Source organism: Salmo salar, chromosome 09, assembly GCF_965601325.2.
Source record: "Salmo salar chromosome 09, fSalSal1, whole genome shotgun sequence".
NCBI classification, from domain to species: Eukaryota; Metazoa; Chordata; class Actinopteri; order Salmoniformes; family Salmonidae; genus Salmo; species Salmo salar.
In genome coordinates this window covers 9981135-10042082 of record NC_138299.1, presented here as the reverse complement: position 1 = coordinate 10042082, position 60948 = coordinate 9981135, and the positions used below count along the sequence as shown (strand labels likewise).

General features: G+C 40.8%; 4 protein-coding genes and 2 non-coding genes across 8 annotated transcripts; all 6 read left to right on the top strand.

The window, feature by feature from the left end:
• The first annotated feature begins 2149 nt into the window (after positions 1–2149).
• On the top strand, positions 2150–12773 carry face1 (CAAX prenyl protease 1 homolog). The gene is given in 10 exon segments (NM_001140076.1): positions 2150–2460; positions 3199–3345; positions 3486–3572; positions 3672–3788; positions 3930–4082; positions 4760–4901; positions 5419–5594; positions 5939–6043; positions 8285–8428; positions 11485–12773. Coding segments are annotated over 10 exon segments (1401 nt in total). The 5' UTR covers positions 2150–2355; the 3' UTR covers positions 11710–12773.
• A 1904-nt stretch (positions 12774–14677) lies between these two features.
• LOC106610705 (ATPase inhibitor B, mitochondrial) lies at positions 14678–17807 on the top strand. The gene is made up of 3 exons (XM_014210203.3): positions 14678–14995; positions 16004–16116; positions 17520–17807. The coding sequence occupies exons 1-3, from the start codon at positions 14927–14929 to the stop codon at positions 17659–17661; spliced, it is 324 nt and encodes a 107-aa protein (XP_014065678.1). The 5' UTR covers positions 14678–14926; the 3' UTR covers positions 17662–17807.
• A 9528-nt stretch (positions 17808–27335) lies between these two features.
• Positions 27336–30190, top strand: LOC106610677 (large ribosomal subunit protein uL13). The gene is made up of 7 exons (XM_014210135.3): positions 27336–27430; positions 28081–28153; positions 28278–28343; positions 28640–28741; positions 29211–29296; positions 29478–29537; positions 29937–30190. The coding sequence occupies exons 1-7, from the start codon at positions 27410–27412 to the stop codon at positions 30144–30146; spliced, it is 618 nt and encodes a 205-aa protein (XP_014065610.1). The 5' UTR covers positions 27336–27409; the 3' UTR covers positions 30147–30190.
• On the top strand, positions 28905–28974 carry LOC123724174 (small nucleolar RNA SNORD50). The gene has a single exon (XR_006756854.1). It is a non-coding gene; the product is annotated as a small nucleolar RNA SNORD50 (small nucleolar RNA).
• On the top strand, positions 29707–29788 carry LOC123724168 (small nucleolar RNA Z195/SNORD33/SNORD32 family). The gene has a single exon (XR_006756848.1). It is a non-coding gene; the product is annotated as a small nucleolar RNA Z195/SNORD33/SNORD32 family (small nucleolar RNA).
• A 280-nt stretch (positions 30191–30470) lies between the features above and the next one.
• On the top strand, positions 30471–53685 carry LOC106610675 (heterogeneous nuclear ribonucleoprotein R). Of its 3 annotated transcripts, XM_082955618.1 has the most exons (13): positions 30471–30633; positions 33407–33564; positions 34165–34283; positions 34389–34496; positions 34592–34705; positions 34976–35155; positions 35369–35504; positions 37496–37701; positions 37877–38026; positions 38137–38258; positions 40723–41267; positions 43163–43239; positions 45075–53685. In XM_082955618.1, the coding sequence occupies exons 2-12, from the start codon at positions 33411–33413 to the stop codon at positions 43192–43194; spliced, it is 1866 nt and encodes a 621-aa protein (XP_082811744.1). In that variant the 5' UTR covers positions 30471–30633; positions 33407–33410; the 3' UTR covers positions 43195–43239; positions 45075–53685. The 3 variants fall into 3 exon arrangements, with proteins under 3 accessions (XP_082811744.1, XP_014065605.1, XP_014065606.1); XM_014210130.3 differs by lacking the exons at positions 43163–43239; positions 45075–53685 and having other exon boundaries at positions 40723–42759; XM_014210131.3 differs by lacking the exons at positions 30471–30633; positions 43163–43239; positions 45075–53685 and adding an exon at positions 32239–32528 and having other exon boundaries at positions 40723–42759.
• The last annotated feature ends 7263 nt before the right edge of the window (positions 53686–60948 follow it).

The window sequence follows — 60948 nt, the reverse complement described above, 5'->3', positions numbered from 1 at the left end:
AACTGACATGAGGTTAATCCAGTCAATCGCGCACACACACTAGCTGAATATGCAGAGCTAGCGGGCAAATATTAACTATTAAGCTAGCTAGTAATTATTCCATTTATGTGGCCTCGTCAAAGATGGAATCTTTGCTATCGTCAATTTATTCCAAGATCAGCATGCAGATGATGTAAGTTAGTGCTTCAAAGTCCCTGTGATAAGGTTAGCGATAAAATGAAGTCCAAACTGAACAGAACTACACTCTCTTCTACCATTGTCTTAAATATATTTAATGGTCTCGTTGCAAAAGCTAAATTGTCGCAAGGGAACTTTAATTTATTTATTTTATTTCACCTTTATTTAACCCGGGTAGCAAAGATTATAGCAAACACCATTGAAACGGAATTGGTGCTCGCTAGCTTTGCAAATTCAGCTATTGTTGGAAGCCAGCCAATATGAAACAAACTATTAAAATTACAAAAGGTTGCAGCATATGTTGTGTAAATGGTGAACTCATACAGCTGTCAACTCTTGTCATTTTAATCCGTTTCACATTTGCTAGCTACATTTTAGATCGAAGCCCAAATAGAATGATAAAAGATAAGATGATAGAAGCCCATCTCCTACTTTAAATAACCTACACACTGTGTGTGTGTGTAGCCAGCCAGCCAGGTAAAAAAATGGCAGAAAAATAAAAGACAGACACAGTATTTTTCAGTACACCAAAACGCAAAGTAAGAACCCTAGTAGCCTATCTCTCAAAGACTAGTTGATAAAATGTTCATAAGAAATAAATGAAATTCTAATGGAAATGTTTCACAATGATGTCATTAGGCAGAGCAGGCAACAGATGGCACACAGACAGCAGGGTTGGGGACAGATATGCAGGGACAGACTTGCAGAGACAGGGAGTCTCAGGTAAGTTTGTTGAGTCTTTGTTTGGCAACATTATGAAAGGTTCTCAATGTTTTTGACTTGTAAAATAGGAACATAATTGGAAAATGCCATGGATACCCCCACTCTCAACTTAAACTGGTGACTGAACTAAGATTTGTTAAAGGCAATGGTATTGCTGTTGTGATTAGTTGTGTAGTTTTGGGTACCGGTAGTTAGGAGTACGGCAAACACCTTATTTCTTTGGTTCCTCAATATACATTTACCATATTACAATGTAGGCTATGTGTTACAGCACTACTTTTGGTGTCCCCCTCAGGAATTGCTCTTGAGAAAATTTCATGTAATTGTCCCCTCCAAAGTTGATATCAGATTTTCGCCCCTGGTTGGATGGACTATTTACAGATGGGTTATGTACAGGTGCAGTGATCTGTGAGCTGCTCTGATAGCTGATGCTTAAAGTTTGTGAGGGAGATATGAGTCTTCAGCTTCAGTGATTTTTGCAATTCGTTCCAGTCATTGGCAACAGAGAACTGGAAGGAAAGGCAGCCAAAGGAGAAATTGGCTTTGGGGGTGACCAGTGAGATATACCTGCTGGAGCGCGCGCTATGGGTGGGTGCTGCAATGGTGACCAGTGAGCTGAGATTTGAGATTTGTTCCCATTGGAAACGACAGGCTATGGTCAATCTTGGGTTAGTTATCCAAATATTTCCTTGTTGTGCCTGCAAAATGACGCTTTTACCACAGATAGAAAAATGAAACAGATATTTCACCGGATGTATAAATGTGAAGCATGCGCTTGGCGTTTCCACTCACTACAAAATATGGTAGTGAGAGGAAGCCCACTGGCCGCGGTGGGAGAAGATGGAACGAGATGAATTTTGGCCGATAGTTTGCTCGTTGATGAAACATGTGATCTCAATATAGTTTTCTATCCAAAACTAAAATCTGTTACGAACAGAGTGGACTACGTTTTGTAGACTTTGCCATTTGTTATTTAGAAGGAGCGCAAAGGCGAATTGAGTTACTACACACGCCAACTTCACAGACGCGCCAATAGGATCTCGCTTGCTCGTGCTTGGCTCTGCCCAACTCCTTGCTTTTTCTGCCCACTATGACTAATTTGTTCCCATTTGAAACGACGGGCTGTGGTCTATCTTGGTTTAGTTCTATACATCTTTGCTATAACTATTGCTCACTATAAGCATGGAACTAGTTAGTGCAACCATTTGTTTTACGGGGAACAAAATGAACTGCTGCACCGTACCATTGCATGAATTAATGGAAATTGGAAGCGAATGAGCTAGCCATCATTTTGAGTGGTTTGGTGAATGCTGGTCAATTTAAACTGCGTATATAAAAATAACAGTTACTAAGTTATTTAAATATACAAATTATTATCTTCTGAATAAAGACCGGAAGGTGTGTGAACGACGGGCGGCAGTCCAATTTGGTAACTTCAAATAGGCCAGAATAAAGATGGAAACGATACTTGACCTACCAATCGAAAATAAGATATTTTATGCTGTTCTGGTGTTCTCGTGGACGGTTTATCTATGGGAGGCCTACCTTGCGTACAGACAGGTAATTGTTTACTTTTTTTTTTCGTAACTGTCTCTCTGTCAATACCGCACAAGGCCCCCGCTGCTGCCCCATTCATAGACGCTACTAGCTAACTACTTTAGCGCCTATTGACAATAGAACCTTCTGACCGGTGATGTTAGTTAATAACCTTTACGGGATCGGTGCCCCCCCCCCCCCCCCCCCTGTGATTAGCCAGAGGGTTTAAGTAACAACAAAAATTCAGGCTGTGATTAGCCAGAGGGTTGAAGTAACCAAAAAAATTCCCAGGACCTAGACATAAATGATTTGGGCAGAAATATGACATTCTTGTTAATCTAACTGCACTCTCCATTTTACAAAGCAATACAAAAACATGGAACATTTCCTTACAAGGCAGAATGATGAATACAATTACATTTTACTTTAGCTACTTTACTGGTTGTCTGTGCAGTTGGTCCTTCAGCTGGTTGAAATTTGAGACAACATATCCACAGGAAAGTATTATTTAGTCAACTTTTTAGACCACCAGTACTGCAAAATGTCTATCACCGGTAACATGCGCAAACCATGTAGCTAAATGCCTGCAAGACTTTGGTTAGTTTGCGTGCATGTACTTACTTCTGTCTTGTGCATGTGCCTTTAGTTGATGAACAAAAAATCGGGATAGCCACACAGAAACCTGTGTTTTGATAATACTTTCCTGTGGATATTTTGTCAAATTTAAAAGTAATATGAATAACTTGTCTTCTAACTACATAGCGAAGGATATACAGGTCGACCATGCACGTGCCACAAGAGTTGGGGAAGATCATGGACACAGATACCTTTGAGAAGTCACGTCTTTATCAACTGGACAAGAGCAACTTCAGTTTCTGGTCTGGACTATATTCAGAAACTGAGGGGACGGTAGGTACAACTAAACGATCCATTGGTTTGTTAGGACCTACTTTGTTATATTAGAACGTAGCTGCCTCTATCTGCTTACAGAGCATATCACCAAACAGAGGGAATTTTGTGTTTTTAACACTGTTGTTGTCGTCTCATAGCTGATCCTGCTCCTTGGTGGAATCCCTTTCCTTTGGAAAGTTGCTGGGACTGTGACTGCTCGTTTTGGATTGGGCCCAGAGTATGAAGTGTGTGAATGCTCCACGGTTAAAATGATCAGTCCAGTATTACAAAGGCTTATTTTCTTGAATCATTCCATATATTTCAAATGGTTCTTTTTCTTTCAGATCTTCCAGTCTCTTTCGTTTCTGATGCTTGCGACACTGTTCAGTGCCTTCACTGGTCTTCCCTGGAGTATCTACAACACCTTTGTCATTGAGGAGAAGCATGGCTTCAACCAGCAGGTACACTGTCCAAACTCTCTGGGGACATCCTTATTATACAGGCAAGCGTTTCGTAGTTTGAATCAATTACACTTTTTCACTGGCATGGTTTTAAACATACAGTCTCTGTTTTTTTGTTGTCGTCTATGGTTCTTCTTTCAGACGCTGGGGTTCTTCCTGAAGGATGCTGTGAAGAAGTTTATTGTGACCCAGTGTATCTTGTTGCCAGTGACCTCACTGCTCCTCTACATCATCAAGATTGGTGGAGACTTCTTCTTCATCTACGCCTGGCTCTTCACACTGGGGGTCTCTCTGGTTAGTCCTTTCACCTAGGGCTGTGGCGGTCATGAAATTTTGTCAGCCGGTGATTGTGAAGTAAATAACTGCCGGTCTCATGGTAATGCACCGTGAATTAATATAAACACGTTTAGCATCTCCTGGCTTCCATGCATAGCCTACAAGCTACTGATGCAGACCTTGGGAACATCTACATTTTAAAAAGTATAATAAATCCATTTAATATAGCCTACACCATCACAATAAATCCATCCATAGTTTTGATGTCTTCACTATTATTCTACTAAAGATCTACCCTGGAATGAATACCGTAAATTCCGGACTATAAGCTGCAACTTTTTTCCCAGCTTTGAACCTTGCGGCTTAAACAATGATTTTCAAAAACATTTGCATTGATGTCAGTTATTAGAGGGACAATAGAGTGCTGAGTACCAGTCATTTAGCAAGTTTGGTAGGCTACTAATGACCATCAGCAACCTCAGTTTGGAGAAACCTAGTTACCGTGACTAAACGGTCAAGTGGAATTTGACTGCTGGCATGACTCGTGTGGTGGTAATACGGTCACCGTAACAGCCCTACTTTCACCTCCTAGCTACCTTGAAACAGGCTCAAGCGATTAAATTATGCTTAATGAGTTAAGCTATTGTCAAATTAGTCTAAAGTATTTCATTCTGATCATTCTTCCTCACTCTTAGGTGCTGGTGACCATCTATGCTGACTACATTGCTCCCCTATTTGACAAGTTTACCCCTTTGCCAGAGGGCGAGCTGAAGGAAGAGATTGAGAGCATGTCCAAGTCTATCAATTTCCCCCTCACTAAGGTCTATGTAGTAGAAGGTAAGGCACAATACATTAACTCAACAACTAGTTTTGTCCAAAAGATGTGACTGCTTCCACTGTATCTATAATTGTATAATAGTAAGTATAATGGGCCCTGAGGAGACCAAGGCATAAGTTGGAGGTGGTCACATTTTCGCTGTAACATATGGTCAGTAAAGTTTTGTAATTAGGGCTGTCAAGTGCTAAAAACATTGAATCGAATTTGCTAAAATTAAGCTGTAATTTACGATTTTTCATACAAAAAACATTACAAGAATATTGACATCTTGATTTTTGTCTTAAGGTAACGGTTAGGTAAATTGAGAAACCACACTTTCTTTAACCTCTATCAACTTGTTTTTACATTGCATTGTTTTTAGCTTTATAGATTATGTATTGGATGTTTTCAGTGTATTTTGAATGTTTCGGATAATGCAATTTAATCAAAAATGTAGTGCACTAAAATTGCAAAAAGTGAACTGATTTAACTCTGACAGCCCTAGTTGTAATGATCTGTTTTGACCTATTCTTCCAGGTTCCAAGCGCTCCTCCCACAGTAACGCTTACTTCTATGGGTTCTTCAAGAACAAGCGCATAGTGTTGTTCGACACCCTGATGGAGGACTACTCTCCCCTCAACAAGGACGGAGAGCCAGAGAATGTGCCTGCAGAGGAGACTGACACACCAACTGAGGCCAAAGCCAAGCCCAAGGTCAGACGTACTCCTTTACACAGAGAACTGTGTGTCAACATGTTATTTATCTAAAATACTGAAAGAAGGTTCAGGACTGCAACTTGATTTCCTTCAATTATATTTATTGCTGAAACAAGCTTCTTCAAAGCACTCCATTATTACTGAGCACGGCTTCAGCAATACAGAACAGTTTTGTAATCTTGGTTAGAGCTCCGCAAGCACACTACAATTTTGATGTTATGAATCTAATTTGTTGAGTGGTCCTATCATAGAAACCAATAAGATGGTATACTAGTATTTGTAGTCAGTGTTTCATACATAATTCATTATAATCAAGCTATTTATGTTCTAACTCTTTTCAGAACAAGAAGCAAGGCTGCAACAACCCAGAGGTCTTGGCCGTATTGGGCCACGAGCTTGGCCACTGGAAGTTGGGCCACACTGTGAAGAACATTGTCATCAGTCAGGTTTGTTTGGAAATTCCCTTGATATGCGTTTGCATGTCACATCTATACCAATATTCCACTCTTGCAGATCCTGGAAATTCACATGTTGATGTAGAAATGTCAATAACCATGTTACCATCCACAGTTTTTATGCGAGTAAAGTCAGTGTAAAAAAAGTATAATAATCACGACAGCTGTGATGGAAACGGAGTTTCGGTACAATTTTCTAAATGCCGACAGATCATTTGTTCATTTGATATGGTGTGATATTTTTGTGTCGGTAAAATGTATTATCTAATTACGTAGACTAGTCTACCCGCATTGTATCTGCGAGCTGTTGGCTAGAGTGCACGTGCCAAGACCAGAGTAGGCACATTTGCTATTTAACTCAACAGTTTTTGTGACAAAACTATCGGTAGAGTTGAAAATGCGATGGAAACGCATTGAACTTAAAAATGTTTAGGTACATAACATCAGGTAAAAAAAAGTACATTTCGTGTGCACTATGTCATCACGCACTGATTTTTATCCACAAGTCCGTTTGGTGGAAACACCACTGTTTAAAAAATATATATACAGTGAGGGAAAAAAAGTATTTGATCCCCTGCTGATTTTGTACGTTTGCCCACTGACAAAGAAATGATCAGTCTATAATTTTAATGGTAGGTTTATTTGAACAGTGAGAGACAGAATAACAACAACAACAAAATCCAGAAAAACGCATGTCAAAAATGTTATAAATTGATTTGCATTTTAATGAGGGAAATAAGTATTTGACCCCCTCTCAATCAGAAAGATTTCTGGCTCCCTGGTGTCTTTTATACAGGTAACGAGCTGAGATTAGGAGCGCACTCTTAAAGGGAGTGCTCCTAATCTCAGCTTGTTACCTGTATACAAGACACCTGTCACAGAAGCAATCAATCAATCAGATTCCAAACTCTCCACCATGGCCAAGACCAAAGAGCTCTCCAAGGATGTCAGGGACAAGATTGTAGACCTACACAAGGCTGGAATGGGCTACAAGACCATCGCCAAGCAGCTTGGTGAGAAGGTGACAACAGTTGGTGCGATTATTCGCAAATGGAAGAAACACAAAAGAACTGTCAATCTCCCTCAGCCTGGGGCTACATGCAAGATCTCACCTCGTGGAGTTGCAATGATGATGAGAACGGTGAGGAATCAGCCCAGAACTACACGGGAGGATCTTGTCAATGATCTCAAGGCAGCTGGGACCATAGTCACCAAGAAAACAATTGGTAACACACTACGCCGTGAAGGACTGAAATCCTGCAGCGCCCGCAAGGTCCCCCTGCTCAAGAAAGCACATATACATGCCCGTCTGAAGTTTGCCAATGAACATCTGAATGACTCAGAGGACAACTGGGTGAAAGTGTTGTGGTCAGATGAGACCAAAATGGAGCTCTTTGGCATCAACTCAACTCGCTGTGTTTGGAGGAGGAGGAATGCTGCCTATGACCCCAAGAACACCATCCCCACCGTCAAACATGGAGGTGGAAACATTATGCTTTGGGGGTGTTTTTCTGCTAAGGGGACAGGACAACTTCACCGCATCAAAGGGACGATGGACGGGGCCATGTACTGTCAAATCTTGGGTGAGAACCTCCTTCCCTCAGCCAGGGCATTGAAAATGGGTCGTGGATGGGTATTCCAGCATGACAATGACCCAAAACACACGGCCAAGGCAACAAAGGAGTGGCTCAAGAAGAAGCACATTAAGGTCCTGGAGTGGCCTAGCCAGTCTCCAGACCTTAATCCCATAGAAAATCTGTGGAGGGAGCTGAAGGTTCGAGTTGCCAAACGTCAGCCTCGAAACCTTAATGACTTGGAGAAGATCTGCAAAGAGGAGTGGGACAAAATCCCTCCTGAGATGTGTGCAAACCTGGTGGCCAACTACAAGAAATGTCTGACCTCTGTGATTGCCAACAAGGGTTTTGCCATCAAGTACTAAGTCATGTTTTGCAGAGGGGTCAAATACTTATTTCCCTCATTAAAATACAAATCAATTTATAACATTTTTGACATGCGTTTTTCTGGAGTTTTTTGTTGTTCAGTCTCTCACTGTTCAAATAAACCTACCATTAAAATTATAGACTGATCATTTCTTCGTCAGTGGAAAACATACAAAATCAGCAGGGGATCAAATACTTTTTTCCCTCACTGTATTCGCATTAAAATCTGTCGCCAATTGAATGGAAACCTTGGTAATGGTTACATTTTTCTCCCCTGCCTCTGTTCTTGCAGATGAACTCCTTCCTGTGCTTTTTCCTCTTTGCTGTGTTGATTGGACGAAAGGAGCTATTCATAGCCTTTGGTTTCTATGACAGCCAGCCCACATTGATTGGTTTGATGATCATATTCCAGTTCATCTTCTCCCCATATAATGAGGTGAGTGACTCCCATCTCCTAAACAATGCATTTATATCTAACATCTTAATACGCTTCAGTGGAGGCCTTAGATGTTAGCGCTGCAAGTGCTGTGCAGTGTTTGTTTTGCGAAAATACCTTGGGCATAGTAGCAAATATTATCCAACGAAATATACAGCTAAACCTACAATATAGAGTATCTATTAAACGATATAAAATGTATAACCAAATCTATTTTTTTGATGGAAATGGCATGTTATACTTTTTTTTTTAACATTCTCCAAATACGTCCTTTTAGTAGTGTTGTGTCCTTTTTGAGTTTGGTTCGATTATTTAAAAATAAATCGGTTTTTGGTTTAGATTTATTTTTGTAAACATTAAATGCATTATGTGGGTTTAATGCTGTAACAATACAGAATAAAACGATTAATAAAAGTCCCATGATGGTAGTGACTGCCCATTACTGCTTATCACTTATTAACCATAATTTATTCATATTACTTTACTTTAATAAAATGTGTTGTGATTTTACATTTTTTTATGTCTTTATTATTTCATTCGTAGTCATCTTATCTATAAAGAGCGAGCTGCTTTCTATGAAGAAATACTAAAATTGTGATTGTCAGACAGCAAAGTAAATAAGACATACTTTTATGACTGCTGATTACCAACTATCAATCACTTAGATCATGTCCTTTCAGGTAGAGACCTCGCAAACCAACTGCTCTCTATCCCTCTATCGCATATTCTTCTGTCTCTTTTACGTAGCAGGCGTAAAAGAAACAGACTGGACAAGTAGGCGCACAATGGATTATGGTCATTGTAGTTAATTACCACATTTTCAGCGCTACACTATCGATTATTGGTCTGTTGGAAACTACAACACCCTACCACATCGCACAGTTCGGGAATTCAAATAACTGAAGCATTGAAAATAACGCATTTCAGTTAATCGTTCATCACAATTTTTTAGAAATGGAAAAGCTCTCAGAATAGTGATGCAGGTCTTTAGATGTTGTACACATGAAATTGTCATTCCAAACTTGATCCGCACCGTTATATTCCATTTTGTTGCTATACGAGTTATACCTCTCCATTCTAGCAGCAGGCTGTACAGAGAATGGAACAGCTGGATAGGGGAAACAGCTGGTATCGCACAAAATGAAGTATTACGTTACCGGTAAAGTTCACAATGACAATTCCATATGTACAACATCTAAAGACCTGCATCACTGTACTGAGAGCCTTTCAGATTTCTAAAAGGACATATTTGGATGTTTTTGGAGCATTTTTTCCTGAGTCTCCACAATGAGGACGTGAACCGCTGGTTGGGGAAGTTTATAAAAAAAACATGACATTTACATAAAGAAATTGAGATTTGGTTGTAAAAAAAGCAGAGTTGAAGTTGTTTTATTAGTTGTACTGTATGTACGGGATACGCATGGTATACATCGTCCAGCAAAATGCTTACTTGCTGGTTCCTTCGACAATGCAACAACAATAATAAATAGTAAAAAATAGAATACGAATATAAAGTAAATGGCAGTAGAATAGAATAAATGTTTGAGTATAAGTAAACTCAGCAAAAAAAGAAACGTCAGCAAAAAAAGAAACTGCGCTTATTTTCAGCAAACTTAACATGTGTAAATATTTGTGTGAACATAAGATTCAACAACTGAGACATAAACTGAACAAGTTCCACAGACAGGTGACTAACAGAAATGGAATAATGTGTCCCTGAACAAAATCAAAAGGAACAGTCGGTATCTGGTGTGGCCACCAGGTGCATTAAGTACTGCAGTGCATCTCCTCCTCATGGACTGCACCAGATTTGCCAGTTCTTGCTGTGAGATGTTACCCCACTCTTCCACCAAGGCACCTGCACGTTCCTGGACATTTCTGGGGGGAATGGCCCTCACCCTCCAATGCAACAGGTCCCAGACGTGCTCAATGGGATTGAGATCCGGGCTCTTCGCTGGCCACAGCAGAACACTGACATTCCTGTCTTGCAGGAAATCACGCACAGAACGAGCAGTATGGCTGGGGGCATTGTCATGCTGGAGGGTCATGCCAGGATGAACCTGCAGGAAGGGTACCACCTGATGGAGGAGGATGTCTTCCCTGTAAGGCACAGCGTTGAGATTGCCTGCAATAACAAGCTCAGTCCGATGATGCTGTGACACACCGCCCCAGACCATGACGGACCCTCCACCTCCAAATCGATCCCGCTCCAGAGTACAGGCCTCGGTGTAACGCTCATTCCTTTGACGATAAACGCGAATCTGACCATCAAACCTGGTGAGACAAATCCGCCACTCGTCAGTGAAGAGCACTTTTTTCCAGTCCTGTCTGGTCCAGCGACGGTGGGTTTGTGCCCATAGGCGACGTTGTTGCCGGTGAGGACCTGCCTTACAACAGGCCTACAAGCCCTCAGTCCAGCCTATTGCGGACAGTCTGAGCACTGATGGAGGGATTGTGCGTTCCTGGTGTAACCTCCTTGCAGCATGCCTAAGGCACATTCACACAGATAAGCAGGGACACTGGGCATCTTTATTTTGGTGTTTTTCAGAGTCAGTAGAAAGGCCTCTTAGTGTCCTAAGTTTTCAGAACTGTGACCTTAATTGCCTACTGTCTGTAAACTGTTAGTGTCTTAACAACCGTTCCACAGGTGCATGTTCATTAATTGTTTATGGTTCATTGAACAAGCATGGGGAAACAGTGTTTAAACCCTTTACAATGAAGATTTGTGAAGTTATTTGGATTTTTACGCATTATCTTTGAAAGACAGGGTCCTGAAAAAGGGACGTTTCTTTTTTTGATGAGTTTATAATACAGGAAGGCACAATTTATAGTACAATATTTACATCTGTTTTGGGGAAGGAGTGTATAAATTGAGCAGTATAATAAGAATCTGGTAGCAGCAGTACTGATGTGTGCGGAGAATCAGAGCAGGTGGTCTCCTTTAAGTCAGCTTTAAACAGAAAATGCTGTTAAAATCGAGATGAGGATGGGATGCTAAGAGTACCTCTGACACTTCACTGAGGAAAACTGAAATGGTTTCCCATTCCTACCTCCAGGTCCTGTCCTTCTGTCTGACTGTCTTGAGCCGCAGGTTTGAGTTCCAGGCAGACGCCTTTGCGCGGGGCATGGGCCGAGCCTCAGAGCTCTACTCCGCCCTCATCAAGCTCAACAAAGACAACCTGGGCTTCCCTGTGGCCGACTGGCTCTTCTCCATGTGGCACTACTCCCACCCTCCCCTCCTGGAGCGCCTACGGGCCCTGGGCGGCACCAAGCAGGACTGACGGGCCCTGAAGGGAGAGCCACGTCTGCTGCCTCTCCCCAAGGGCCTCCGCAAGCCACTTCTGGCCCTCTGATGTCCTCCCCACCCCATCTTTCTTGCTGTTGCCCTGTTTTTGTTATCCTTTATCCTCACCAGTAGGTTCCTTTTTTCAATTTCGAACTTGCACAATACCAAAATGTTTTGATGAGACGAAGATATCTCGTCTATGCTTATTCTAGGCCACCATGAAGATACAGATGTCATAAACACAAAACCATTGTGGGCATAAATAATTGCCTTAATGTTATTTTAAGCACTTGCCACTAGTACAGGTCACATTTATCAAGGATTGCTCATATTTTGGCAAGGTTTTTATTTCTTACTCAATTTTATTTACTTCCCTAAGAATTTGTCATTCCAAATGTTTTCTCATAAAACCTCAAATTGTATTGTAACGGTCCCGGTCCAATCCATTTTTAGAAGTGTTTGGAAAAGAAACTGCTCCCCGATTATCAAGTGTCAATAGGATGTATTGCTTGTACAGAGAACGGGCCATCAATTAATTCATAGTATAAACTGCTGCCTAGGCTGGTCGACTGGCTCAATCTACAACTGTTATATATAGTTTCAGTGCCTGTGACTTCCCAGGGATCTGTGACTTGTGATCGTTTTTAAGTAAAGCTTTGGCCAGTGACAACATAGGAATTCACTATTTAGGTTACATTTCTCCGCATTTCTTTTTGACACAATTTCGTTTTTTTTTTATGCACTTGTTTGTAAACAATGGTCTGACCATATTGTACTTGTAAATAATTGATTAGCGATTAGCTTTGCAAAAGGAGAAAATGTACGCAAACTTTTGGCCTATTTGAATGTGGTTTGGAATCTTCTGTTAATGTGTTTTGTTCTCTACTTCTGGTGCCTATGTGCGAGGTTTGATCGTGAACCCAGTTTTGATTGACAAAGGCTGGGGGACTGGGGTGGCTATAAGTCACCTCACATCACAAAACTCAAGTGTTTGGTTTGATAAAGGACATACAGTACTTTTCTTGCAGTATTGTGAATAAAGTCCCTCACAGCAGCTGTCCTATTTGTCTCACCTTTGCTATGGTAGTGAGTCGTGATATACAGTGAGCTCAAAAAGGCTCTGTACTTCAGCACTTTGGATTTGAGGGCAGCTTCATCCATATCAGGTGAACCGTTTTTAGAAATTACATCACTTTGTACAAACTCCTCCCGTTTTAGGGGACCGAAAGTATTGGGACCAATTCACTTGTATTAAAGTAGTAAAAAGTTATTTGATCCCATATTCATAGCACACAATGACTACATCAAGCTTGTGACTACACATTTGTTGGATGTTTCAGATTATTTTGTGCCCAATAGAAATTAATGGTAAATAATGTATTGTGTCATTGTGGAGTCACTTTTATTTTTATTGTACCTACATGCTAGGCAGTGTCTAGCAATTTTTTGGGGGGCCTTTGGCAAAGACTCCAGCCACCCGAGACAGGGACTGGACTGTTCTCCATGCTCTCATCTGGCAGGCGACACAGGTGCATCAAGGCTTAGCAAACAGACTTCTAAACAGCTTCTATCCCCTGACCATAAGACTTATGGCTAACAGTTACTGCTCTCCCTCTCCTACATACTATCCACACTGACTCGAGGCCCATCCACAGGTCTCTAACCACTCAGACACAACCTATGCTGTTGCTAAAATGATTATTGATTACTCCATTACACTGCTGTCCATTGATTGTCATTACCATTGGTATCCACTATTACTCCTGTTTACAAGTATACACAGTGTACACAGCATTAAGAACACCTGCTCTTTCCATGACAGATTGACCAGGTGAATCCAGAAGAAAGCTATGATTCCGTATGGATGTCACTTGTTAAATCCACTTCAATCAGTGTAGATGAAGGGGAGGAAACAGGTTAAAGAAAGATTTTTAAGCTTTGAGACAATTGAGACATGGATTGTTCATGTGCCATTCAGAGGGTGAATGGGCAAGACAAAAACTAAGTGGTAGTAGGTAGGTGCCAGGCGCACCAGTTTGTGTAAAGAACTGGAACGCTGCAGGGTTTTTCACGCTCAACAGTTTCCCATGTGTATCAAGAATGGTCCATCACCCAAAGGACATCCAGCCAACTTGACAACTGTGGGAAGCATTGGAGTCAACATGGGCCAGCATCCGTGTGGAACGCTTTCGACACCTTGTAGATTCCATGCCCCGCCGAATTGAGGCTGTAAGTATATTTATATATTCCTGCTACCAATCACTCTTCAGCCCTGTTTACATGTACATTCTACTACCAGTCACTGTTTTAAAATATAGAAACCTACCTCAAATCATTTCAGTATCCCTTCACCACAGGAGGTTGGTGGCACCTTAATTGGGAGGACGGGCTTGTGGTAATGACTAGAACGGAATCAGTGGAATGGTATCAAATATGTTCAATGCGTTTAATACCATTCCATTTGCTCTGTTCCAGCCATTATTATGAGCCGTCCTCCCCTCAGCAGCCTCCACTGCCCTGCACATTGAATAAGGTAGTGTCACTGACCTGTATATACTTCCGTTCTAGTGTTAACTCGCATTGTAGTTCATTTTCATTACATTTGTTATTCTATTTTCTATTATTATTATTATTATCACTGCATTGTTGGGAAAGAGCTCTCAAGGTAAGAATTTCCCTGTACTGTTTTAGACTTGTTGTATCCTGTGCAACAACTTGGAAATGTTAAAATACAAAAGGTAATATCTTATTTTAAATGTCAAGTAGTTGTTGTGTAGGCCTACTGTGTATTTGACAACATGCATATGGCAAACAAATCTATAATTTAGCAGAAGTGCTCACAAGCTGGAGTAGACCAACGCAATAAACAAATGGCAACGCCACTACGTAGTGCGCAGCGCATGGATATCAAACTGGGTATCATGCTGTCCGCTATATGAGGCCGTACCATTACAAATAGGGGTGGACATATTTCCAAGTGACATTTTGGTTAAGACTGATAGCCATTTATTAAAACGTGTCTAATGATAAAATCCACACGTCTTTAAGGATGGTACTGTAGTCTATTGAGCTGGATCTAATTGATCCTTCATAGAAAAATAATAAAGACTCAGCTCATCCGTTTACACACCCATTTTAGACAATGGTGAGGACCTGTTGTGGTTTATTTTGCTAGACAAGGGCAAATGGTCAAATGATAGTTTTGGTGCGAAATGGCAAGATTTTTGAGACCTGACGTTAGGAGTCTACTCACCACACAGCTAAGGATGACATCTGACCAGGTAAAAAGGCACAACATATAAGACCACGTTTTGCTTCTGTAACCGATGTGAAATGGCTAGTTAGTTATTTTGTGGCGCGATGGGTAACGATGCTTCGGTGGGTGTCAGTTGTTGATGTGTGCAAGGGTCCCTGGTTCGAGCCCAGGTTGGGGCGAAGAGAGGGACGGAACCTACACTGTTACACTTCTGCTGCTAATACAATCTAAAGTTCAAGTGAAACAAGTGGTTTTCAATTGTCAAGTGATTTGACAATGGCCTTGGATAACTTTTTAATGTTATTTTTGTTACCTACTCAGTCAGTTAATGTTTCACTGATATTTGGAACTTGCATCTAGATTCTGGTGCAACATTGTAGCAAACGACTGTACTGACAGCATTCTATGACGCGAAATAGTTTTGTAAGCAGTTCAATGTGTCCAGTTGAAAGCCAAGTAAGAAAATACATATATACACACACACACACCTCCGGTCTGATGTCTTCATGGAATTTGTCCATCCAATGAATCGTTATTGAAACAAGTCTCTGGTGCTGTCAGTTGTTGCACACGATGGTCAGAGGTATTTTTAAATTAAGGCATTGTTGACGTTCTCTTGTCAACTCCGTACAATAGGTATTTTAAGTGAACATTAAAGGAGGGCGTTTTACATTGGGACATGAAAATCAATGTGTGAGGCCATATGGCCTAACATTTTGCAATGTATTGACATATTAGATTAGTGTTCCACATGCAAAAAGATTCCCATTTCAATCTTTGCTTTAGTTAATTCAGCTGCATGTCACATGACACCAATTAGTACTAATAACCATTTACTTTTATACAGCATATGCTGATAAGAGCCCAGCCTTTACCATTGTACAACGAAAGCTTTATGCAATTTGAAGGTCATAAAAATTTTTTCGGTAATAAAATATGTGAATTACACAACACACCAATGTCATACATGTTCCTTAGTAGGAGTAACTTGTTATTATGTTTACTTATTCATTTATCTTTCCTCATGTACCAGCTCGGTGAGTTGGGCAAAGGTGCAGGGAAAGGAGGGGGTGGCGGAGGATCTGTCAGAGAGGCAGGAGGAGCCCTTGGAAAGAAACAGGCCGCAGAAGAGGAAATGTACTTCAGGTGAGTTGGGGCTTATACAGTACATTACCAAAAGTATGTGGACACCTGCTTGTCGAACATCTCATTCCACAATCATGGGCATTAGTATGGAGTTGGTCCCCCCTTTGCTGCTATAACAGCCTCCACTCTTCTGGGAATGGCTTTCCACTAGATCAGGGCTGCCCAACTGTCTTCCTGGAGATCTGCAGTCCTGTGAATTTTCAGTCCAACCCTAATTTACTACTAATTAGCTGTACAACAAGACCTTAACTAGCTGAATCAGATATGCTAAATTAGGGTTGGATTGAAAACCTACAGGACAGTAGATCTCCTGGAAGAGGGTTGGGCAGCCCTGCACTAGATGTTGGAACATTGCTGCGGGGACTTGCTTCCATTCAGCCACAAGCATTAGTGTGGTCGGGCAGGGATGTTGGGCGATTGGGCCTGGCTCGCAGTTGGCGTTCCAATTCATCCCAAATGTGTTTGATGGGATTGAGGTGAGGGCTCTGTGCAGGTCAGTCAAGTTCTTCCACACCGATCTCGTCAAACCATTTCTGTATTGATCTCGCTTTGTGCGAAGGGGCATTGTCATGCTGAAACAGGAAAGGGCCTTCCCAAAACTTTTGCCACAAAGTTGGAATCACAGAATTGTCTGTCATTGTGTGCTGTAGCGGAAAGATTTCCCTTCACTTGAACTAAGGGTCTACCCCGAACCATGAAAAACAGTCCCAGACCATTATTCCTTCTCCTCCAAACTTTACAGTTGGCACTATGCAATTGGGCATGTAGCGTTCTTCTGGCATCCGCCAAACCCAGATTTGTCAGTCGAAGTACCAGATGGTGAAGTGTTATTCATCACTCCAGCCGACTCTTGGCATTGCACCTGGTGATCTTAGGCTTGTGTGGGCTCCTCGGCCATGGAGACCCATTTCATTGAGCTCCCGTGCAAATGTTGCTTCCGGAGGCAGTTTGGAAATCGGTCGTGAGTGTTGCAACCGAGGACAGATTGATTTTTACATGCTCGCCGGTCCCGTTTGAGCTTGTGGCCTACCACTTCGCGGCTGAGATGTTGTTACTCCTAGACATTTCCACTTCACAATAACAGCACTTGACTAGGGCAGCTCTAACAAGGCAGAAATTTGACGAACTGACTTGTTGGAAAGGTGGCAACCTATGACGGTGCCACGTTTAGGCCATTCTACTGCCAATGTTTGTCTATGGAGATTGCATGGCTGTGCGCTCGATGTTGTACACCTGTCAGCAACAGATGTGGCTGAAATATCTGAATCCATTCATTTGAAGGGGTGTCCACATGCTTTTGTGTTTATAGAGGTTTTGTGACAGTCTCCCCGACCTATAGAGGCTTTGTGACAGTCTGTCTCATGTCATCACTGTACCTCATACTTTCCTATCTCTGAATCCAGACGAAAAGAGCAGGAGCAGTTGGCTGCACTGAAGCAGCACCACCAAGAGGAGATTGATCACCACAAGAAGGAGATTTCGAGACTGCAGCGCGAGATTGACCGTCACAAGGGGAAAATTAGGAAGCTGAATCATGATGATTGAGACTCACTATTTGAATGAAGCCCAGGGATTCTTTATTGCCAACCCCTAGTCATTGCCTGCATTGCCTCTCTGGGCCTGCTCTGTATGTGTGATTAATTGTCCTGTATATGCTCGAGGTTATTAAAACAATTATTTGAAATGGTTAATGTTCTACTTTTTCATGGTTATTGCTTTCAATTATTGTTAATGCTAAGATGATCATTTGAAGGATGATGACAGTCCGTGGAGCTGGTAGAGGCGTCATGCCCATAGGGGGCAACAGGGTCCTGTTTTGACATTTTGTGATGTTAAATTAATTACTAAACTTAAATTTTAAGCCCACGTTTTATAATAATTATAAAATAAATTGTCAGCTGTATTTTGCGGAGCGGCACACTGACTGGACCAGGCAAAGAGTACACAATATTTTATTTTTATTTGAAGGATGAAATCTCTTGATACGCCATCTCATTTTCAGGAGTGTCGGGGGAAATAACTATACTTAGTAACAAGAATAATATAGAAACTACTGTCTAATAATCAACTACTGTCTAAAAACTACTACTACTAATATAACTAAGTACCTATAATATATTCATACAGTGTCTTCAGAAAGTATTCAGACCCATTTGAATTTTTCCACATTTTATGTTACAGTCTTATTCTAAAACGGATTTAAAAAAAATCCTCAGCAATGTAACATTTTCAAATGAATTAAAAGTCAAAAACAGACCTTATTTACATAAGTATTCAGACCCTATGCTATGAGACTTGAAATTGAGCTCCGGTGCATCCTGTTTCCATTGATCATCCTTGAGATGTTTCTACAACTTGATTGGAGTCCATCTGTGGTAAATTCAATGGATTGGACATGATTTGTAAAGGCACACACCGGTCTATAAGTTCCCACAGTTGACAGTGCATGTTGGAGCAAAAACCAACCAATGAGGTTGAATGAATTGTCTGTAGAGCTCCGAGACAGGATTGTGTCGAGGCACAGATCTGGGGAAGTGTACCAAAAACATTCTGCAGCATTGAAGGTCCCCAAGAACACAATGACCTCCATCATTATTAAATGGAAGAAGTTTGGAACCACCAAGATTACCTAGAGCTGACCGCCCGGCCAAACTGGGCAATCAGGGGAGAAGGGCCTTAGTCAGGGAGGTGACCAAGTACATGATGGTCACTCAGACAAAGCTCCAGAGTTCATCTGTGGAGATGGTAGAACCTTCCAGAAGGACAACCATCTCTGCAGGACTCTACCAATCACGCCTTTTTGGTAGTGGCCATACGAAAGCTATTCCTCAGTAAAAGGCACATGACCGCCCACTTGGTGTTTGCCAAAAGGCACCTAAAGGACCCAGACCATGAGAAACAAGATCAAATTATTTGGCCTGAATGCCAAGCGTCTCGTCTGGAGGAAACCTGGCACTATCCCTACGGTAAAGCATGGCGGTGGCAGCATTATGCTGTGGGGATATTTTTCAGCGGTAGAGACTGGGACACTTGTCAGGATCTAGGCAAAGATGAAAGGAGTAATGTACAGAGAAATCCTTGATGAAAACCTGTTCCAGAGCGCTCAGGACCTCAGACTGTAAATAGTCAAGGCAGGCCATTTGATTAGTTGTTCAGCAGTCTTATGGCTTGGGGATAGAAGCTGTTAATAAGGAGCCTTTTGGTCCTAGACTTGGTGCTCCGGTACCGCTTGCCATGCGGTAGCAGAGAGAACAGTCTATGACTTGGGTGACTGAAGTCTTTTGTACAACTTTTTGGGCCTTTCTCTGACGCTCCCTTGTATATACAGTTGAAGTCGGAAGTTTACATACACCTTAGCCAAATACATTGAAAGTCAGTTTTTCACAATTCCCACAATAAGTTGGGTGAATTTTGACCCATTCCTCCTGACAGAGCTGGTGTAACTGAGTCAGGTATGTAGGCCTCCTTGCTCGCACACACTTTTTCTATAGGATTGAGGTCAGGGCTTTGTGATGGCCACTCCAATACCTTGACTTTGTTGTCTTTAAGCCATTTTGCCACAACTTTGGAAGTATGCTTGGGGTCATTGTCCATTTGGAAGACCCATTTGCGACCAAGCTTTAACTTCCTGGCTGATGTCTTGAGATGTTGCTTCAATACATCCACATAATTTTCCTGTCTCATGATGCCATCTATTTTGTGAAGTGCACCAAGCCCTCCTGCAGCAAAGCACCCCCACAACATGATGCTGCCACCCCTATGCTTCACAGTTGGGATAGTGTTCTTCAGCTTGCAAGCCTCCCCCTTTCTCCTCCAAACATAAAGATGGTCATTATGGCCAAACAGTTTTATTTTTGTTTCATCAGACCAGAGGACATTTCTCCACAAAGTACGATCTTTGTCCCCATGTGCAGTTGCAAACCGTAGTCTGGCTTTTTTATGGCGGTTTTGGAGCAGTGGCTTCTTCCATGCTGAGTGGCCTTTCAGGTTATGTCGATATAGGACTCGTTTTACTGTGGATATAGATACTTATGTACCTGTTTCCTCCAGCATCTTCACAAAGTCCTCTGCTGCTGTTCTCTGATTGATTTGCACTTTCCGCACCAAAGTACGTTCATCTCTAGGAGACAGAACACATCTCCTTCCTGAGCGGTATGACGGCTGCGTGGTCCCATGGTGTTTATACTTGTGTACTATTGTTTGTACAGATGAATGTGGAACCTTCAGCCGTTTGGAAATTGCTCCCAAGGATGAACCAGACTTTTGGAGTTCTACAATTGTTTTCTGAGGTCTTGGCTGATTTCTTTTGATTTTCCCATGATGTCAACTAAAGAGGCACTGAGTTTGAAGCTTGGCCTTGAAATACATCCACAGATACACCTCCAATTGAATCAAATGATGTCAATTAGCCTATCAGAAGCTTCTAAAGCCATGACATCATTTTCGGGAATTTTCCAAGCTGTTTAAAGGCACAGTCAACTTAGTGTATGTAAACTTCTGACCCACTGGAATTGTGATACAGTGAATTATAAGTGAAATAATCGGTCTGTAAACAATTGTTGGTAAAATTACTTGTGTCATGTACAAAGTAGATGTCCTAACCGACTTGCCAAAACTATAGTTTGTTAACAAGAAATTTGTGGAGTGGTTTTAATGACTTCAACCTAAGTGTATGTAAACTTCTGACTTCAACTGTAGGTCCTGGATGTCAGGAAGCTTGGCCCCAGTGATGTACTAGGCCGTACGCATTACCCTCTGTAGTGCCTTATGTTCAGATGCCGAGCAGTTGCCATACCAGGTGGTGATGCAACCGGTCTGGATGCTCTCGATGGTGCCGCTGTTGAACCTTTTGGGGGTCTGGGGACCCATGCCAAATATTTTCAGTCTCCTGAGGGGGAAAAGGTGTTGTCATGCCCTCTTCACAACTGTCTTGGTGTGTTTGGACCATGGTAGTTTGTTGGTGATGTGGACACCAAGGAACTTGAAACTCTCGACCCACTCCACTACAGCTCCATTGATGTGAATGGGGGCGTGTTCGGCCCTCCTTTTCCTATAGTCCACGATCATCTCCTTTGTCTTGATCACATTGAGAGAGAGGTTGTTGTCCTGGGACCACACTGACAGGTCTTTGACCACCTCCCTAAAAGCTGTCTCATCGTTGTCGGTGATCGGGTCTACCACTCTTGTCGTCAGCAAACGTAATGTTGGTGTTGGAGTCGTGCTTGGCCACACAGTATTGGGTGAATAGGGATGTACAGGAGGACACTAAGCACGCTCCCCTGAGGGGCCCCAGTGTTGAGGATCAGTGTGGCAGACGTGTTGTTGCCTACCCTTACCACCTGGGGGCGGCCCATCAGGAAGTCCAGGATCCAGTTGCAGAGGGAGGTGTTTAGTCCCAGGGTCCTTCGCTTAGTGATGAGCTTTGAGGGCACTATGGTGTTGAACGCTGAGCTGTAGTTAATGAATAGCATTCTCACATACAGTGGGGGGAAAAAGTATTTGATCCCCTGCTGATTTTGTACATTTGCCCACTGACAAAGAAAGGATCAGTCTATAATTTTAATGGTAGGTTTATTTGAACAGTGAGAGACAGAATAACAACAAAAATATCCAGAAAAACGCATGTCAAAAATGTTATAAATTGATTTGCATTTTAATGAGGGAAATAAGTATTTGACCCCCTCTGCAAAACATGACTTAGTACAAGTGCAATTGAGATGGTGTCATATATGTCTTGGGCACAGGGACTATGGTGGCCAGGGAGAGGTTGAAAATGTCAGTAAAGACACTTGCCAGTTGGTCCACGCATGCTTTGAGTACACGTCCTGGTAATCCGTCTGGCCCGGTAGCTTTGTGAATGTTGACCTGTTTAAAGGTCTTTCTTACATCTGCTACGGACAGCGTGATCACACAGTCGTCAGCTGGTGCTCTCAAGCATGCTTCAGTGTTGCTTATCTCGAAGTAAATATTAAAGGCATTTAGCTCGTCTTGTAGGCTCGCGTCACTGGGCAGCTCGTGGCTGGGTTACTCTTTTTTGTCTGTAATAGTTAATAGGTCAAGCTAGGTGGCCTATTAATTGCTTCTTGATGAATAAATAAAAAAAGCTGTTTTGTTTCTCTAATACTAGCCACCAGTGTTGACTTGTCATTCAGGGTTTTGAGCCACAAATTTTTTGGGGGGGACTTGCCTGTTTTGCATGTTATTTTGGCATTAATACGTGTCACATATCAGTTTGTAAACAATGTAAAATATATATCAGAGTTAGTAAAGCCGCATACAAATATGGTCTGTTTTCTTGAGTAAGGCAGCTCCAAAATGCAGGTGTTTCAGCCTAGCTCAGTGCTTTCTGTGGTGGTGGGGCAAGCCAGCAGAAAATACGGAGCTTTACGCCATGATTGGCTCAGTGTTCTGTCACTCATGGGGACACTACGTCACTGCCAAGTCTAAGGTTAGACCTTAAATTCTAGCCCCTGGGTGCTGCCATAGTTACATTAGAAGTGCCCATCCAAGAAGGCTCAAGGTCATTGGCCACAGATAGAATTGTCAATTCACGTGATATGTACAGTAGCTTTGATTGGACTGCTTTCAAAATCTTAGCTACCAGTCATCATGAATCAAGTCGACAATCTACTGGCAAATCCTTTTTAATCCTTGTCATATGAAGAGAAATTATAGATAAAATGTATCGGTGCACATCGACCATTGGACATAAATCTTACACAACAAGTTGGAAATCGCAAATTCAACAATGAGTGATTTGGATGGAATCAGTGACAGTGGCTGTGTGGTCCCAAATCTGGGATTAAGGGGCTCTTTTCCAAGTTTAAAATTATAAACATTCATCACTGGCCATGCTGTCAATGAAGCATGATTTGTGCTGTGCTCAAAACAACTGTTAACTTGACTTCATTGAGTTCAAGACAACTCGGAATTCCGTTAAAAAAAAAGAACTCTGACTGGGAAATACGTTTTGATTTGCCCACAAAATTTGCCCACGAAGGACCGCTGTGCCACCTTCCTGTTCAAGGGAGCACAGCACAACAAGGTGAGTCCAAAAATGGCTTGTATGCTGCTGCATAAATTATTTAATATGTCAGGGAGATATGTATACTGTAGCTAAGAAAGTAATTCTAAGTATATGTTGTGTAGTAAGCTGTTAATAGCCCATGTTTATCACCCTAATAATTTGGTCTATTTACCCCCTCTTAATTTCACCTACTGTTCTGACTTGGTGGTGCACATATAGCCTGTTTTAGAGAAATTTAATCATCAAATTTTGTACGAGCTTTCATTGTCTGCTTACAAGCCCCCATTATTTATCCTACAGTTTTAACTTGGTGTACAGGGAGAAGACTGTAAGAATGGCCCATGTTCTGAATTCTGTCGCTGTACATTTCAAAAGTGCTAAACAAATAGTTCTATTGACTACGTCCGTCCTAGCTCGCTCATTGATGTCTTAATCGACATTACGGGTTGCCTCTTACGCGCTTGTCGTCCCCTTATGCCATAGTTTGTACATATCAATTGTCAGTAGAAACCACATTTGTTTAAGCAAGTCAGCCATATCAGCTAGGTTTTTTTTAAAGGCAGTAAATAAGGCAGAATGAACTTTCTCACTGCCAGACAAGGCTTCGCTAGCAGTGGTAAGGTGTTGGGACTGCTGTTGGGACAGATTTATGTAGGCCCTGACAGTTTGTGGGCACCATTTGTCACCGTTATAGTGCAATTAATTTATTGTTTAATGTTGTGTAGTGGCTTTGCTGGCATGCATCCCACTTTATTTTTTTGGCCCACCAAGATTTACATGCTTAAAATCGCCACTGCTAGCCACCTACCAATTTTTTTTAAGTTGGCTTAAGCTAGCCAGCTAGATAAGTTCCCAATCTTCCAACCTCGTAACTAGCTACCAAGCCATTTCAGGCTATCAATCAAGTAAGCAACTTGTCTAACTATTTTAGCTGGAATGCCTGCTGGCAAGGTTGCTAGACTTCATAAAATACTAAAATTGCTTTAGTTGGGTTACGGTACTATTTACCAGTGTGTCTTTTGTACTAAACTCAATAAAAGGCATAAAGGTTCTTAATCAATGTGCATTATTAATTAAATGACAAATTAATAGGTTATGAGGTGTGCTGAGATAACCTATATAGAAAAATATGCATGTTTTTTACAGAATTAGGCATAATGATTATGGCTCTAGATTGCAGGAAAGGCTGTTTCAGGTGTTTGAAAAAAATGCTAAATTCAAACCTCAAGTACTTCGTGCCACCTCTAAAATAATGGGTACATGATGCCCCTGGTAGATGGTAATCGATTGGGTGATACCATCACCAGCTATTACTGCCAGGCCGCCGATACAAATCCCATGTACACAAAACCGCCAGAATCCACAAATAATTTGTCCCCACCAGTATAAGACATTTTAACTCTGCCCAACAATGCCCCCCTCCTCCTATGAACTGTAGCTAATCTAATGAACCCTATCCATCTGTTGTTTTTGTTGTAATATTGTTTGTGATTTACATTGTTGTGGTGATGCTGTGCCGTTGAGACAATTTCATGAAAGGGACGCACAATAAAAATATATGAATTAGATATAAGGTATGGTAATTATTTTAGAGAGCTATGAGAGTATGAGAGCTATGAGAGTGTGAAAACATGAAGCTGACACGTATGAAAACAGATAAAACTCTTCCTTGAGAATCAGGCACTAATTTGTCCACTGAGGATAATGTAGTAGCCATAAGACATCATACATTGAGAATCCACAAGAGACACTTGTAGAATATTATACATTTGAGACATCAGTGTCTTTTTTTTATAGGAGTTAATATATAAAGATGATGATGGTCCATTTCATGTCTAGGGAGAGACATAGTTCCAAATACACAGGACATGATGTTAAAATGCCAATAGAAGATCATGAGCACTAACCTAAAATACGTAATGGCACCTTCCATCTTTAATGTTTCATTGATGAGCCTGCGACATCCCAAGAAAGCTCAACAGTGAGTTCTAGCGTCCCAGAACCTGTACCTGCCTAGTCTTCTCCCTCTCACTTTGAGGGCCAGCTGGGATCTTTCCTCTTCGGCCAGAGCCATTGGCTACTCCTTTCGGCAACACCTGATGTTGCCTTGATGGTTTGGCGAAGGGCTTGGCCGCAGATTCAAAGGTCCTTCAGATGGTTTAGACCATTTCTTCTTTAAGGTTGCTGCCCCTATCATCGCCAAGCCTATCTACGACCTTTTTAACCTGTCTCTCCTTTCTGGGGAGGTTCCCATTGCTTGGAAGGTAGCCACAGTTCGTCCTTTATTTAAAGGGGGAGATCAAGCTGATCCTAACTGTTATAGGCCTATTTCTATTTTGCCCTGTTTTTCAAAAGTGTTGAAAAAACTTGTCAATAATCAACTGACTGGCTTTCTTGATGTCTATAGCATTCTCTCTGGTATGCAATCTGGTTTTAGCTCAGGTTATGGATGTGACACTGCAACCTTAAAGTTCCTCAATGATGTCACCATTGCCCTTGATTCTAAGCAATGTTGTGCTGCTATTTTTATTCACTTGGCCAAAGCTTTTGATACGGTAGACCATTCCATTCTTGTGGGCCGGCTAAGGAGTATTGGTGGCTCTGAGGGGTCTTTGGCCTGGTTTGCAAACTACCTCTCTCAAAGAGTGCAGTGTATAAAGTCAGAAAATCTGCTGTCTCAGCAACTGCTTGTCAAGCAGTATCTTGTCGTGATACTGCTTGGAGTATCCCAAGGCTCGATCCTAGTCCCCATGCTCTTCTCAATTTACATCAACAACATAGCTCAGACAGTAGGAAGCTCTCTCATCCATTTATATGCAGATGATACAGTCTTATACTCAACTGGCCCCTCCCCGGATGTTGTGTCAAATGCTCTACAGCAAAGCTTTCTTAATGTCCAACAAGCTTTCTCTACCCTTAACATTGTTCTGAACACCTCCAAAACAAAGGTCATGTGGTTTGGTAAGAAGAATGCCCCTCTCCCCACAGGTGTTATTACTACTTTTGAGGGTTTAGAGCTTGAGGTAGTCACCTCATACAAGTACTTGGGAGTATGGCTAGACGGTACACTGTCCTTCTCTCAGCACATATCAAAGCTGCAGGCTAAAGTTAAATCTAGATTATTGTAATCGCTCCTCTTTCACCCCAGCTGCCAAACTAACCCTGATTCAGATGACCATCCTACGCATGCTAGATTACAGAGACATAATTTATAGATCGGCAGGTAAGGGTGCTCTCGAGCGGCTAGATGTTCTTTACCATTCGGCCATCAGATTTGCCACCAATGCTCCTTATAGGACACATCACTGCACTCTATACTCCTCTGTAAACTGGTCATCTCTGTATACCTGTCGCAAGACCCACTGGTTGATGCTTATTTATAAAACCATCTTAGGCCTCACTCCCCCCTATCTGAGATATCTACTGCAGCCCTCATCCTCCACATACAACACCCGTTCTGCCAATCACATTCTGTTAAAGATCCCCAAAGCACACACATCCATTGGTCGCTCGTCTTTTCAGTTCGCTGCAGCTAGCGACTGGAACAAGCTGCAACAAACACTCAAACTGGACAGTTTTATCTCAATCTTTTAATTCAAAGACTCAATCATGGACACTCTTACTGACAGTTGTAGCTGCTTTGCGTGATGTATTGTTGTCTCTGCCTTGCCATTTGTGCGATTGTCTGTGTCCAATGTTTGTACCATGTTGTTGTCATGTTGTATTGATGCCTTGCTATGTTCTTACGTTTCTCTTTATGTAGTGTTGTGTTCTCTCTTGTGTGATATGTGTTTTGTCCTATATATATATATATATTTTTTTTTATCCCCGCGGGAGGCCTTTGATAGTCCGTCATTGTAAATAAGAATTTGTTCTTAACTGACTTGCCTAGTTAAATAAAGATGAAATGTGGCGACAGCAACCTGGTGGTCGATGTCGCCACAAATCCACGACACCCAACCTCCACTGGGCAAACCCTTGCTTTCCAGCCACGCTGCTCTGCATCAGCTGCAAACTCAGCATACCGCACCATTGTCTCCGTATGCTAAATTTAATGGGACATTTTAAAATTTATGACAAAATGTAATGGGAAATGTTTTCTGTAATCCCCACTCTGCCCAGGTGGTGGCAATGTGCATATTATATGCTGCGTATAAAGCCCTGAAGAAGAACGAAGACTCGTAATTTCCTTTAACGCTGTAGCGCCGCCCAGAAACCCCTGTCTTTTACTGCGGGCAACCCCGTCTGTCTTTCTTTTCGCAAATCATGGCGGACCGGTTCAATAAGGTGTGTAACAGCGCAAGAACCAACATTGCTATATTTGTTTATAATACAGCCATATACATACACTTGTATCCAGAAGTGGAGCTAACTATTGCTCAGTGTTAAGTGAAGACTAGGGGGGAGGTCATTTGTTGCTTTATTTGACACATGAATGATGTTGCTGACGTCGCTAGCTAAGCTAGTCATGCCTTCATTTAACGTTAGCTAGCTAATTAAAGCAAGCTAGTCTAGCTACAAGGACCCTGCAAAACGAATTCCTGATACTTAGGCCTTTTTGATATAGTGTTTAGATGAAATGCCTTAATTTGCCATGTAATATTTCTCAATTAACATGACTGAATTCAACTCTCAATAGTTGGGTAACGCTATCTATTGCTCGAACTAACGTTTAGCTCCAGTTAAGCTCTGAACGTTCTTGCCAGCCGGACGTGGCCATGTGGACACAAAACCATAACTAAAATGTATTTATCCAAGTTCGTATTTATTTTTGCTTGTCAGTGATGTTTACTACAGTAACGCGTTTGAGTTTGACGACCATTAATACTTTACATCCACGACCATCTGACATAAAAAACAGCTCGTTGAATCATTTGAACCCCGGGTGGTGGGCAACTAGCTATTCGCATATGACATGATTATGCTTGTCCTTCAAGGTTCTGCTGCTTGATGGCAGAGGCCATCTACTTGGTCGTCTTGCTGCCATTGTGGCGAAGCAAGTTCTGCTGGGTGAGTTTTGGAAGTCCAATATTTTGTCAATTAATACCCATCTCGTGACTTTGATCATTATCCAGTCCAAGGATAGTCACTTGATGTGTAATTACATCTAAGTCATGATTTCTCTCCTTTTCAGGACACAAGGTGGTAGTTGTGAGATGTGAGGGTATCAACATCTCTGGGAACTTCTACCGTAACAAATGTAAGCTATTGTCAGGTTTACTTTTTTGGTTTAATTGTAATGTTTTGAAGGATTGTGTGGTTCTATTTTGATTCATAGTAAATATTTTCTCCTAAATCATAAGCTTTGCTTGTCAGTGATTTAATGCAGTAAATATTTGAGTTTAACGACCAGTAAAATACTTTGCATGCACTACCATCTGACACATTAAGCAACATAGTATATGTTGACCACAGTTGTGAAATAATTGTGGCTGTGGTGAAGCGGTTGAGACTATGGCTTAGCTTGATGGTGTACTGCACCTGTTTTATGAATAGTGAAGTACCTGGCTTTCCTGCGTAAAAGGATGAACACCAACCCCTCTCGTGGACCATACCATTTCAGAGCTCCCAGCAGAATCTTCTGGAGGACCGTAAGGGGTAAGATCAAAATTCCTTCTCTGTTTTTCAGCTCTGGCTTACTGGTCCAGTGGTTTGCTTGGATTTAACCTATATGGATATTTATTTAAATGGACTATATTGGGTTGATGGCATGAAGTACACACATTCTGAACTCTACTTTGGACAATGGGTGGTTCCTATTTGACTGTGATTAACACTTATCCCAAAGCTGATCATTTTGATGAGAAACTTCCGGATCTGACTGCTGAGTTTAGTCAAGGCCACAATGTTGTTGAGATCTATTAAGTCATTGGGAATTAAAGCATATTCACAATCTAAAAATGGCATGGAACTTAAGTGTGATGTATCTCTAAGTATTGTGATTTTTTTTTTTTTAAATGTATTTTTCTCTCCCTCCTTGGCTTCCCTTACACTACGAAGTATTAATCTAGCGCAGGGTGACCTAATTTCCTGAATGTTTTGTTGATGGCCCCTTTGACCCCAACAGGCATGCTCCCTCACAAAACCAAAAGAGGACAGGCTGCATTGGAAAGGTTGAAGGTGTTCGATGGTGTCCCCCCTCCTTATGACAAGGTGACTGATGTTTCAATAATTCAGCATAACTCTATGATTGTGTGCTGTCAGTGATGCTACTTTTTTATACATACATTGTTTGAGTTTTGACTTTGAGAATACCCCTGAATCTGAGACGCAATTGTCCTCCCCTCTAATGGACTTGCAGTTGTTTGGAGCTGACGTTTATTTTGTTCCACAGAGGAAGCGCATGGTCGTACCTGCCGCCCTGAAGATTGTGCGTCTGAAGCCCACTCGCAAGGTATGCCTAAAATCAGTTTGGCAAATAACGTCACTGACTTTATCAAAGCTACATTGACTAGTAGGTAGCTGTATTTCAAAAGTTGCAGGTTGTGCTAATGTTTAGCCACGTCGTTCTCGCGAGTCAGACATTGGCTGACATGTTTTTAGCCAGATACCAGTCTTTGCTTATTGTCAGTGATGTTTACCACAGTAAGTATTCGAGTTTGACGACCATGAGAGTACTTTACATGCACTACCATCTGAGACAAAAAGCAACATCCAAATAATTATTTGAATCCCAAGTAATGGCAACTGTTCTTTTATGATCTGATATTGGATTGTTAGCCTAATGATTTGATTTGTAATGCTTTTTCATTAGTAATTTTTCCTGTCCTTTGTGTGAACTTGCCTTCCCTAGTTTGCCCTCCTTGGACGTCTGGCCCATGAGGTTGGCTGGAAGTACCAGGCTATCACAGCCACTTTGGAAGAGAAGAGGAAAGAGAAGGCCAAGATCCGGTACACCAAGAAAAAGACAGAGATCAAGCTGTCAAAGCTGGCAGAGAAGAACGTGGAGAGCAAGATTTCAAAGTACACTGCTGTCCTTAAACAATACGGTGTCCTTGTCTGAGCTTGTTCATGGTTGCCTATAAAGATAGATAAATGTTTATAGAATGTTTGACTCGCTTGATTTCTTGGCATGTTTGAGGTACATGGCGTTGTGAAGGAAAGTAATGAGCAATGCATCATGACATGTAGTTCTACAACTAGAGATGAAGTGTTAAGTTTGAACACAACAGAAGCATTTGGAGCAACATCCAGATTGTACATTTTTCAAGAAGACTGACTAATTTTGTGTATGACATTTAGCGCAACAATCGATTGTTAATCTTTCTATGGCGTCAATTCTATTCAACACGATGGCCCTGTGTGGTGCTGTCGGAAACCCCGTGTATCAAATACGTGCGCGCGGTTGGGAGCGGAGGCCGCGTAAATTGCCCTAGCTGTCAATTCGCCAGTGTGCAAATCAAAACAAACAAGAACCCCACTTAGGAACACTTTCCATTTGGTATATTGTGACAATTTGAACTTTCCCTTATATTAGGCTTTGTGGATCGGTAAGTGCTTCCTGTTTTTCTAGTGTTGTGGAAAGGATTGGCCAAATGGTCTGAAATTGCGATACTGAAGCAACTAACGCTTGCTAGCAACACTATAGCTGTACTACTAGCTAGCTAGACAGCTATAGGCCCGTTGGATAGGAGGTAAACAATAATGGGGTAAAACGCAATCAGGTAGCATATTAGTCGTGCATTTTTTAAATATTTTATAAATCTTCTCTGATAGCAAAGGACCGGTATTTTAAGATGATTGTCAATTCAATTCTCAGGTGCTTCGGTCGCCTTAAGTTGTATACAGTACGAACCAAAACATGACTCGAGACAAACCCGCGTCCCACTCCCAGATATAACATAGACATGCGTCGGGCAGTCCAGCGAGTAATAGCCATGTCGCTCACATGCTAAATATATTGCGAACGACTAGGAGCTAGCTACTTCCCTAACTTTTAAACTAACTGGGACGTTACTGTAATAGCATTTCATACATTAAAATGCGTTTCAGTATAGCTCGTGAAAAAGTAGCCCAACCTGGACTCGGGTAGACTAAAAGTAAATACGGGACGCTCCAATTGTTACGTTTCGTGTGATATGTTAATTTGTGGAGGTCCCATAATCCATTTCGCATGTTACGAATTACGATTCCTATGATGCTTTTGTGTATAGTGTATGTGGACACCCCTTCAAAGGACTGGATTCGGCTATTTCAGCCACACCCGTTGCTGACAGGTGTATAAAATCGAGCACACAGCCATGCAATCGCCGTAGGAAAACACTGACATAATGTTCTTACTGAAGAACTCAATGACTTTCAAAGTGGTACTTTCCAACAAGTCAGTTCGTCAAATTTCTGCCCTGGTAAACTGGAAGTTCTGTTATTGTGAAGTGGAAACTTCATGGTTCAGGCTAGGCCCCGTATTTCCAGTGAAAGGACATTCTAGACGATTCTGTGCTTCCAACTTTGTGGCAACAGTTTAAGGTCCTTTGCTGTTTCAGCATGACAGTGTACAAAGCGAGGTCCATACTGAAATGGTTTGTCGATCGGTGTGGAAGAACTTGACTGGCCTGCACAGAGCCATGACCTCAACCCCATCGAACGCCTTTGGGATGAATTGCAACGCTGACTGCGAGTTAGGCTTAAACGCCCAACACCAGTGCTCGATCTCACTAATGCTGTTGTGGCTGAATGGAAGCAAGAACTGTTCCAACATCTAGTGGAAAGCCTTCCCAGAAGAGTGGAGGCTGTTATAGCAGCAAAGGGGGGATAAACTCCATATTAATACCCATGAGATGTTCGACGAGCAGGTGTCCACATACCTTTGGTCATGCTATAAAAAATGTTGTTGTTGTGGCTAACATTAGCTAGGTGGGTAATGTTAAAGGGGTACTTAGGGATTTTGGCAATACTGCCCTTTATCTACTTTCCCAGAGTCAGATTAATTTGTGGATACCATTTCTATGTCTGCGTGCAATTTGAAGGAAGTTGCTAACTAGATACTCCAAGACATTTAGTCATTGCGCTAACGCTAGTTAGCATTGGCTCACAAAACTACCCCTAACTTCCTGCATATTGGACACACAATCTTTCCATTCAGGTTTATTAAAAAAAGCAATAATAGCTGTGACAGAAACAGGAAGTTCCGGTGTAATTTTATAAACGCGAACAGAAAATTTGTTCGTTCGACATGGTGGTGGGATCTTTTTTTGTCAGAAAAAATAATTATGCTGGAAACGCCTTTATGTGCAAATATTGATATAATAACCATCATATCAAAGTGAATTTGGAGTCACGCGATGATGTGTGGTGTAGTCATTCCACTACGACTCTGGAAACCATGTAGTATATTTGGCTTCAGATGAAATAAGTTATGAGCTTCACACGGTGGTGAAAGTGCACGGTAATGAGGTTGATGCTGCTTTCCAATAAATATTTAGGGTCTTATTCTGGTAACATGATGATCGATGTTTGACAAATAAAAATATTCTCGCTCTTATCCATAACAATCTCATTACGTAGACTAGACAACCCGCACAGTCTACTCGCACTGTAACTGCAAGCTGTTGGCTAGAGCGCAGGTGCCAAGACCAGAGTTGGCACATTTGCTATTTAACGCAAGTTTTTGAGACAACTATCTGTAGAGTTAACAATGCAATGGAAACACATTTAACTTTAGATTTTTATTCGATGCATGAAAACTTAAGCTAAAAAGTATATTTTGTGTGCACTACTTCATCACGTGCTGATTTTTATCCACAACAAGTCCATTTGGTGGAGACGTGCATTTTTTAAAATGCATATTTTATAATATTCACATGAAAATCTGTCATCAATTGAATGGAAAGCTAGCAACTGGCACTTAACTCCTGCTTTGTTTGCAGTGTAGATAGCTAATTTACCAAGTTCAACTTCCTATTTTTCCCATTTCAAATATGCATCCACAGAATTTCTGTCGACTTAGGTCTGATCATTCTTTCTCTGCTGGAGGTTTATTGGGCTATTGTACGACAGTAACATTAGCTAGGTCAGGTGGCAATGGCAAATAATTGTTAGTGAGGCCTACTTTATTTCAGAACAGTTGCATTTGACCCTTTATCTAACATGTTCATATCCATAATTGGGCAGAAAATACTATTAGACTGTTTGTAGAGTAGCTAGTATAGTATTATGTCTTGCATATTGTTTGTGAATTAATGTGCAGCATGTATACTCCTTCATGTGGTTTCTAGTCACAGCCATGATGCACTGATCTCTTGATTCCCATCATTTGGCCCTTAGGAGAATGGCAGCTAAGGTGAATGGCACTTCAGCTCTGGTTAAAGAGGATGAGGAGCCCATGGACATAACTGTAACACACACAGAGTTCTACCAGACCCTTATAGACGCAGGCCTTCCACAGAAAGTGGCAGAGAGCCTGGATAAGATATTTCAGACTGGTAAGTGCAAGGGGGGTTGTTCACAGTACTACTTGATGGCATTTCAAAGACCTCATAATGTATATTTCTGCAAGCTCAAGAACACTGTATCAACCAAAGGATTCCACCTTGGTCAGTGGTCATATGATTTAAGTCACTTTGAGTAAAGGGGTCAGCATGTGCATAGCTGTGGAATGGTGACATGCAGAGCCCTCTTCGCTGAGCGTCATCATGTTTCAGTGGCTCTCACGAGGAATATATGACTCTTATCAAATGTGACCCTCTAAGTAGAATTTCTCTCTGTCTGTGTGTATAATAATACATTATTAGGTGGGTTTTTACATTTGTCCTATTTCACACATGTACAAGTGTGTGTTGTATGTGTGGGTTAGGCTTTTGTTTTTTGCATATCCCACACCCTGAGACACCTGGCTGTGACCTCACTCTCCAAAGGTATCAGCCATTATTAATGGAGACTCTGGAGCAATTAGGGTGCTTTGCTCAAGGGCACATCGGCAGTTTTTTCACCATCTCGGTGATTCGAACCAATGACCTATCGGTTCCTGGCCCAGCACTAGGCTACCTGCCACCCAGTGTGTGTGTGTTGTCTGTGCATTCCAGGACTGGTGGCTTACACTGACCTGGATGAGAGAGCCATTGACGCCCTCAGGGAGTTCAATGAGGAGGGAGCCCTGTCAGTGTTACTGCAGTTCAAGGAGAGTGACCTGTCACATGTGCAGGTGAGCGGTCTTGTCCACACTGTCCCTCAAAAGTAGTTACACAAAGAAGCTAAAAAAAAATAATTGTGATTTACACTTAAAATCTATTGGTGCTCTCTCTCTCAGAACAAAAGTGCGTTTCTCTGTGGCGTGATGAAGACATACAGACAGCGAGAAAAGCAAGGAAGTAAAGTTCAAGAATCCACAAAGGGACCTGATGAGACTAAGATAAAGGTGGACAAATTGTTTATTTTAACACTGTTTTAACAGTGATGGAAATATGTCATGTGGGTCTCTGAATGAATGTATGTGTTGTTGATGCTGTCTAGGCTCTTCTGGAAAGAACAGGTTACACTTTGGATGTCACCACAGGACAGAGGAAGTATGGGGGGCCTCCACCTGACGAGGTGTACTCAAGGGCCCAGCCTGGTATCGGAACAGAGGCAAGAAGCACAACCTTTACTGGTTGTGAAAGACATAGCCATCTCATGTATTGGCTGTTAGGGAGATGCCCTCTCAATTATTGGCTGTTGTAAAAAAAAATCTTTGTAACCTAATGGAAATGAATGCCGGTGAAAGACTGTTAAACATCTAATATGCCTTTTCACAAACAAACCTCTTAGATTTCTAGGGAGCATCATCTTATCCAAGTCACATACAATCAAAGTTACACAGTATGTCTATAATTTGACATTTTTATCTTATCAATGCAGGTATTTGTCGGCAAGATCCCCAGGGACCTGTATGAGGATGAGCTGGTCCCTCTGTTTGAGAAAGCCGGGCCCATTTGGGACCTGCGTCTGATGATGGACCCCCTTCTCTCGGGTCAGAACAGAGGATATGCCTTCATCACCTTCTGCAATAAAGATGCTGCCCTAGAGGCCGTCAAGCTTGTAAGATTTCCCCTTTTAAATCACCAGACATAAAAAGCATGACTTGGCAATTAACAGTATTTGCTTTGCTATCCTTGCACCTTGTACACAGGTGGATCACTTTGTCTCTTCATACCAGAGTTATCTGGGAAGTGTAAATGTGCATGACTTACCTGTGTGGGGCTACATTTTGCTACATTTTGAGAACACTTTTTGTTGATCTTTTTGTTTTAGTGTGATAATTATGAAATCCGGTCAGGTAAATACCTGGGTGTCTGCATCTCTGTCGCAAACAATCGTCTGTTTGTTGGGTCAATTCCAAAGAACAAGACAAGAGAAAGCATATTGGAAGATTTCAGCAAAGTCACAGGTTAGAGAAAGATTAGTACCATTTTTCTATCTTTTTTGTTCCCCTTAAATCTAAATAATGATTTATATTTGGAATATCGGCTGACAAGTCAAAGGAAATTGCCTTCAGCAAGTAATCACACCCCATTACTTTTTCCACATTTTGTTGTCTTGCAGCTGAATTTAAAATGGATTAAATTGAGATTTTAGTCACTGGCCTACACACATTACCCCATAATGTCAACATTTTTACACATTAATGAAAAGCTGAAATGGCTTGAGTCAATAAGTATTGTACGGCAAGCCTAAATAAGTTCAGGAGAAAAATATGTACTTAACAAGTCACATAATTTGCATGGACTCACTCTATGTGCAGTAATAGTGTTTAACATGATTTTTGAATGACTTCCTCATCTCTGTACCCCACACATACAATTGTCTGTAAGGTCCCTCAGTCAATCAGGGAATTTCATACAAAGATTCAACGACAAAGACCAGGGAGGTTTTCCAATGCCTCGCCAAGAAGGGATCCTTTTGGTAGATGGGTAAAAATTCAAAAGCAGACATTGAATATCCCTTTGAGCATGGTGAAGTTATTCATTACACTTTGGATGGTGTATCAATACACCCAGTCACTACAACGATACAGGCGTCCTCCCTAACTCAGTTGCTGAAGAGTAAGGAAACCACTCAGGGATTTCACCATGAGGCCAATGGTGACTTTAAAACAGTTGCAGAGTTTAATGGCTGTGATAGACAACTGATGGTTCAACAACATTGTAGTTACTCCACAATCCTAACCTAATTGGCAGAGTGAAAAGGAAGCCTGTACAGAATACAAATATTCCAAAACATGCATCCTGTTTGCAACAAGGCACTAAAGTAATACTGAAAAAAGTGGTATGTTTGCAGCAAATCCAACACATTACTGAGTACCACTCTCCACATTTTCAAGCATAATGGTGGCTGCATCATGTAATGGGTATACTATACTTGTAATCGGTTTCAGGATAAAAACAAAACAGAATGGATCTAGGCACAGGCAAAATCCTAGAGGAAAACCTGGTTCAATCTACTTTCCACCAGACACTGGGAGATTAATTCACCTTTCAGCAGGACAATAACCTAAAACATCAAATCTACACTGGACTTGCTTACCAAGACAGTGAAGGTTCCTGAGTGGCCGAGTTACAACCAATTTGACAGAGCTTAAAGAATTTTAAAATAATAATGTGCAAGTATTGCACAATCCAGGTGTGCAAAGCTCTTAGAGACTTACCCGGAAAAACTCACAGCTGTAATCGTTGCCAAAGGTGCTTCTATAAAGTATTGACTAAGGGGTGTGAATACTTATGTAAATGAGATATTTCTATTATTTAATTTTCAATACATTTTCATTATGGGGTATTGTGTGTAGATGGATGAGAAAAAAAAAAATGTAATCAATTTTGAATTCAGGCTGTAACAAGAAAATGTGAAGTAAGTCAAGTGGTATGAATACTTGACTGTATGGAGATGGAGATTTTCAACAAGTTATTAAGCTATCTGAGAAGATCAGTGATTCGGTCCTACATATTTTCTTCATGCTTTAATACCTGGGTACCCCACCTGGACATGAAGACCTGCCATTCTTTCTCTGTCTTTTATATTGGAATAATACACAATTATAATTAAGTGGGTGCTTACCCTTGATCAATTAGGGTTAAGTGCCTTGCTCAAGGGCACATTGACATATACTTTATTTAGCTTGGGGATTTGATCCAGCAACCTTTTGGTTACTGTTTCAACGCTCTTAATTAACTGCTAGGCTATCTGCCGCCGTACTGTACCGTTTGGTACAGCGCCGTGTGTTCTGATATTCATCCTAGATGATTTCATTAATCATGAAACTTACCGGAGACACTTGACAACCACCCAGTGATGACATATCCTAGTCAATCATATTATACAATCAGTGTGAAGGAAGCTTTTCGAGGAATTTTTTGACCGTGCACTTCTGTTTGCTTCCACCAGAGGGCCTCATGGAGGTGATACTCTACCACCAGCCAGATGACAAAAAGAAAAATCGTGGCTTCTGTTTCTTGGAATACGAGGACCACAAGTCTGCAGCCCAGGCCCGTCGCCGCCTCATGAGCGGCAAGGTGAAGGTGTGGGGGAACCCTGTTACTGTTGAGTGGGCAGACCCAGTAGACGAACCGGATCCAGAGATTATGGCAAAGGTGAGATCTTAAAGACCTGCACCTCTGGGGTCTAGTGTCTGAACACAGCAAAGCGATGATAAATCACAGATACTAGCGTGTAGAGAAAATATGCAGATATCTTTCATTTAGAAATAAAATGGTCATCCTATGTCAGAGAACCACTTCTAAAGGCTCTCTTTTGGTCTTGCACCAGGTAAAAGTGCTGTTTGTGAGGAACCTGGCCACACCAGTCACAGAGGAACTCCTGGAGAAAACCTTCTCCCAGTTTGGGAAGTTGGAACGGGTCAAGAAACTGAAAGATTATGCCTTTGTGCACTTTGAGGACAGAGATGCTGCCGTGAAGGTGAGTACAGGCGTCTTCTACGCCTCCTTTGAGTATGCATGCTGTGTGTTTGCCTTGTGCTTATAGAGAATCTCTGGGAAATTAACTTGGGGAAACCCACCACTGTTTAGGCAATGCAAGAAATGAACTGCAAAGAATTGGAAGGTGAGGAGATAGAGATTGTTCTGGCAAAGCCTCCGGACAAGAAGAGGAAAGAGCGGCAGGCCCAGAGACAGCCAACCAGGACAACAGGGTGAGTAGTGTTCGACCACACCTAGCAACACCCAGTCTGCTTGGAGTGGCTGGTGTAACCGTCTTATGAACTGTTTTTGTGTTCTACAGTGCCTTCAGAAAGTATTCACACTTATTACACATTTTGTTGTGTTACAGCCTGAATTCACAATGGATAAAAAAAAAAACAATTCCTCACCCATCTACACATAATACCCCATAATGGCAGAGTGAAAACCTGTTTTTATTGAAAATGAAATACAGAAATACCCCTGAGTCAATACTTTGTAAAAGCACCTTTGGCAGAGATTACAGCTGTGAGTCTTTCTTTCTGGGTAAGTCCCTAAAGCTCTGTTCACACTGCAGGCCTTAATGCTCAAATCAGTTTTGTTTTTCAAATCCGTTTCGGATTACTGACTGTCCAAACAGCAAATGACCAAATCGGATTTGTGCGTGTTCAGTCATTTGCTGACAAGGCTACGCTAGATTTCGTAGTAATGACGGGTGTGTGTGCAGTGGTGTAGGCTTATTGGTGGTGGTGCTTGTGCTTCCTATCACTCACAAGTTATGTAGCAAGCTAAGGTGACAACAATGCCTTCCATGAATGTTTCCCAGTTGCTTTGAATGTTCAAAATCATAGGGTAAGAACACTTTTAAAGCCTCAAAGGATAACATGATCCAAGCAAGTCTTTTTGGCTAGCCACAGTATTCAACTAGATAGCTAGATAGCTGTTTAGCTTTCTAGCGCATGCACAAATTTGTTTGTAAACAATTAACAAGCTAGTTAGCTACCTCATGTTCATAGCAAACTGTCAACAGAGTAGCTAGCAAGCAAAAATATATGCCAAATAACAGTCTAAAAGCCACTTGGGGGCAAATAAATCAGATTTGACCGTTCAGACACAAGTCACATGGGCTGGAATCAGATTTGTATCTGACTTCAAACCATTTATGAAACTGTAACTCAGCCACTATGACACACCCATAACATAATGCATCCACCACTATGCTTGAAAGTATGGAGATTGGTACTCCGTAATGTATTGTATTAGGTTTGACCCAATCATAATGCTTTGCATTGAGGACAAAAAGTGAATTGACCCATTTTGTGCAGTATTACTTTAGTGCCTTGTTGCAAACAGGATGCATATTTTGGAATATTTGTATTCTGTACAAGCTTCCTTCTTTCCGCTCTGTCAATTAGGTTAGTATTGTGGAGTAACTACAATGTTGTTGATCCATCCTTAGTTTTCTCCTATCACAGCCATTAAACTCTGCAACTGTTGTAAAGTCACCACTGGCCTCATTGTGAAATCCCTGAGTGGTTTCCTTACTCTTCAGCAACTGAGTTAGGGAGGACGCCTGTATCTTTGTGGTGTCTGGGTGTATTGATACACCATTCAAATTGTAATGAATAACTTCACCATGCTCAAAGAGATATTCAATGTCTGCTTTTGATTTTTTACCCATCTACCAATAGGATCCCTTCTTTGCGAGGCATTGGAAAACCTCCCTGGGCTTTGTGGTTGAATCTTTGTATGAAATTAACTGATTGACTGAGGGACCTTTCAGATAATTGTATGTGTGGGGTACAGAGATGAGGAAGTCATTCAAAACTCATGTTAAACACTATTATTGCACACAGTGTGAGTCCATTCCATGCAACTTATTATGTGACTTGTGAAGCAACATTTTACTCCTTAACTTTTTTAGGCTTACAATAACAAAGGGGTTGAACACTTATTGACTCAAGACATTTCATTATTTATTCATTTTTAATAATTCCACTTTGACATTATGGGGTATTGTGTGTAGAGCAGTGGCAAAAAATCTCAAATTAATCGATTTTAAATTCATGCTGTAACATCAAAATGTGGACAAAGTCAAGGGGTATGAATATTTTCTGAAGTATTCAAACTTGAGTGTACGAAACATTAGGAACACCATGTCTTTCCATGACATAGACTGACCAGGTAACTCTATGTGAAAGCTATGATCCCTTATTGATGTCACCTGTTAAATCAACAGTGTAGACGAATGGGAGGAGACAAGTTAAAGAAGGATTTTTAAGCCTTGAGACAGTTGAGACATGGATTGTGTATGTGTGCCATTTCAGAGGGTGAATGGGCAAGGCAAAATATTTAAGAGACTTTGAACGGGGTATGGTAGTAGGTGCGATGCGTACCGGTTTGAGTATGTCAAGAACTGCAATGCTGCTAGGGTTTTCACGCGCAACAGTTTCCCGTGTGTATCAAGAATGGTCGACCACCCAAGCCAACTTGACACAACTGTGGGAAGCATTGGAGTCAACATGGGCCAGCATCCCTGTGAAATGCTTTCAACACCTTGTAGAGTCCATGCCCTGACGAATTGAGGCTGTTCTGAGGGGAAAAGGGGGTGCAACTCTATATTAGGAAAGTTTTCCTAATGTTCCTGTCTGCACAAAAAAAACCTGTCATGTTGCCTCTCTTGCTTTGTTGTCACAGGTATGATGATTACTACTACTACTATCCTGCTCTACGCATGCCACCTCCCATGCGAGGCAGGGGGAGAGGCGGGAGAGGTGGATATTCATACCCACCGGACTACTACGGTTATGAGGACTACTATGATGATTACTACAGTGGTGGTTACGACTACCATGACTACAGAGGTGGCTACGACGACCCTTACTACGGTGGTTACGATGATGTCTACGCTCCGAGAGGAAGGGGCAGGGTGAATCGAGGTGCCCCCCCCCCTTCCAGAGGCCGAGGACCACCAGCCCCTCGTGGCAGAGGTGGCTACGTCCAAAGGGGGGCTCCTATGGGCGTACCGAGGGGGAGCCGTGGGGGCCGGGGAGGCCCGGCCCAGCTGCAGAGGGGCCGCGGCATCAGAGGGGCCAGGGGGAACCGCGGGGGCAACGTGGGCGGGAAGAGGAAGGCTGACGGTTACAACCAACCGGACTCCAAGCGCCGGCAGACCAACAACCAGAACTGGGGCTCCCAACCCATTGCCCAGCAACCCCTGCAACAAGGTGGCGACTATTCTGGTAACTATGGTTACGATAATGACAACCAGGAGTTTTACCAAGATTCTTATGGGCAACAATGGAAGTAGATAAAAAAATGAACTTTTGATTGCCTGTATGTTAGAGCTGGGCGATATGGACAAAAATCCATATCACGATAAATTGACCGAATTATCACGATAACTAAATTGAACGATATGTTTAACTTTAAAGGTTCAATGCAGCCGTTTTTATCTCAATATCAAATCATTTCTGGGTAACAATTAAGTACTATACTGTGATTGTTTTCAATTAAAATGGTCAAAAAGAAACAAAAATAGCTTCTTAACAAAGCAATTTTCAAGCAAGAATTTTGCTAGGACTGTACGGGAGTGACTGTTATTGGCAGAGAGATTTAAAACTTTTTATTGGTCTATTAACCAATTTACAGGCAGGCCAAAACGTTTTACTTTTCAAACAGCTCTTACACTAAAATGGCATTATCATAATTTTCCCTGTATTATTCCAACTTCATAGTATGGAAATATTTGTGAAACACAGCCAAATCACGTTTATAGACTGCACTGGGCCTTTAATGTGCACCACATATGTTTTGATATTACCCTTAAAACTGCTACTACTACTTTGAATGTTATACCTATCAATTTTCCCGTTAACAGTAACCCATATTAGCAAACTTATTTAATTTTAAACTATATAGGTTATATGTCGTAATCAACGATAGCAGCAAAATGTCCACGATAAGTGGACGGTGTCGATAATTTTCAGTTTATCGTCCCAGCTCTACTGTGTGTATATATCAACCTTCACATTCTAAGGAAATAGAAACAAAAAATGCATGCGTAAATTGGCTTAACATGACCCTTTTTGAAATATAGATTGGTTTCACTACAGTACCAATATGGCGCAAAAGAGTACATAACCTTGCTTAATTTGTTCTAATCCATTTTTGCTTTTCTTGTGGCTACTTGGGACATTTTGGGCTTAAAAAGCAAGATTTTATTATTTTTAAAAGTAAATTATAATTTGTATATTTTTTTAAGCTGGCCTTTATTGGAAAAAGTGGACAATCATTTAAAAAAAAAAATTAAAAAAATTTGAGAAAGCATTTGCAATCATGAGAACCATTCAGTGACTGGCCACCAACCCCTTCCCAGACCCCCCCTCCTTATTGGACATTTTCCTCCCAGATTTCTGATAGGTAGACATAGGACATTGCTTGTACAAGGCTTTAAAGTGAGAGCTGTTGCAGAGGTGGGTAAAAAAGGAAAATTTCACTTTTTCATGTACCGTAACAGTTGCGTTAAAGTTGTATGTTTAGCATTTGTAGAAGTAGACAAACTGTTTTTCTAAATGTGTTACTACAACTTCAACTATTTTCTCTCAAATTTCCCCTTTTAGATAATGGGTCTGGCAAAACCTTAATCGCCAAGACAATTTGTTCTTTGTTGTGTTTGTATTTATAAAAATGTTATTGTTACCTTTCAATAAAACTCAACCATACTTCAATGAATTATCAGCTATTTCAAATTCAGTCGTGGAATATTTTGATCAGACCAATTTTTATCTCCATGTTTGGCCTTGAATGTGAGATTTTTTTTAATGAAAGACACAAAACAACTACTTCTATTGAGATCAAGTAGTTATTTCACTGATGTTTTACTATTCTGTTTTGGGCATCTTTACACCAAAAAGTGTAAGTTGAGTGACCAACGCATTTACACCAAACACCTGGCAGTTCACGCTAATGTGCTCTTTCCTGGTCCCTCCATTACCTGGCAATATAAATAGTACAGCATCTTTTTCTTACATTTTTTTATATTTTTAATTTAGTTACTCTCCCATTTTATTACAACTTAAGTTTTATTTTGTGTTTTGTTTGTTTAAGTTTCTCCTTTTATTCCGAATTACCCCAGGTGAAGACGCGAGAACGGCAGCGGTTGAGTGAGTGTGGAACACATCTATTCTCTGCTGTGTTCTTCCCCAAAGAAGGGTGAGCCTGGTTTACCTCTTCACTGCTAAACTGGCGCTACCCCTCTGCTGAGGGGCCTCAGCCCACATCACTTGTTTTGCTCAGTAAAATAATACACCAGTTTGATTACATCAGCTAGTGTCTGATTTTAATTTATGTTAAAAATGACTACATTAATTTTCTAGTAAAACAAATTCTTGTAACATGAATAGGAGTTTCTGCTTAATACTTAGACTCATACGTGTGAACAAAGATAATGCCATGGTGTGTTTACTGAGTAAAACATGGAGAATAGCACTTTCCTCTTATAAGGACTTCAGTCACAAAGCTTCCCAAAACTAGCACTGCCTTAAACAGATATTAGACGACCTTGCCAGAGACCAAAGATGGGTACAGATGATGCATATTATACTAGGTGTCACCTGTTGTTCAAAGTCAAAAGTTCACTGCCATCCTGAATAACAATTATAAGAGGGCAGACGAAAAAGACTAGCCTGCACTCAGGACAATCCTGTTTTATAGACCTATCATGGCCACATGTCCCAAATGCTCATGTCTAAATTTGGAAAACCAGTGATCCTCTGAAGATTGTGATAAATGTTTTTCTGCTCACCATTTTGAATCTTGAGGACTAATGCAATTGGAATATTATGTCTGCTGAACATCTCATGGAAGGACCACACGATTGGCTAATCTGTTTGTACAGACTGATTGGATCCTGTTGCCTCATAATGGATCTTTGGAAGTACAGATGGACTTCATGATCACTGATCATTGTCTCTACTCTGGCACCCTATCTAGGGTGTATTCAGAGATACATCAATTTCAAATTTGCCAAACCTAATTTGTTCAAGGGCACAGAAATTCTATGCCTTGGAGTTGAACCAACAACCCCTTCAGTCATTTGTTTATACCCTCAGACATTTCTTTGCTGATCAGATATGTCTTCTGACAGACTATTAGATGGACAGAATATAGCCGTTAGCTTGCTACTATTGTATTATAGGAAAAATACATTTTGTTTACAATAGGACTGCTTGTCAAGTGTTTATCATTTTACTGGAGGTTAGTGATATTTGATGTGTTAGTATTTTTGATACAATGGCATCTGGTGTGAGTTTTTTTCTCTTAGTACAGTTGATGGTCGACTTTTACTAGAGAGACATATGATAATACAATATATTTTTTTCATTATTAATTTGCTTTGTACGAAAAGGAAATGTTTTATACAGTGCGGTCCTAAATATTGACACCCTTGATAAAGATGAGCAAAAATTACTATAAAATAATTCAAATACTACAATGAATGCAAAAAAATTGGGAAAGTATATATATATTTTTATACGAATACAATCATCCATACAGAATCCTTCTAGATCTTTGGTATCCTTCATCATGGAAATAATATATTTTCCCACATTTTTTGAGTATAGTATTATACATTTTATACAGTATTTTTTTGCTCATCTTTATCAAGACACTAATTTGCTTGAAATCAATTGAAAAAGGTTGGTTAACAACATATACAGAAAATGTGTTTTATACTCAGTTTGCAATGACATTTTGCAATTAGAACCAAATCACCACTGAACCAGAAGCTAAATACAATTGATTATTACCATGCTACAAATGATTCAACAACCAAACAGTGCCAAAGCACTACACCCAAAGCACTACACCCAACAACAAATTCACGACCAAAACGGTTTTGAATCTCTAACCTGTGGTTAAAAAAAAACAGGAAAGGAATCAACAAAAGAATCTGATTAATTTCAGATGACTTCCAGAAAGAGTGATGTAAGTACTTCCGTATCATATTTTAACTCCTTGCTTTTGTCACCTGGCTTATCTATCAGGGTGCGTGTCAGAGGTGGCCCCGACCCAGTCTTGTCACGATGTGGACTTGCTAGGTGGGGCTCGCAGTCAGAGGAAGCTGTGAGGACTATGGGGGTAAGTTTAGGACGTTTTCTTCCTAAACCGTTCTCTTTCACTGTTTTTCTTACTCTTCCCATTATTCAGGTTTCACCAAATTCCTGTGGGGATTAAGATCCTGAAAGCAGAAGTCAGTTTCTGGGTGAGGTAAGAGAGAAAAGTATCCCTTAATTAACCCTTTACACATATACGGGTTGAAAATGGCAGGTTTGGGCACTGATAAGCGCTTAAATTGGAACGCAGTAGCTGTACAGTAATGTGCTATACATGACGTCAGAGCTCAGGCTCTGCGCTTCACAGCGCTGTGTGGGTTTTGACTGACAGCCGTTCTGAACTTGAGCACTGCGTGTGACAAGAAGTTGCCCCCATCCCTCCCGCTGATTGGGCAACTTTTGTCATTTTTTTGTTGTCTGAGTGAGGGAAATGCTGTAAATTAAGAGGACTCAACAATGTATTTTGAAAGATGAGACATTGAGGATTATAATAAATACTGCTTTGATGTCATACAAGCAAGCCAAATACCTGTGAGTCCAAATGTGCACTTCCATATCATAAAACTCATGTCATATACAGTGTCAACAAGATGACATGGTGTCATACTCTGGGTTGTTCTGAACAGATGGAGCCTATGTTTGTCTATTGTGAAGAAAATCCCACCTGAATGCACCTCATGACTCCTTTCTATGTGCACCAAAATTACAATCTGTTTCTCTGAATTGCTTTGTGGAAGCCCAACACTGTAAGATCATATTTTATAACTTAGCTAGTCCTGTTGGCAATAAAACAAGCATTTAACAAGCCCACCTGACCTGGATTGCAATTTATAATGGGCTGTTTTTGGATTGCGTAAACAACAACAGTAATTGTGTGGTGGCGGGGCTGCACGGTTGTCTTCCAAACGAAACAACTACAAGTGTGCTTGGCCTAGTTCCTCAACAGCACAGCTAGGAGAGCTAAAAAAAAACTGAACACCAGTTAGTCCTCTCATTCAAACCCTTATGTTGCACCTAACCCACATTTTCCAGGAATATTCTTATGTTAGTAATGCATCCAGACTATTTAAGATTTCGTTATCAACAAATGCAGCAAAAGTACAGCAAATGTCAAATGAACGTTATAAGGCCCAAGTTGAGGACAAAACTGTTCACCTGACACAAGACTGAATCCAAACATTACACTGTTTAATTTACAGTGCATTCGGAAAGTATTCAGACCCCTTGCCTTTTTCCACATTTTGTTACATTACAGCCTTATTCTTAAATGTATTAAATCGTTTTTCCCCCTCATCAATTTACACACAATACCTCATAATGACAAAGCAAAAACAGGTTTTTAGAATTGTTTGCTATTTTTTTATATTTTTTTTACTGAAATCACATTTACATAAGTATTCAGACCCTTTACTACAGTACTTTGTTGAAGCATCTTTGGCAGCGATTACCGCCTCGTCTTCTTGGGTATGACGCTACAAGCTTGGCACACCTGTATTTGGGGAAGTTTCTTCGATTCCTCTCTGCAGATTCTTTCAAGCTCTATCAGGTTGGATGGGGAAAAATTATGTATTCACCTTATTTGTTGGATATGTAAAAGTGATTTACTTAACAAACAGTAAGATATTTCTGTCTTGCTAATTCTGTGTTTTATGGTTTCCACTCTAGCACCCTGCAGCTAGTCTGGGTGTTGAGGACATGGGTTTTACTAGAGATAGCTTGAAACTGACAATTGATTGATGTTGGTGATAAAAACCTAAAAGATAGCATTCTATAGACAAGATGTGGTGTATGTGACCCGAGATAGTGATAGCCAAGAAGAGTTTAGAACAATGCCTCATTGTCTCATCTTCCTTGCATCTGGGAAACTATGCCGGGTTGGGGGTAAAACACCATCCTGTGTAGATAACCAAGGTGGCTTATGGGAGATGGAACCATTGTGACGAAGCATTTGTAGGTCCTATATGATATCAGTTTTTTTTTCCATTTTCAGTTAGGCTCTCAGCCTAGCTGTCAGAACAAGACTGTTGGGCTGACGGTTTCATTGTTGCAATAATTAATCGATATTAATAAAGATGATTGTTTGAAGAAATGACCAAGTCTCTCTCAGTATTGAATTTCCATGACACGCTGCACAGCTATTTTCAGGTCTCCAGAGATGTTCAAGTCCGGGTTCTGGCTGGGCGACTCAAGGACATTCAGAGACTTGTCCTGTTGGAAGGTGTACCTTTGCCCCAGTCTTGAGGTCCTTAGCGCTCTGGAGCAGGTTTTCATCAAGGATCTCTCTGTACTTTGCTCCGTTCATCTTTCCCTTGATCCTGACTAGTTTCCCAGTCCCTGCCTCTGAAAAACATCCCTACAGCATGATGCTGCCACCACCATGCTTCACCGTAGGGATGGTGCCAGGTTTCCTCCAGATGTGATGCTTGGCATTCAGGCCAAAGAGTTCAATCTTGGTTTCATCAGACCAGAGAATCTTGTTTCTAATGGTCTGAGAGTCCTTTATGTGCCTTTTGGCAAACTCCAAGTGGGCTGTCATGTGCATTTTACTGAGGAGTGCTGCAGAGATGGTTGTCGCTGAGTTTGGACGGGCGGCATCTCAAGGATGATCAATAGAAACAGGATGCACCTGAGCTCAATTTCAAGTCTCAGCAAAGGTCTGAATACTTATTTTTTTTATAAATTTGCTAACATTTATAAAAACCTGTTTTCGCTTTCTCATTATGGGGTATTGTGTGTAGATTGATGAGAAAAAAACATTAATTTAATCAATTTTAGAATAAGGCTGTAATGTAACAAAATGTGGAAAAAGGGAAGGGGTCTGAATACTTTCCGAATGCACTATAAGTTAAACAGTGTAATGCTTGGATTCAGTCTTGTTTCAGGTGAACTGTTTTGTCCTCAACTTGGGTCTTATAATTTTCCCATAATCGCCAAAATGTTCCCTTTCAATTGTTACAATGCTTACGCATATGCTTTTCATACTTATTCTGTAAGAAACAGTTACATTTAGCCCTGTCCATATTGGCCAATTTCCACAAGTGTAAAGGGTAGATAAGTTCACTTTGGAGTTGGAAGAATGTTTGAGCTACTTGTAGAAAGAATACAGTCACCCTAATTCTGATTTCCCCCCCCCAAAATGTCCCTTATGTTCTTTATCAAAAGCCTTAGTTTACAGAAACCTACACTAAACACCCAACATGCACTGCTTTTATCAAATGTAATGTATCATAAGGATTGGCAAATGGCAAGCAATGCATTTTAGAAGAGAAAATAAGAGCTCTGTCTAAAACAAAAAGACCCCATTATACTCTAAATGTGTTGGGTTTGAGTTTACTCCAACACCCACTGCACATCAGCTACCACATCAGCTACCAGAGTTATTACTTTTTTTTCTCTTTGGGATTAAATTTGTCATTACATGATTTCAATCCAGTGCCCCTTAGGTAATTGAAGATTGATTAATTAACATGACTTCACTTAACCACTTAAAATGGAATTGAGAGAAAAAAAAATCTTAGTTTTGCAATTAGCAAATTCATAGCTCCATTCATATTATATTAGCCATAGGCATTTTCCTTTTTACTGCCGTAAAAGGTTTCGCATTCAAAAGACCATGCTTAGAATTTGTGCATGTAGATCAGATCAGTATGTTGGAGCCATTATCAGTTTTAAATCACTTGTGCTTTAGAAATTATTTCAATTATGGTTTTCATAAATCCAATTGCATTAATAAAAGCTCTTTAAATGTAGATCAGGAATTTAAGTCAGCACTATTGGTGCAGATCCAGAACATGGACCGATCAGACGATTTAAAGCCTGTTCTTGACCACAGAGATTGGTACACATTGTCTCCTGTACAGTGAGTGTATAAAACATTAGAAACACCTTCCTAATATTGCGTAATACCCCCCTTTGCCCTCAGAACAGCCTTCGTCGGGGTGTCGAAAGCGTTCCACAGGGATGCCGGCCCATGTTGACTTCAATGCTTTCCACAGTTGTGTCAAGTTGGCTGGATGTCCTTTGGGTGGTGTACCATTCTTGACACACACGGGAAACTGTTGAGCGTGAAAAACCCAGCAGCATTGCAGTTCTCAACACTAATTGGTGTGCCTGGCACCTACTACCATACACCTTTCAAAGGCACTTAAATATTTTGTCTTGCCCATTCACCCTCTGAATGGTACGCAATCCATGTCTCAATCTTCTCAAGGCTTAAAAATCCTTTAACCCTTCTCCCCTTCATCTACACTGATTGAAGTAGATTTAACAAGTGACATCACTAAGGGATTTTATCTTTCACCTGGATTGACATGGTCACTCTATGTAATGGAAAGAGCAATGTGTTCCTAATGTTTTATACACTCAGTGTATATACAGTACATTCAGAAAGTAATCACAGCCCTTTACTTTTTCCACATTTTGTTGTGTTACAGCCTGAATTTATAATGCCATGTTTAATTAATCTACTTTATTATGTTTGTTCCCCCCCATGCAAAATATAGCCTCATCCAATATTTTTTGCTAGAGTTGCACATACTGTAAGTGTTGAGGTTCGCAAGCGCGATTAAATGAAAAGAGATAGTATTTTTGTAATCGTTTATCTTTCTTCCCATGAATCTTGCCAAACTCTTGCCAATTTTATTGGTTGGCGAATTTCCTTTGTGAATATGTTGACCTGATTTATTCAGTAGTCACAAACAGTTTGAGAGGAGCAGTGGTGTAAAGTACTTAAGTAAAAGTACTTGAAAGTACTACTAAGTCGTTTTTTGGGGTATTTGTACGTTACTATTTATATTTTTACAACTTTTACTTCACTACATTCCTAAAGAAAATGATGTACTTTTTACTCCATACATTTTCACAGACACCCAAAAGTACTCGTTACATTTTGAATGCTTAGCAGGACAGAAATATTGTGTAATTCACACACTTGGTCATACAGTGGCTTGCAAAAGTATTCACCCCCGTGGCATTTTTCCTATTTTGTTGCCTTACAACCTGGAATTAAAATACATTTTTTGGGGGGTTCGTATCATTTGATTTACACAACATGCCTACCTCTTTGAAGATGCAAAATATTTTTTATTGTGAAACAAACAAGAAATAAGACAAACAGACCTTGAGTGTACATAACTATTCACCCCACCAAAGTCAATACTTTGTAGAGCCACTTTTTGCAGCAATTACAGCTGCAAAACTCTTGCGGTACGTCTCTATAAGCTTGGCACATCTAGCCACTGGCATTTTTGCCCATTCTTCAAGGAAATACTGCTCCAGCTCCTTCAAGTTGGATGGGTTCTTCTGGTGTACAGCAGTCTTTAAGTCATACCACCGATTCTCAATTGGATTGAAGTCTGGGCTTTGACTAGGCCATTCCAAGACATTTAAATGTTTTGCCTTAAACCACTCGAGTGTTGGTTTAGCAGTATGCTTAAGGTCATTGTCCTGCTGGAAGGTGAACCTCTGTCCCAGTGTCAAATTTCTGGAAAAATGAAACCGGTTTCCCTCAAGAATTTCCCTGTATTTAGCGCCATCCGTCATTCCTTCAATTCTGACCAGTTTCCCAGTCCTTGCCGATGAAAAACATCCCCACAGCATGATGCTGCCACCACCATGCTTCACTGTGGGGATGGTTTTCTCGGGGTGATGAGAGGTGTTGGGTTTGCCGCCAGACATAGCGTTTTCCTTGATGGCCATAAATCTCAATTTTAGTGTCATCTGACCAGAGTACCTTCTTCCATATGTTTGGGTAGTTTCCCACATGCCTTTTGGCGAACAATTAACGTGTTTGCTTATTTTCTTCTTTCAGCAATGGCTTTTTTTCTGGCCACTCTTCTGTAAAGCCCAGTTCTGTGGAGTGTACGGCTTAAAGTGGTCCTATGGACAGATACTCCAATCTCTGCTGTGGAGCTTTGCAGCTCCTTCAGGATTATCTTTGGACTCTTTGTTGCCTCTCTGATTAATGCCCTCCTTGCCTGGTCCGTGAGTTTTGGTGGGCGGTCCTCTCTTGGCAGGTTTGTTGTGGTGCCATATTGTTTCCATTTTTTAATAATGGATTTAATGGTGCTCCGTGGGATGTTCAAAATAAAAAAATTATAACCCAACCCAACCCTGGTCTGTACTTCTCCACAACTTTATCCATGACCTGTTTGAAGCTCCTTGGTCTTCATGGTGCCGCTTGCTTAGTGGTGTTGCAGACTCTGGGGCCTTTCAGAACAGGTGTATATATACTGAGATCATGTGACAGATCATGTGACACTTAATTAAAGTCCACCTGTGTGCAATCTAACTAATTATGTGACTTCTGAAGGTAGTTGTTTGCACCAGATCCTGTTTAGGGTCTTCATAGCAAAGGGGTTAAATACAGTTGAAGTCGGAAGTTTACATACACCTTAGCCAAATACATTTAAACTCAGTTTTTCCCAATTCCTGACATTTAATCCTAGTAAAATTCCCTGTCTTAGGTCAGTTAGGATCACCACTTTATTTTAAGAATGTGAAATGTGAGAATAATAGTAGAGAGAGTGATTTATTTCAGCTTTTATTTCTTTCATCACATTCCCAGTGGGTCAGAAGTTTACATACACTCAATTAGTATTTCGTAGCATTGCCTTTAAATTGTTTAACTTGGGTTAAATGTTTCAGGTAGCCTTCCACAAGCTTCCCACAATAAGTTGGGTGAATTTTGGCCCATTCCTCCTGACAAAGCTGGTGTAACTGAGTCAGGTTTGTAGGCCTCTTTGCTCGCACACACCTTTTCAGTTCTGCCCACAAATGTTCTATATGGTTGAGGTCAGGGCTTTGTGATGGCAACTCCAATACCTTGACTTTGTTGTCCTTAAGCCATTTTGCCACAACTTTGGAAGTATGCTTGGGGTCATTGTCCATTTGGGAGACCCATTTGCGACCAAGTTTTAACTTCCTGACTGATGTCTTGAGATGTTGCTTCAATATAGCCACATAATTTTCCTGCCTTATGATGCCATCTATTTTGTGAAGTGCACCAGTCCCTCCTGCAGCAAAGCACCCCCACAACATGATACCCCCAACCCCGTGCTTCACGGTTGGGATGGTGTTCTTCGGCTTGCAAGCCTCCCCCTTTTTCCTCCAAACATAACGATGGTCATTATGGCCAAACAGTTTTATTTTTGTTTCATCAGACCAGAGGACATTTCTCCAAAAAGTACGATGTTTGTCCCCATGTGCAGTTGCAAACTGTAGTCATTTTTTAAATTTTTTTATGGCGATTTTGGAGCAGTGGCTTCTTCCTTGCTGAGCGGCCTTTCAGGTTATATCGATATAGGACTCGTTTTACTGTGGATATAAACACTTTTGTAACTGTTTCCTCCAGCATCTTCACAAGGTCCTTTGCTGTTGTTCTGGGCTTGATTTGCCCTTTTCGCACCAAAGTACGTTCATCTCTAGGAGACAGAACACGTCTTCTTCCTGAGCGGTATGACGGCTACGTGGTCCCATGGTGTTTATACTTGTGTACTATTGTTTGTACAGATGAACGTGGTACCTTCAGGCGTTTGGAAATTGCTCCCAAGGATGAACCAGACTTGTGGAGGTCTACAATTGTTTTCTGAGGTCTTGGCTGATTTCTTTTGATTTTCCCATGATGTCAAGCAAAGAGGCACTGAGTTTGAAGGTCGACCTTGAAATACATAAACAGGTACACCTCCAATTGACTCAAATGATGTCAATTAGCCTATCAAAAGCTTCTAAATCCATGACATCATTTTCTGGAATTTTCCAAGCTATTTAAAGGCACAGCAACTTAGTGTATGTAAACTTCTGACCCACTGGAATTGTGATACAATGAATTATAAGTGAAATAATCTGTCTGTCAACAAAAAATGACTTGTGTCATGCACAAAGTAGATGTCCTAACCGACTTGCCAAAACTATGGTTTTGTTAACAAGAAATTTGTGGAAGAGTTGAATAACAAGTTTTAATGACTCCAACCTGTATGTAAACTTCCGACTTGAACTGTACATATGCACGCACCACTTTTCCGATTGTTATTTTTTTTAATTTCACTTCACCAATTTGGACTATTTTGTGTATGTCCATTACATGAAATCCAAATAAAAATCTATTTAAATGAATGCAACAAAATAGGAAAAACGGCAAGGGGGATGAATACTTTTGCAAGGCACTGTGCCTACTGCCTCTGATCTGGCAGACTCACTAAATACATGATTTGATTGTTGGACTGTGCCCCCCCCCCCGGCTATCCGTAAATGTAAAAACTTTATTTTTTATTTTTTTAATGGTGCCGTTTGGTTTGCTTTATGTTTTAGCAATTACATTTACCTTTGATCGTTAAGTATATTTAAAACCAATATATTTTACTCAAGTAGAATTTTACTGGGTGACTTGCGCTTTTACTTGAGTCATTTTCTATGAAGGTATCTTTACTTTTACTCAAGGATGTCAATTGGGTACTTTTTCCACGACAGGAGATGACACTTACATTTTTTCAAGTCTGAGTGTACGCCATAAGTCATTCATCAATAAAACATGTTTTTAACTGTCTGACTTTGGTCCGTTCTCTTATTCTGTGTATCACACGCAGGGTTTACAAAAAAAGGTTACTATTTACTAATCAATTATGTTACTAGGAAAAATATTGTAATCCGATTACAGATACTTTTGAAAAACTAGATGATTATTTTCTATTTTCTACATTGTAGAATAATAATGAAGACATCACAACTATGAAATAACACATATGGAATCATGTGAGATTCTTCAAAGTAGCCACCCTTTACCTGGATGACAGCTTTGCACACTATTGGCATTCTCTCAACCAGCTTCACATGGAATGCTTATCCAACAGTCTTGAAGGAGTTCCCACATATGCTGAGCATTTGTTTCCTGCGGTCCTACTCATCCCAAACCATCTCAATTTGGTTGGGAGGTTGTGGAGGCCAGGTCATCTTATGCAGCACTCCATCACTCACCTTCTTGGTAAAATAGCCATTACACAGCCTGGAGGTGTGTTGGGTGATTGTCCTGTTAAAAAACAAATGATAGTTCCACTAAGCCCAAACTAGATGGGATGGCGTATCGCTGCAGAATGCTGTGGTAGCCATGCTGGTTAAGTGTGCCTTGAATTCTAAATAAATCACAGACCGTGTCACCAGCAAAGCACCATCACACCACCTCCATGCTTCACGTTGGGAAATACACATGCAGAGATCTGTTCACCCACACTGCGTCTCACTCCAGACCAAAGAACAAATTTCCACCGATCTTATGTCCATTGCTCATGTTTTGTAGCCCAAGCAAGTCTCTTCTTATTGGTGTCCTTTAGTAGTGGTTGGTTTCTTTGCAGCAATTTGACCATGAAGGCCTGATTCACGTAATCTCCTCTGAACAGTTGATGTTGAGATGTCTGTTACTTGAATTCTGTGAAGCAATTATTTTTGCTGCAATTTCTGAGGCTGGTAACTCTAATGAACTTATCCTCTGCATTAGAGGTAACTCTGGGTCATCCTTTCCTGTGGCGGTCCTCATGAGAGCCAGTTTCATCATAGCGCTTGATGGTTTTTGCAACTGCTCTTGAAGAAACTTTCAAAGGTCTTAATTTTCCGTATTGACTGACCTATATTTCTTAAAGTAACGATGGACTGTTGTTTTTCTTTGCTTATTTGAGCTGTTCTCGCCATAATATGGACTTGGTCTTTTACCAAATAGTGCTATCTTCTGTATAACCCCCTACCTTGTCACAACACAACTGATTGGCTCAAACGCATTAAGAAGGAAAGAAATTCCACAAATTAACTTTTAACAAGGCACACCTGTTCATTGAAATGCATTCCAGGTGACTACCTCACGAAGCTGTTTGAGATAATTCCAAACCGTGTTCAAATCTGTCATCAAGGCAAAGTGTTGCTACTTGAAGAATCACAAATATAAAATATATTTTGATTTGTTTAACACTTTCTTTGGTTACTACATGATTTCATATGTGTTATTTCATAGTTTTGATGTCTACACTATTATTCTATAATGTAGAAAATAGTAAAATTAAAGGAAAACCCTTGAATGAGTAGGTGTTCTAAATCTTTTGACCGGTAGCATATGTATACTGTAGCTAAAAAGGTAATACTAAGTGTATGTTGTGTAGTAAGCTCTTAGTAGCCTAATAATTTGGTCTATTCTCACCTCTTTATTTCACCTACTGTTCTGACTTGGTGGTGCACATGTAGCCTATAACCTGTTCTTGAGAAATGTAATCATTGAATATTGTAAGAGCCTTCATTGTCTGCTTATGCCCCCTTTATTTATCCTACGGTGCTAACTTGGTGTACAGGGAGAACACTGTAAGAATGGCCCATGTTCTGAATTCTGTTGCTGTACATTTCAAAAGTGCTGAACAAATAGTTATATTGACTATGTCTGTCCTAGCTCGCTCATTAATGTCTTAATTGAAATTACGGATTGCCTCTTATCCGCTTGTCGTCCCCTTATGCAATAGTTTGTACATCTCAATTGTCAGTAGAAACCACATTTGTTTAAGCAAGTCAGCAATGTTCTTTTTAAAGGCAGTGTCACAAACTTCGTCGTCTGACGATAAGGAGAAATCACTGTCAGACCAATACGCAGAGGGTTGCGTGTTCCACATCATTTTATTAAGTTTGATGCATACGGAAAAACAATAAACTAGAACGACAGGAGACAGTTTCACAGGCTATCACTATACGTAGCAGTGCGGAATAAAACAACCCACATAAACCAGGTGACACTCCTAATATATGACTCCCAATCAGGAAAAACGATAACCAGCTGTCCCTGATCGGGAGCCACACAGACCAACATAGAAACAGAAATACCAGAAAAACACATACAACACAGTACTTCTGCCACGTCCTGACCAAAAATACTAAACAACTACTCCCTCTGCTGGTCAGGACGTGACAGGCAGTAAATGAGTCTGAATGAACTGTTTTGCTGGCAGACAAGGCTCCACTGATAGCCAGGTGTAGCAGTGGTAAGGTGTTGGAACTGCTGTTGGGACTCTGCTTTTGGGACAGCTTTATGTAGGCCTTAACAGTTTGTTGGCACTGTTTGTCACCGTTATTGTGCAATTAATGTATTGTTTAGTGTTGTGCTGTGTAGTGGCTTTGCTGGCATGCATCCCTCTTTTTTATTTGTATTTTTTAATTTTTTACCCTACCAAGACATGCTAAAATCGCCACTGGACAGGCTGCACCTTGTAATTTGTAGGCTACGCTTTGAGTTATAATTTCAAATATAATAATGATTAAGCCTACTTATACATAATTACACAATCATAAGCTTCCTGTTCAATCTGCAGCCTATGACTGGCTGCCTGAATAAATAATTAACTTAAGCTATTTAAGAACTCAGTGGTAAAATAGGAAATAGGAACTCATAATGTGATTAATTAATGAATAAGTTCTGCGCTGATTACTTATAGCACACTGTATTTCCACGATTGTGTAAATGTGTCATATCTATTATCATATGTAGCCTATAACAGTGCTGGAAAAGATTTGTTTCATTTGGTTCTGGATTCAGTTAGCACAGTATGTATTCATTCATATGATCTCAATTAAGAAGTGATGTTCTCTAACCCGAAAGTAGTTTTAATCATGTCTGATGGAATTATCAAGTTTTCACCCTAGTGCCAGAAAATCGGAATTTAGAATATTAGTCACCAAAAAATCGCAATTAGATCTCGCAGTCCAATTCGAAATGTAATGTGATGCATATTAATGAGTTGAGATTTATTGATCTGTCAGCCGTCTATGTTAGTGTACCTTTATTGACCAACTGCTAGACTGTGATCTGACTGCAAAGACCAAAACCCGAGACATGGACTGGGTTACTGAGCTGGATTTATTGTTGAATCATTTCAGTTATCTGCGTGATTATATTCCAGCTGTGTTGTGCAGTGAACACCAATTTGTATCTAACCCAATCAGGGGTCAAGGGGCTGACATTTTTAATCAGGCTCATGCCACATGTTCAATAGCTTCATTTTGGGAAATTCTAAAGGTGTCTGGAGATGATTTAATCTCAAAATAAGTTGCCTTTTGCTACCACTTGAGGGCAGTGAAATACTTGCTTGTGGCAGAGAAGGAAGGAGGGTCCAGCTTTTCTTCCCTCTAAACTGTTTAAAATATTAATAGTTGCATCTCACTAACTGTTCAATTTACACATAGGAAAAATGTAACCAATTAGAAAAGCATTAGAAGTGTCCATACATTTTTTATTGTATAAGTGATTCCTTGATGAAATGGTGATTTAGAACTAGGCTGTTAATTGGGCCATTTTGTTGCTCTCTCAGGCGGTTTCTTTATAATAGTAAGCATTAAACTCACTGCCAAACGCTTAAGTGTTATGAGCCTATTCATTGTAGTTTTCCTATCTCAGTACACCAGTAATATGCTACACTCCTAATTCTTCAATGCTGGCTCTATGCTTGGCTACTGGGCAGGGAAGAGAACCACTCCCCTTAAGCTGAAGACTATAATGAGACCATACACTCTGACTTTCAAAACGTTGCAGTCCGTCCCGCTCCCTGACCCTCTCTTCCCTTTGAGAATGAAGAGGATGCTTCTTTTGAGGATGCTTCTTACTATACTGAACAAAAATATAAACGTAACATGCAACAATTTCAAAGATTTTACTGAGTTACAGTTCATATGAGGAAATCAGTCAATTGAAATAAATTAATTAGGTCCTAATCTATGGATTTCACATGACTGGAAATACAGATATGCATCTGTTGGTTACAGATACCTTAAAAAAAATAGGCCTCATAATGGGCCTCAGGACCTCGTCACTATATTTTTGTGCATTCAAATTGCTATAGACAAAATGCAATTGTGTTCGTTGTCTGTAGCTTATGCCTGCCCATACCATAACCCCACCGTCATCATGTGGCACTCTGTTCACAACGTTGACATCAGCAAACCGCTCGCCCACACGATGCCATACACATGGTCTGCGATTGTGAGGCTGGTTGGAAATAGTGCCAAATTCTCTAAAATGATGTTGGAGGCAGCTTATGGTAGAGAAATTAACATTAAATTATCTGGCAACCGCTCTGGTGGACATTCCTGCTGTCAGCATGCCAATTGCACACTCCCTCAAAACTTTAAACATTGTGTTGTGTGACAACTGCATATTTTAGTGGCCTTTTATTGTCCCCAGCAGAAAGTGCACCTGTGTAATGATCATGCTGTTTAATCAGCTTCTTGATATGCCACACCTGTCAGGTGGATGGATGATCTTGGCATAGGATAAATGCTCACTAACAGGAATGTAAACAAATTTGTGCGCAACATTTGAGAGAAATAAGCTTTTTGTGCATATGGAACATTTCTGGGATGTTTTATTTCAGCTCATGAAACCAACACTTTACATGTTGTGTTAATATTTTTGTTCAGTATAGTAATAGGACCACCTCACTTTTGAAGTGCTTGGCTTGTACTAACTTCATGGTATCACTTTTACCTGGCCCTCTACAATATGAAAAAGTATCTACTAGACAGAGTATACTAAAATGACTGAAATGTAAGTCAAATTGGTACAGATGTTTGCCATAAGTGTTTGCTGTGGTGAAGTTGTGATGGTGCTTTTATTGACTGAGACCATTTGAGCTTGTCATTTGATGAATAGCGAAGTTTCATTTATTTGGATGTTGATCATCTAAATTCAGTGGCCATGTCTCATTCCTCCAAATCTCATTTCAAAATATAAAACCTTGAACAAATGACAGCTTAAAAATGTAACTTTAAACTCCTGTCTGCTCTGCTTGCTTTAGAGCAGGGTTTCTTAAGCTTGGGTCCCGGGCAGAAAAAGTTTATGAAAACATGGAACTATATGTAAGTATAGGTACATTTCATTGCCCTTATGCCTAAAACAAATGCAATATAGAATAAAACTAATAACAATGAAATACCCATATAAATAGCTATGTTTATTTTCCACAATTAAAAACACTCTTACTTATCTGTCTAGGTTGGAACTGTTGCTGTTAAAATACAATAAATCATTTTCATTCTGAACTGGAATAAACTGATTAATCACATCACACAAATAACAGAACACACACACACACACACACACACACACACACACACACACACACACACAGGTTCAGTTGTTTATAGTGCAACCCTAAGTAATAATATAGATGAGGCGTACTGTATGTCTTACTGCATAAATTATTGTTGAAAAAAATGTAGGTTGCTGTTAAAATAAATGAAATATTTTTAACTGGAATAAACTGATTGATCACATCACAATAGACGTAGACCAGAAAACAAAACACACACAGTCCTAATGACAGGTGTGTGGCTGGTTAAAGTTTTCAACAAGCAGGTCTATTCTGGGCTCAGTTTGACAGTGCAACCGTGAGGTCATGCTCAGCATTGAGTCTGTTTCTGTACTTGTTTTTTAAGTACGCCAGAGTTGAGAACACTGACTCGCATAGGTATGTGGTGCCAAACTGTATCAGAACATCTACTGCTTTCTCAGCCAGGCAGGAGACTGCTTAATGCTATAGAGTAGCATCCCAGTATTGTGTGAGTGTGTTTGCCTCAAAAAGCATCTTGCTGCCTTCCATTGCTTGCTTCCAGTGTCACGAAGGCCTCCATTTCTGGCAGACTTAGTCCTAAGTCTGATGAGGACACTGCTTGAAAGGGATACCTCACTCATTTAAGTTTTTCAGATCTGTGGGTTAGGGAAGTACTGGTCAAAATTCTTCTGCAGGCTGGCCGTGTGCTCAGCCATGTCCTTCACAAGTGAGCTGACAGAACAGGGAACATGCCATATGCTCCAGCATTCAGCTGTGACAACCACAATCCAAAGCATGCAGTAAATCCTCTGATGCCATCTTCAAGCTCCAAAATGGTTGATTCCTTTCCCTGGAGGCTTGTGTTCAGCTCATTGAGCTTTCTGGAAATGTCAACCAGGTAAGCCAGCATAGCCAGCCATAGTTTGTCACGGAAGAGGTCTGCGAGGTCGCTGTCCTCTTTCTTCAGATAGGCCAGAACCTCCTCTCTCTCAGTTCCCACAGCCCTCCAGGACCCTCCCCCTGGACAATCACCTAACCTCAAATTGAAAGAGCAGGTGCTCATGGTCTGCTCCCATCTCCCTGCAAAGCTCTCTGAACAGCCTTGTTTGAAGAGGTCTCTTCTTGATCAGATTCATTACCTTTACAACTGAGTTGAAAACTGCCCCTAGGTTATGTTGTAATGCTTTGCTGGCCAAAGACTCCCTGTGCAGAAACAACTTGTCAGCTTCACATTGGGCCCCACTATGCGGACATGAGCTATGAATCCCGAGTTGCAGCCAGTCATGCATCTTGCAGCATCAGTGTAAATCCCAACACAATTTGCCCAGTCAATTTGTGAGTCTTTCAAATGATTGTCTACCACGCTGAAATTGTCCTCTCCCCTTGTTGTTAGTAAATGGTCACAGAAAATGTATTCCTCCTGGGTATCATCATCAAACATGTATCTTGCATATACCATCAACTGCGGAATTCCAGCCACATCTACTGACTCATCTAATTGAAGAGAGAATTTATTGTGCTGTTTTATATTTTCTATCACAGATGCTTGTATGTCAACTGACATATCTCTTATTTTACCCACTGTGTCATTGGAAAGTGGGACTGAGTCCACTGTTTTTGCTGCCTCCTCACCCAAAAGAGAGAGACCGACATCCCTCAGGCAGGGTTTGATGAGCTTCTCTCCTATACTATGAGGCTTCTTTGCCTTGGCAATATTTAGGCTCACCTGGTATGAAGCTTTA

What these genes read in the sequence shown, in the direction of transcription:
- LOC106610677 (XM_014210135.3), top strand. Translation starts at nt 27,410, where the DNA reads ATGGCGGACCGGTTCAATAAG. An exon ending in GAACTTCTACCGTAACAAAT is followed by an intron (nt 28,344 to 28,639) that starts GTAAGCTATTGT and finishes TTTTATGAATAG; the next exon opens with TGAAGTACCTGGCTTTCCTG. An exon ending in GTCTGAAGCCCACTCGCAAG is followed by an intron (nt 29,538 to 29,936) that starts GTATGCCTAAAA and finishes TGCCTTCCCTAG; the next exon opens with TTTGCCCTCCTTGGACGTCT.
- LOC106610675 (XM_014210130.3), top strand. Translation starts at nt 33,411, where the DNA reads ATGGCAGCTAAGGTGAATGGCACTTCAGCTCTGGTTAAAGAGGATGAG. An exon ending in AGCCTGGTATCGGAACAGAG is followed by an intron (nt 34,706 to 34,975) that starts GCAAGAAGCACA and finishes TTATCAATGCAG; the next exon opens with GTATTTGTCGGCAAGATCCC. An exon ending in CCCTAGAGGCCGTCAAGCTT is followed by an intron (nt 35,156 to 35,368) that starts GTAAGATTTCCC and finishes TTTTTGTTTTAG; the next exon opens with TGTGATAATTATGAAATCCG.
- LOC106610705 (XM_014210203.3), top strand. Translation starts at nt 14,927, where the DNA reads ATGGCAAGATTTTTGAGACCTGACGTTAGGAGTCTACTCACCACACAG. An exon ending in TAAGGATGACATCTGACCAG is followed by an intron (nt 14,996 to 16,003) that starts GTAAAAAGGCAC and finishes CTCATGTACCAG; the next exon opens with CTCGGTGAGTTGGGCAAAGG. An exon ending in GAAGAGGAAATGTACTTCAG is followed by an intron (nt 16,117 to 17,519) that starts GTGAGTTGGGGC and finishes CTCTGAATCCAG; the next exon opens with ACGAAAAGAGCAGGAGCAGT.